The following is a 60,948-nucleotide window of genomic DNA, read 5'->3' as shown; positions in this document are numbered from 1 at the left end:
CTGAGCAATTTGCTGTTATTTTAATGGACAATTATTTTTATTTTCTTTCGAAAACAAGGACATTTCTAAGTGACCCCAAACTTTTGAACGGAAGTGTATGTTTCAGTAAGATTAGATTTTTTGCATTTATAACAATGGTTATTCATTGTACTGCAGGGATGGAACGTAAGTCACAGAAATTTAGATTGTGGTGGCAGCTGCAGAGAGGGATTTGGGTGTGTGAGACTTGACATCAGAAGAGTTAACATGGAGTGTTAAGTGGTGATGTCCTATCATTTCAGGTTGAGGGCATGAGGTAGGAATGAATATATGTAACTAGTGGAGTAGGGTGGTGTTAATTATTAATAATATTTTTGAATTTGTGAGTGTAGTGTTAGATGGTTGGGTATTTCTTTACTTTATTTTAATTTTCAAACAAAATATAAGGGAGTTGTACTCCAGTCTACTAGGTGGCGGTAATGCAACAAATTGGATGCCAACCGCCGTTAAACCTCATCGAAGAAGGAGACGAATTTCTTCATTGCAAATCATTTCCTATATGTGAGATAATTTACTTGTTCTCTGTAATATCGTATAGCTTTGGAATAGTGACATGACCTACTGTGGAGGAAAATATGCAGGTTTCTGGACTCATACCCTGACTCTGAGAAGGGATTGCGTTACGATTAGTTTGGCAACCGCGTGACCCAGAGTGACAACCTGAACGCGATTGTTCTACAGTCTGCTGGGTGAGGCGTTATACGTTCCTCCATTCATTGACGAATGAGATTCCTAGATCCTCCTTTCTCTAATATCTCTGCAATGAGCTCTTAAATCGAGATCGCTGTGTATTTTGCTATTGCATGGCCAGTGTGAGCCAGAATGTCTGAAGAAACAATAGCTTCCCCAACGGATCCGGTAAGTCTGGGTCCCTTTTAACAGTATAGGCCTGCTGTATAAAATGTCTAGGCCTAGTTGTTATCATATTTGATCCTCCACATTCCTCTGTTCCGTGTTAATGGCTGGACAACAAAAAAAAGAATACAACTTGTTGGATTTTTTTTTTCCTTCAGCAAGATAACCTACTACTATATCATGCGTAGGAATCTGTTTCTAGTACTTAATGATCTCTCCTTCCTCCCAAAGTGTGCACTTGTTCACCTCCACTGATTTGAAAATCTGATTATCCATTATATGACCAGATACTCGGAAGTGGTCACTCAAAATTAAAATACATCTTATTCTGTGGGGTTTATCGGCGGTTGTCATCCAACGTTTTGGTACATTACGCCACCTACTGTACTGGAGTGTGATGAACTCAATCCTATATGCCAGCCCCGTTTCTCTTTAAAAATATACATATTTGAGACTGTATCTAACGATGTTCTACTCAGTATTCTCATCAAACTCAATTCCTCTACCCCATTGTCCCTCATACAATTTGTGGGGGTGAATAGTTATGCACGCTCAAGTTTTCAGTTTTTTTGTCTTATTTCTTGCATCTTCAAGGGTGGTAGGCAAACAAACCCCCAGAAAATACATTTTAAATCCAGGTTGTAAGGCAACAAAATAGGAAAAATGCCAAGGGGGGTGAATACTCTTCGCAAGCCACTGTATGACCATATACTCAAGTGGCAACTCACAATGAAAATACATCTTATTCTGTGGGGTTTATCGGCAGTAACCCTAATTGCTCCTGTAAGTCGCTCTAGATCAGAGTTTCTGCTAAATGACTAAAATGTCAACAATGAATAGATGCCTGCCCTTAGTGTCACTGTTTCACTGTTCCTGCCATCTCTGCACCACCACTGCCCATATCATTCCCTTAGTCTCTGCTTTGCTCATTGGCACCTTAACCTCCTGTCTCCTAAGGGCCTGTTTAGCTAGCATATCTACTTCCTCATTCCCTTCCACCCCCCACATGGGCCGGGACCTAAGCAAAGCTTATATGGACACCCATCTGTCTTTCCCGGGCATGAATTTGTATTCCCTCATATAGCAGGCCTTGTCTGCTATGTGAGCTAACTGATTGCAGACTCAACAACAGCACATGAGTCAGAACATTTAACTACTCTGTCTGGCTTGACTTCCTCAACCCACAGCAAGGCCAACCGTATGCCCATCAGCTCTTCCTTGTTCACAGCCAGGTGGAATGTAATATAATATGTCTCCTGACAGCCACCCCACTTTCCTGTTCAACGAAGGCTGATCCAGTCTTACCTGTCCTTGGGTCTTTTGGTCCATCTGTATATATGGGCAAAAATTAAGATTTACAGTTTCCTATTAAATAACAACAGATGGATCAACCCCCTCTCTGTCTTTCCGTACTCTCTCCAACACTTGTAAATCAACTACTGGAGGTGGGAGTAGCCATGGTGGACTCACAGGGATAGGTACCGTGGGGCTAAAGTCCCTACCATACAATCCCATCTGCCTCGCCTGGTTATCACCCACCCATCCAAAGCTTTTATTCTGTCCATGTTCATGCTCCCAACTTTTCTGTAGAACCCCTTTTGTGGGGTGAGACAACCCATGTTCCTGTAATGAATTGCCTTCTAATATGTAATGGCAATAAAATAAAATTATTTAAAAATGAAAGGCAGTCGGGAGGAGGCAAGATCAGATGGGACCACAATGCTATTCGATTTGTGGGAAGTTGTGAATGATTGAACATTTGAGGAAAAATTAGATATTCAAGGGATGCACCGAAATCAGTCAGAGGTGTAGACTAAATTAATCAAATATTTGGTTTAATGATAAACTGTGTTTAATATTTATTGTGGCCAACAGGACAAAGGTAGCCCGTTCCCCTCCACCCTCCCAGAGTCCCCAGGTCAAACACCTCCTGGTACCACTTTACTGCAGGGTCTGGTCGACTGCAGGAAAACACCGGGGCAGAGTGGAACTGAGAGAGGAGGAGGAGAAGAGAAGGAAGATGGAGATTTGATTTCATTAAGTAAGAACCATGGTGTGTAGATTAGACTACAGTCTGCTTCTGTAACAATAGTGGAGGTGCATAAAGATGGCGGCCCGCATGTACTTACCACAAATTCCTTGTTTTGCTAAATTCACTTTATTGTACATTGCTCTCCTTTACTGTTTTTTTGGTATGGTCATTAGCACAGTAAACATGATCCCAATTTTCAATGACATCATATCAGAAGTCTGCCATCTTTATGCACTTTAGTCATTAATTGATGAATTATACATTGATGAGAAAATCTGGGTAGTTCGACCCATTTTTAAAAAGTGTAACATAGTAAAAAAATAAAATAATTTTCCACCTAATTATCATTTGGTCATAAAGAGCACATGTTCAACTTCATAAACATGTTTTCCAATCTCAAGACATTGAATAAAACTATTACTATTCTAAGTGCTATGTGCCAAATAAAGTGACATGGTTGAACGTAACAGGGGACTGCTGAAAACAACAAAGCCAGTGCATTACATGGGTGAAATAGTCCTTTAAATCAGCCATAAAACTGCTTTTGACAGAGGGAATGGAAGGTTGTTTTGAATGCAATCTTCACAAAAAATGTACTTGTTAAAACATTTCTAGATTGTCTATGTATGGGTGAAGGGGTTTACTTGCACAGTTTTCCACCACAAAACAGAATAAAATTGACAAAGATTAAGACTAGCTCACCTGCTTTTACTCTATGATTTGACTATTAGATTTTCAATGTTTCTTTTGCAAACATATTTTTTAAGGAATAGTTTCAACATATTAATACGAGAGTTCAGTTCATGTAACAGGGTTGACTTTAAAATGAGGGACGGACGTAAATGAATTACTAATCACATTCATAATAATCTTCAGAAATGACTTTGTCAAAGTAACAAAATAACTAGGGCTTTACAATGAGTATGTTTACATGCACACTCATAATTTGACATTAAACTAGTTATGGCAGTAGGCTGAGTATGGCATTAGTCATGTAAACACCTTACTCTGTTTATCTTAATTGGCTTAAGGTGACAATACAAGCAACGCTGTTAAAAACACCTGGTTTTCTGAGCAATCTTTTGAATGATTAGGACACGTAAACGCCTTAATTAGATTCATGTAGGCATATTCAATCTGTTCATGTGCTAGCACGAGCAGCGCAAAAACTTCCTTCTTTTGCACGAGTGCAGTGAGTTTGGAAAAAGTGAAAGTATGCATCTTATAAATAGTATACTTGTCCGAATTCGGAAACAAATATGCTTCTAAAAAAATAACGTGGTCGCTGTGATAGTATGTTTATTTTGATTGGCAATTTTCAGCATTTATCAAAGTCCCATCAAGTAGATTTCAGATGTCCATGCTATTCAATATCTTTGTTTCACAGGGGACAGCCCTAACCATTGCTCTCTCAGTGGGAAGGGCTTATCATCTGGGGAGGCTCAACAACAACATGATTCTGACAAGACGTCTCTCCAGAAGAGTCACTCCAGATCAGAACCTCTCACTAAACACAAGCAGAGACGTATAGGGAAGAAACCTCCCCACCGCTGCTCTGGCTGTGGGAAGTGTTTTTCTAAACAGACGGAGTTGCGGATTCACACTGCAGAGAAGCCTTATAGCTGTGATCAGTGTGGGAAGAGCTTCAATCATTCAGGAAACCTGATTACACACCAACACATACACACAGGAGAGAAGCCTTATAGCTGTGATGAGTGTGGGAAGAGCTTCAATCATTCAGGTGCCCTGACTAGACACCAACGCATACACACAGGAGAGAAGCCTTATAGCTGTGATCAGTGTGGGAAGAGCTTCAATCATTCAGGTGCCCTGACTATACACCAACGCACACACACAGGAGAGAAGCCTTATAGCTGTGATCAGTATGGGAAGAGCTTCAATCATTCAGGATCCCTGATTACACACCAACGTAAACACACAGGAGAGAAGCCTTATAGCTGTGATCAGTGTGGGAAGAGCTTCAATCATTCAGGATCCCTGAATACACACCAACACATACACACAGGAGAGAAGCCTTATAGCTGTGATCAGTGTGGGAAGAGCTTCAATCGTTCAGGATCCCTGACTACACACCAACACATACACACAGGAGAGAAGCCTTATAGCTGTGATCAGTGTGGGAAAAGCTTCAATCAATCAGGAGCCCTGACTATACACAAACGCACACACACAGGAGAGAAGCCTTATAGCTGTGATCAGTGTGGGAAGAGCTTCAATCGTTCAGGATCCCTGACTACACACCAACGCATACACACAGGAGAGAAGCCTTATAGCTGTGATCAGTATGGGAAGAGCTTCAATCATTCAGGATCCCTGATTGCACACCAACGCATACACACAGGAGAGAAGCCTTATAGCTGTGATCAGTGTGGGAAGAGCTTCAATCAATCAGTACACCTGACTAAACACCAACGCATACACACAGGAGAGAAGCCTTATAGCTGTAATCAGTGTGGGAAGAGCTTCAATCATTCAGGATCCCTGACTACACACCAACGCATACACACAGGAGAGAAGCCTTATAGCTGTGATCAGTGTGGGAAGATCTTCAATCATTCAGGATCCCTGACTACACACCAACGCATACACACAGGAGAGAAGCCTTATGGATGTGATCAGTGTGGGAAGAGTTTCAGGAATTCAGGACACCTGACTATACACCAACGCATACACACAGGAGAGAAGCCTTATAGCTGTGATCAGTGTGGGAAGAGTTTCAGGAATTCAGGACACCTGACTATACACCAACGCATACACACAGGGGAGAAGCCTTATAGCTGTGATCAGTGTGGGAAGAGTTTCAGGAATTCAGGACACCTGACAACACACCAGCTAACACACACTGGAGAGAAACCTTACTCCTGTCTATGTGGAAAGATCTTTGCTCATTCAGGGTCTCTGAAAAAACACCAGAAAGAACAAACATGTATTTTATCTCCCTCCTCCTGCACCGGTTCCAGATCCCTAAATAAAGTTTCAATAGAAAATGTAAAGAGTAATCTATCTCCTATTCTCTAACAGTTTTCTAAGTCTGATTACCATGGTAACCTGTGTAGCATAATATGCAGCTCTGGATCCATTTGTATCAAGAGTCTCTTAGTAGGAGTGCTGTGTGTGTGTGTGTGGTGGGGTGGGGGTGTTCAGAGCTGTATCTTTTTTAATTAACTCCTATTATCCATTAAATAATTGTATAATGTAGAATAATGTTTCAGCAATACTAGGTGTGTATTCAATAAATTAAATCCATTATCTGCTCAACAACGTGTGCTAATCACATTGTTTTTAAAAACTTTAATAATAATCTATTTTTGATAAAGCGCATAGGCCTCATATTTATTGTAAATCCCTTCACCAGGTTTTAGTGTAGCTGATGGGACATACAGAAGTACAGAAGCCATAGGCCTATTAGCATGGTCAAATTAGGTTGTTGCATTTATTTTAACGTATTTTAATAGGGATATCTTTCAACTTTCGTTATTGTATATTAACTGTGCTCCATCAAGATGTTCACACATTTTTATTGTGAATCGAATTATGTGTTGGTTGTTAGGAAGAGGCATCATGGGGGCAGGAAGCCAGCTCTGCCCATCAGTACTTATAGGTCATGTCAACCACAGACATCACATTCTTCTGTTTTCTCACAGCCAGTAAGGTCTCCTACCAAACTTCTCTCTCTTCACTCTGGAAATACACTTGATAATATCTTATACCTTACCATTCTACTTTTTTATTGGTGATTTGTTACTCAGAACGAATGCTTGCATGTAAATGTCATTGTAAAACATACATCTGCAATGTGGTTTCATGTTTTCTTGTTTTGCATTGCTGATTGCATATTCATTTTTTAAAATATGTATTTTTTTAAATGTTTAGTTGTATTATGTAGAAGAGACCAGGATATGTTGTTGCCCTGTGTCCCAACACTCAATGTTATAGTCATGGTCCTGAGAATAAAACAGGTTTAAAACAATCAACAGAGAAACACGTGTCTTACAGTGCTACACATCTGCTTACTTGAAGTATCAGGTGTAGTTTTTCACCAGTTATAAAGTGTGTTTGTTGTCTATCTTTATGTTTCTAAGGCTGCAGGGTGGGAGATGCAACAATAGCCTTGAGAACATCTGGACTAATATAGAACTCTGTTCCAAGTTGCTGTCAGGTAAAAGTAGACGATAGCAGACAATAGTATTCTTAGTGAAAGGGGTTTTGTTGACTTTACTCGACTTTTATATATCAGGTAAAATCTTATCCAGGAACTTTCTGAAGTAAGATTTGCCTACATGAGATGTGAGACGTTATGTTATCATGACGTAATTGAGTTTTGATATTTAAATAGATGTTTGATTGCTCTGGTCTAAGGGTGCATCAGTTGCAGCCTTGAGACTGGAATTCTCTCCCGGCAACCCTGTGAAAACAAAGTAAACGTACTGTAGCCTACACATTTATTGTCTTAGTAAGAAACAATAGCTTCCATGATGGACCCGGTAAGTCTGGTTTCCTTTTAACAGTATGCTGTGCTGTATAAAATGTCTAGGCCTAGTCTTCATAATTTTTGCTCCTCCACATTCCTGTGTTTGGTTTAAATGGCTGGACAAAAAACATCTGACGGTAAAACTGGTTTGGATTTTATAATCAGGAATCTGTGATATTACCTAATTATCTCTCCTTCCTCCCAAAGTTTGCACTTGTTCACATCCACTGATTTGAAAGTCAGATTATTCATCATATGACTAGATACTCAAGTGGCCACCCTAACAATGAAAATAGATCATCTTCTGTGGGGTTTATCGGCGGTTGGCATCCAACGTTATGGTGCATGAGGCCACCTACTGTACTGGAGTATTGGGCAGCAACAGGGATCGAGGAACTAAAGTCTATCAGCCAGCCCCGTTTCTCTTTAGAAATATAATTATTTGCGACTGTGTCTAACGATGTTCTACTCAGTATGCTTATTAAACTCAATTCCTTCTCACACGCTGGAGATAAACCTTACTCCTGTCTTTGTTGAAAGAGCGTTGCTCATTCAGTGTCGCTGAAAAAATACCAGAAAGCACAAACGTGTCGTCCAAATAGCCAAATGTCCTCATGGAAAATGTCATAGTGAAGCCTTTGTGTGTAGAGGAGGATGTTGATGTGGGTGGGGGTATTCAGGGATGTATCTTATTTAATTAATTAACTCCTATTATCCATTCAATAATTGTATAATGTATAATGTTTCAACAATACTAGGTGTGTATTCATGTATTAAATTGATCAATGAATTAAATAAATTATCTGCTCAACAACATCTGCTTCTAATTTTATTTATATGTTGTTTTTTTGTATGGACCAGAGGCCTCTTCTAGAATACATTTGTTCCAAAAAGATCTAGACATATTTATTGTAAAACCCTTTACCAGGTTTTAGTGCAGCTGATGGGACAGACAGAAGTACAGAATAATGCATCTATAGGAATTGTAGTTGTGGTTCTCATCCTCTGTCTCTCTGGCTTCATGTGGTTCAGGTGAGCATCTTTCTAAGACTTATCTTTCACTTTAGCATTTTGATTTGTTACTAACTTGATTGTTATTCAATGATACATTCATTAATTATTATTTTTTTAAACATGAAGAAAGCCTCCAAATCTGACACAAGGGACACAGCAGGGAATGGACAGGTGAGTTCAGGTCAGAAAGTATTTGTTTTCTTTCAGATATTTTTATCAGTGTTCGATTAATCTTGCCTCGCACAATGGAACCAATGGAATAGTCCCAATGTATGCTTCTATTGTCTGTCGTTTCTCCTCTCCAGGGAGACTCAGTCCAGTGTATGACGTCTCAGGCATGGCCATGGCCCCTACTGCAGCACAGACGAGCAGGGTGACGTTCACTAGCCAATGTCCACCTCTATTGCTCCAATAACCAGGAAGTGCCTCTGTACTCCACTGTCCAACTATCTCAACCCCACAAAGAGGATGAGGATGTCCAGTATGATGTTGTGAAATTCAACCCCCCTAGTGCTGCCATCCGGTGAGCAAGTCCAGCCATTACAACATCTCAATAAAAATATTTTATTAGATGGTACTTGTGCTTGACAGTTAGGAATGCATCAATTACTTGTTATGCAGACCAGCAGTTGTTTGTTTTAAACGTATTAACATCTACATGATTACTTAAAATGAGACCCCAGAAGTGAAGATTGATAATGACATGTTGCATCTCCTTTCATAACAGACCTCCGGCACAAGAAGCTGAGGAGGAGCCCTCTGTGCTCTATAGCACAGTCAACAAACCCAGAACCAAGAAGACTACAACCAGACCTGAATAGAAGATGATCTTGCTTGCGTCCCAAATGGTACCTTGTTCGCTCTAGTGCACTATGTAGGGAATAGGGTTCCATTATGGATGCACCCTGAACACCAGAAGACCTGAACATAAGATGACTCTGCCTGGGATTCAATCAAAGTTGCATTATTTTTTAAGGCAATAACACTTAAGCCAAGCTCCGCAGCATTTACCTTGATGTGATTATAAAATTGTCTTTAAAAGCTGCGCTGTCGGCAGCACAGAAGAAATAAGTATTTATATTTATATTATTTTTATTATTACTACTAATATAATATATTTAATATAATATGAATATAGTATACTGAAGTATATAGGTTTTAATATAGTTTACTATAGGGTTTAATATGGTATATTATAGGGTCTACTATAGGGTTTAATGTAGTATACTATAGGGTCTATTATAGGTTTTAATATAGTATACTATAGGGTCTACTATAGCGTTTAATATAGTATACTATAGGGTTTAATATAGTATACTATAGGGTTTAATATAGTATACTATAGGGTCCACTCATGGGCGGCGCACAATTTGTCCAGGGTAGGGGAAGGAATGGCCGGCAGGGATGTAGCTCAGTTGATAGAGCATGGCGTTTGCAACGCCAGGGTTGTGTGTTCGATTCCCACGGGGGGCCAGTATAAAAAAAAATATGTATTCACTAACTGTAAGTCGCTCTGGATAAGGTTGTTTTTACCTTTTTGAGTGTGTTTTAGCAAGAAGAAACTGTTGCCCATAATGTTGTAGAGTGTCATGGCACAACAAACTGGGAAATAATTTCTGTAACTTCATTAATGTACAAGACTATACACCCACACTGTTGTTCATGTCGGACCCTATTGAGACTTGAGAACTTAACATCAATTTAAGTCCCAAAATATTGCCTAATGTCCATGTTTTATTAACTTGTCCATGTTAAGTCTACATACAGTGAGGGAAAAAAGTATTTGATCCCCTGCTGATTTTGTACATTTGCCCACTGACAAAGAAATGATCAGTCTATCATTTTAATGGTAGGTTTATTTGAACAGTGAGAGACAGAATAGCAACAAAAAAATCCAGAAAAACGCATGTCAAAAATGTTATAAATTGATTTGCATTTTAATGAGGGAAATAAGTATTTGACCCCCTCTCAATCAGAAAGATTTCTGGCTCCCAGGTGTCTTTTATACAGGTAATGAGCTGAGATTAGGAGCACACTCTTAAAAGGAGTGCTCCTAATCTCAGCTTGTTACCTGTATAAAAACACCTGTCCACAGAAGCAATCAATCAATCAGATTCCAAACTCTCCACCATGGCCAAGACCAAAGAGCTCTCCAAGGATGTCAGGGACAAGATTGTAGACCTACACAAGGCTTGAATGGGCTACAAGACCATCGCCAAGCAGCTTGGTGAGAAGGTGACAACAGTTGGTGCGATTATTCGCAAATGGAAGAAACACAAAATAACTGTCAATCTCCCTCAGCCTGGGGCTTCATGCAAGATCTCACCTCGTGGAGTTGCAATGATCATGAGAACGGTGAGGAATCAGCCCAGAACTACACGGGACGATCTTGTCAATGATCTCAAGGCAGCTGGGACCATAGTCACCAAGAAAACAATTGGTAACACACTACACCGTGAAGGACTGAAATCCTGCAGCGCCCGCAAGGTCCCCCTGCTCAAGAAAGCACATATACAGGCCCGTCTGAAGTTTGCCAATGGACATCTGAATGATTCAGAGGAGAACTGGGTGAAAGTGTTGTGGTCAGATGGGACCAAAATCGAGCTCTTTGGCATCAACTCAACTCGCCGTGTTTGGAGGAGGAGGAATGCTGCCTATGACCACAAGAACACCATCCCCACTGTCAAACATGGAGGTGGAAACATTATGCTTTGGGGGGTGTTTTTCTGCTAAGGGGACAGGACAACTTCACCGCATCAAAGGGACGATGGACGGGGACATGTACCGTCAAATCTTGGGTGAGAACCTCCTTCCCTCAGCCAGGGCATTGAAAATGGGTCGTGGATGGGTATTCCAGCATGACAATGACCCAAAACACACGGCCAAGGCAACAAAGGAGTGGATCAAGAAGAAGCACATTAAGGTCCTGGAGTGGTCTAGCCAGTCTCCAGACCTTAATCCCATAGAAAATATGTGGAGGGAGCTGAAGGTTCGAGTTGCCAAACGTCAGCCTCGAAACCTTAATGACTTGGAAAAGATCTGCAAAGAGGAGTGGGACAAAATCCCTCCTGAGATGTGTGCAAACCTGGTGGCCAACTACAAGAAACGTCTGACCTCTGTGATTGCCAACAAGGGTTTTGCCACCAAGTACTAAGTCATGTTTTGCAGAGGGGTCAAATACTTATTTCCCTCATTAAAATGCAAATCATTTTATAACATTTTTGACATGCGTTTTTCTGGATTTCTTTGTTGTTATTCTGTCTCTCACTGTTCAAATAAACCTACCATTCAAATTATAGAATGATCATGTCTTTGTCAGTGGGAAAACATACAAAATCAGCAGGGGATCAAATACTTTTTTCCCCTCACTGTATCTCAAGTCTGAATCGGGCCCTTAATACACATCTTGCAATTAATATTATAATTGTTTGGATTTTTTGTCAAATGCTTTTGTAAAATACAATCTAATTTATAATGAGATTGATTTTGGGTTAAACTATCCCTTTTTAAACCAAAGTATATACTGGGCTCTATTTCACTAAGTACGCTCCATGTATTAAATAACACAATATAATCAGCTTTATTTAATGAGGCCTAATAATAAATGTACACAGTGATTTAAACATCACATCCATTCACCAGACTAGAATAGACCTACAAATAGTCTGTCTGAAATGGCATACTATTCCCTATACAGTACCTGTCAAAAGTTTGGATACACCTACTCATTCAAGTGTTTTTCTTTATTTTTACTTTTTTCTACATTGTAGAATAATAGTGAAGACATCAAAGCTATGAAATAACACATGGAATCATGAAGTAACTAAAAAAGTGTTAAACAAATCTAAATATCTTTTAGATTCTTCAAAGTAGCCACCCTTTGCCTTGAAGACAGCTTTGCACACTCTTGGCATTCTCTCAACCAGCTTCATGAGAAATGCTTTTTCAACAGTCTTGAAGGAGTTCCCACATATGCTTCAATCTGCCGTCCGACTCATCCCAAACCATCTCAATTGGGTTGAGGTCGGGTGATTGTGGAGGCCAGGTCATCTGATGCAGCACTCCATCACTCTTCTTCTTGGTCAAATAGCCCTTATACATCCTGGAGGTGTGTTTTAGGTCATTGACTTGTTGAAAAACAAATTATAGTCCCACTAAGAGCAAACCAGATGGGATGGCGTATCGCTGCAGAATGCTGTGGTAGCCATGCTGGTTAAGTGTGCCTTGAATTCTAAATAAATCACAGCGTCACCAGCAAAGCACCCCCACACCTCCTCCTCCATGCTTCATGGTGGCTACCACACATGGGGAGATCATCCGTTCACCAACTCTGCGTCTCACAAAGACACGGCGGTTGGAACCAAAAATCTGGACTCATCAGACCAAAGGACAGATTTCCACCCGTCTAATGTCCATTGCTCATGTTTCTTGGCCCAAGCAAGTCTCTTCTTAATATTGGTGTCCTTTAGTAGTGGTTTCTTTGCAGCAATTCGACCATGAAGGCCTGATTCACAGTCTCCTCTGAACAGTTGATGTTGAGATCTGTCTGTGAAGCATGTATTTGGGCTGCAATCTGAGGTGCAGTTAACTCTAATGAATTTACCCTTTGCAGCAGAGGTAACTCTGGGTCTTCCTTTCCTGTGGGGGTCCTCATGAGAGCCAGTTTCATCATAGCGCTTGATGGTTTTTGCGACTGCACTTGAAGAAATTTAAAAGTTCTTGACATTTTCCGGATTGACTGACCTTCACTTCTTAAAGTAATGATGGACTGTCGTTTCTCGTTGCTTATTTGAGCTGTTCTTGCCAAAATATGGACTTGGTCTTTTACCAAATAGAGCTATTTTCTGTATACCACCCCTACCTTGTCACAAAACAACTGATTGGCTCAAACACATTAAGGAGGAAAGAAATTCCACAAATTAACTTTTACCAAGGCACACCTGTTAATTGAAATGCATTCCAGGTGACTACCTCATGAAGCTGGTTGAGAGAATGCCAAGAGTGTGCAAAGCTGTCATCAAGGCAAAGGGTGGCTACTTTGAAGAATCTAAAATATAACACTTTTTTGGTTACTACATGATTTCATAGTTTTGATGCCTTCACTATTATTATACCATGTACAAAATAGTAAAAAAAAAAATGGAATGAGTAGGTGTGTCCAAACTTTTGACTGGTACAGTATGTCGGTTGACATTTGGGATGCAGCTATCCGCTCTAACAGTTAGAAGCCAAACAAGTAATGCCAGGAACTCCAAATGTCCTTATGTCAGTCTTGTGGATTGCTGACGCAATGACGTCACACAATTCATCAACGCCATGGTGATGCGCCTTGACAATTTCTTTTAACGGTTGAAGTGTTGACGTTGAGAAAATAAAGGTGCTACCTAGAACCTTAAAGGGTTCTTCGGCTTTTCCATAAGATAACCCTTTTCGGTTCCAGATAGAACCTTTTCGGTTTCAGATAGAACCTGTCGTGTCGCGTCAGCTGCTGGTGGCTATTGCTGTCAAACAAAGAAGTCTGCTTACGCGGTAACTTGATTAGAAGTCTTTATTCATTATCACAAGCTTACAGCATAAGTTTACAGACTCGCGAGGTCTGGAGAGCAGTGTCCTCCAATTCTAATGGCTGCTCTGACCTCTCTTCTTCGTTTACCCCTATTTATAAACAATGCAAAAAGATGGGCTCCCTCTTCTGGCCAATCACCAGTCTCCCCTGTCTACAACACACTTCCTGTCTGTTGTATGTGACATTACACTCAACATTCCCTTTTGATACTAACATAACCAACATTCCATTTCTTCATGAAAAACATTTAACAAAGACATAATCTTAATACACTACATATTCCCCCCTTCGAGACAAAACTAAAAGTCTCGAAACCAAACAGAATAGGATTATGACAAGTAACCATTGATCTTATTGAGTATCTTTAACATTAAACCAAAAACATTCTCCTCTAGAGTGTAAATACCTTTCTATGAAATATGAACAACTGTTTATGAAGTATGAATACATTACTATGAAATATGAACAAATCTTTATGGAGTGTAAGAGCGAAAAACTGTCCGGCAACCTTCCCTCCATATCAAGACAGTAAAATTCTCTCACGGTCCCTCTGCCCCAGGCAACCACCTCGGTACTCCAGATAAACATCACACACAGTGTTATCAAAGCTGCCATTAAAATGTAACCCATCACTGCCCCTACTGGCCTAATTGATCTTGCAACCAAATCCTCTCAGATCTCCCAAACGCATCCCTTATATCCTTCAATGCATATATACCCCTAGTGATAATATCTGAACTATCTGTATACCTAATATTATCAATATGATCTTCCCAAATGTTACACCATACCATGGAAAAAGTCCCCCCTTCTCCCTTAGATTCATCCTTCAATGATAGGCTTGAAGACTATGACATGTAGCCATGTCACCCTTTCATCCAATTTCAAATATAGCTTCAGATTTCTGTGTCCGGTGCTACCCCTCTTATAATGGTAAAAACTTCATATGGAAGCTTCAACGTTGACATGTAACAACATCCTGTCCATCCATAATGTAAGAATATATACTTTATCACCACAAACCCTCCAAATATCTCTAAAATTCTCCATAGTCACATTGTCAGGCAAAAGCTAATCTTTTAACCATCAAAGTCCTGCTGTTCTTACTACCTGGTACATAAAAAGTAACATATTTCTCATTACTACCCTTAAGGTCATGCTACCCAAAGTTATCATATAACATCACAATCTGATATTCCCATAAACATACCCCTTACCTCATATGTTTTATTAGAACAAAAACAACTTTTAACCCTCAATGGTTACACCTCAAATGCTTCAGTTACGCTGTTACCTGATTTTACTTCCCATCTAACAAATGCACACAAGTTAATTCACTTAACCCAATACTACCTAACCCCTAGGCTTAAACAAATGTTTTGACAACGACATTATTTTATCTGTTACTGATTATTGCTGATACCACAGTCATGACAACGCATAAGATTGACACATACTTGATAGAGGTCGAACGACCGTCTCTAACATGTTTGGTTCTGGAATTCTCACCAGACTTGGACCCTCAAAATTCCTCACTGATATTACAGAATGAGCTGCTGGAACCAAAGATTCCTACCTCTAATCTTCACAACAGAAGAATCAAACCACTCCCTTTAGTTTCTCTCTCCCCTAACGAGCGGTACTGCAGATACCTCTCCTTGTCTGTCATTAAAATCAAAGACCTCATCCTGTCCTCCATGATGAATCTATATTCTCTCTACTACTATCTGCTCTCCTATTTTAAGTCCTTCTTGCTACCCCCTTTTAATTTCAGAAAAGTTGTTGTCGGTGTCATACTTCCTACATTTGCTTATTGCCATCGTATCATTAATCCCTTCCAAAGTCACCATTAAAGTAGTTGATGTATTAACCTTAATTACTTCTAGTGCGAAAGTTCCCAATATCCTATGTGTATTATCTACTGTTGAGTGATTACTGTAATCTACTCCTCCTGAACTCCCTCAATGACTGTGAAGGCTACAACAGACCTAAACTCTTCCATTATAAGCGTTACTTTATGAATTACATAGCCCTTTAACCAATAATTCTTAACCGGAACAAATTCTAATGCTTGCACTAGATAAGTATACTTCTTCTCCATAATTATCTCTAATAAGTATTTTCCCCAAAGAAAAGTTGTCTTTGCTTGTACTTCCATCTATCACCACTAGTGTCACTTTTTCCCAACTCTCAGTCCTATCCCTAATTCCTAACTTTCAAACTTTTGATTATAAAAATACATCTATAATTACCTTGATCTCCCTACTCTAAAATGTCCTTCACCATTGTTCTCTCTCTCTTACTACTAACTTTGAAACTTAGCTTACTGTCTTAGAGTTCCTTCAACCTAGTTCTCCTAACTTTTTTAATAAAAAATACACCTAACCTTTTAAAAACCTTTTCCACTGATTTATTCACAAAATCCCTTTACCACCAAATTTTAGAATATGTGATTGAGAAAATCCCCACCTGTTTCTGACTTTTTACACACAGACTTGGCAAACGACTAAACACCTTTTAGCCTAGCCTGAAATCTCTTAGTGTAAGAATGTAACCCAGAACAGTAGTCACCCCTTTTAACTTTTTCAGACAGTGTCTAATAGATTATCATCCTTCCTATGATATTATCTTTTTAAGCAAATGATTCCCAAAAACCCAGTCGTCTAGTGTACGTCTTATTGTACAATTCAATTTAAACAATGCATCTCTTCCCAACACTGCAACAGATTTATGTCCTAATATTAGTATGTCTATTTTAATTTCTCTTTGATTTTTATAGCAGAGCTCCATTGGTTCCCTAAGAGTAATTAGCTGTTTACTACCTCAAATCCCTATCCTAATTAGTCAATTTCACATAGTGAGATGTTTAACCTCTTTAGGCTGAACACAGATAAGTTTTTCCACTATTCACTATCACTTCTAATGGTCGGTTGTTTTCACTTCAATTGTTAGCTATTTTCTCTTCTTCTCTAATCGATGCTATCAGCTGACACCCCCCTTCCGGATCTTCTAGGCACTAACAGGTGATCTTCACTTGCTCCTTTATCTTCCTCTGTTGTTTTCTCCTGGCGCATTTCCATCACAGGTAAAGTAACCAACCTGTCCATAATTATAACAGTCTTCTGAAAGTTGCTGGAAGTGTAGCTGAAATCTTCCTCCTTCTTCTAAGCCTTCTCGTCCTCTTCCTCTCCAATTCTGTGTCTGTCCAGAAACTGGCTGTGGATATGGAACATTTGGTACCCCCCTTGGCTGGTACAATTGCATTTTATATTGTTCAGTTGAAGCTGTAGCAGTGATTGTTGATTTGGTTCACTCTGATTCTTCATAACCAAAGCTTCTCTTCTCCTTCTTCTTCTCCAATTCTTGGGAACCTTTTCTCAGCAGTTTCTCCTCTTCTGTATCTTCAGCGTCTCGAGCTGTTCCTCTAGCTCTCTTACCTCTCCCAAAGTCGTCGCTTCCTCCAGGCCTGATAAGCCTCGGTCTATATCTCCTTCTATTTCTTCTTTGCCAGTCATTGTAGGATAAAATCCTCTTGAACATAAAGCACCTTTACTCTCCAAATCTTCATCGCTTTCTTCATCTGAACTCGAATCTCTTGTATCCTTCTTCCTTCAACTTTCATCAGAGATCAAATCTCTAGTATCATTCTTCTTTCCTCTCTTGCCAACTTCCTTCTGATCACAGAGTCATCTCCACCCATGACCTCTTCATCATCACTCATCTTCATCATCCTCATCTTCTTTAAGTTCCATCCTCCTTAACCTCCCTCTTTTCTTCCAGACATCACATTTTCTTCCTTCTGGAGTTTTGATTCATCTTCATCGTCGTTTCTGCTTGTCCTCTATCTATTATTCATCTTCATCTCTGATGCAACAATCACCCTCCTGGATGATCACCGGAAGCTGAGGATAAACATCCCTAAGCTCTACTCCTTGCTGAATCCGTATGTGAGAAAGGTGTACTAACTTCTGCCATTAGTTTTCCTAACACTACTTTAGTTAAAGAATTACTATTTTTCCCCTATATCAACCCTTTTATATTCCTTTATTGTGAACTATCTTATTTTAGACTGTATAGCCTATGGCTTCCCCCCTTAAATTATTAATATAACCCTAACAACCCACATTTTTATTTTTTATTTTATTTTATTTTAAATAAATCAATTAAAAATCATGAATAATTAAAACCTATTTTTATTCCTATATCCTATGTCACCAATTTATCAATTAGTGTTGGCTATCTTACCACAACCCATCAAATGCAAGTAACTGTAAGTTAGTCAACTTCAAAGCAATCCCCAAAAACAAAGCCTGTAACCCCTTGCTCTATAACCCCTAATTATCTTAAATTTACAGAATAATGTCAGTCCTTGATTCCCAACACAACTCCCATCCAACCCCAGTGATACAGAGCCTCCAAAATGCAATTTTTAATGAATCATTTGCCAAGCCTATGTAAAATTGTCATAACATCACATATTTTGTTAGGATGATTTTGTGAACTAGCCTGATCTGATCCTCTGCCTCGTCACACCTTGTCACGTGACGCACGTCAGTCACACGTTAGCCCCTCCTCTCTCCTGTCGTATCGTATTGCTCCTCTCAGATGACAGAAAAACAGAGACACAGAATCACATTTTAGTAGTTAATGCAATCACTGAGTTATTTCAACCATATTCAATATTCCTTCGTTCACCCATTATTCACTCTAAGACTAAACTCAGAACTAAATAGATAGCTCCAAAACATTTTTATTTTATTTTAATCCGTCATTTAATTTAATTCATTATACTCCGTCAACATATATTTAATTTATAAATTTAATAGGTCACAAAACAAGTTTAATCTTTAACCAACCGCAGTTTAAACTAGAATACTCGTGTTAAAATCTCTCCTCTTTGTCTGTGTCCATTTCTCTGTCTCCCCCTGCAGCCCCCAGATGGGACCTATGACCTTTACCCATAATGCAGTGTTTTGTAGGCTTAGCACAACCGCATGTCGTAGTTTTAGCGCCGTAAAATCATGCACATGCGCACCTCCATTTAACCCCATGCTTTTTCACCATGGAAGATTTTAGATCTCTACTTCCTCCCCAAACAGACAGAATAACAGTCCAGCTGTAACTCCCGTTTCCCCCTCATAGTCAAAGAACATTTAACAGCGCTCACAAAACATATAACCTGACTTACATACAGAGACAAGTTTAAGAGACTTTAATCCATCGCAATGGGGTCTCTAAGGATATCCATTAGCATGTAGCACGCAACACAATTAGCATTTAGCATTAGCATTTAGCCTTAGCCTTAGGTACAATGTGACACAACACACATCTAGCATTTAGCATTAGCTTTAGCCTTTAGCTAACTGCGGCCTACCACGCAAATAAATATCCTGCATTGTGCCCAAATCATTATCCATCATTATCCATATCTCCGTCTAACTTTATGCTGCCTTGAATGATGAATATCATATCGAGAGGTTACCCCCTGCCTATCTCCCGTCGGCTATAGGAGGAGTATAACATAAATACAATCGTTCACTTCATAGTTCCCAGAACCAACCTGACAAAGTCTAATACTTCGCACAGGATTTGTAGCCCACTCCTGCGAGTCGCCCCCCCTGGGGGTCTTTCCAGATCGACAATGCTCTAAATATGCATACGTATTCCAGCCTTTATTCTCTACCAATCCATTCGTTCTAGATTATTTACCGTTTACCCATCAACCAAATTTAGAATATTTTTCAAACTCCTAGTCAACAGCAATCACACCACCAGCCCAAAATCCACACTGTACATACTATCTCATTCCCCAATGAGCAATCGACACAATTAATGCCCAAATGGTGATAAATCTCACCTTAGCCGGCTTGAACAATAATCACCTCGACACTCAGAAAAGGAACAAAGAACGATGCAATCAGTACCCGTACTGGCCACCATTTGTCGTGTCGCGTCAGCTGCTGGTGGCTATTGCTGTCAAACAAAGAAGTCTGCTTACGCGGTAACTTGATTAGAAGTCTTTATTCATTATCACAAGCTTACAGCATAAGTTTACAGACTCGCGAGGTCTGGAGAGCAGTGTCCTCCAATTCTAATGGCTGCTCTGACCTCTCTTCTTCGTTTACCCCTATTTATAAACAATGCAAAAAGATGGGCTCCCTCTTCTGGCCAATCACCAGTCTCCCCTGTCTACAACACACTTCCTGTCTGTTGTATGTGACATTACACTCAACATTCCCTTTTGATACTAACATAACCAACATTCCATTTCTTCATGAAAAACATTTAACAAAGACATAATCTTAATACACTACAAACCTTTTCGGTTTCAGATAGAACCTCTTTGGTTCCAGATAGAACCCTTTTGTGTTCCATGTAGAACCACATGGAACCCAAAAGGGTTCTCCTATGGGGACAGCTGAAGAACCCATTTGGAATCCTTTTTTCTAAGAGTGTACCCTGCATGTGTCACAGGTGTAACCAAGGTCTTATAAGAGTGACATCATCCTCGCCTCCTCCATAGTGGCCACACTGTCACTCCTGGCAACAGCTCACGGTTCTGAGCACGGTCGCTAGGCGGCGGTCCAGGGCGGAGAGGGTCCACGGAGAATAGAGGATAATGGAAAAGCTGCTATATACAGTGGGGAGAACAAGTATTTGATACACTGCCGATTTTGCAGGTATTCCTACTTACAAAGCATGTAGAGGTCTGTAATTGTTATCATAGGTACACTTCAACTGTGTTATCATAGGTACACTTCACATTGTATGATTTTTAAGTAATTAATTTGCATTTTATTGCATGACATAAGTATTTGATACATCAGAAAAGCAGAACTCAATATTTGGTACAGAAACCTTTGTTTGCAATTACAGAGATCATACGTTTCCTGTAGGTCTTGACCAGGTTTGCACACACTGCAGAAGGGATTTTGGCCCACTCCTCCATACAGACCTTCTCCAGATCCTTCAGGTTTCGGGGCTGTCGCTGGGCAATACGGACTTTCAGCTCCCTCCAAAGATGTTCTATTGGGTTCAGGTCTGGAGACTGGCTAGGCCACTCCAGGACCTTGAGATGCTTCTTACGGAGCCACTCCTTAGTTGCCCTGGCTGTGTGTTTCGGGTCGTTGTCATGCTGGAAGACCCAGCCACGACCCATCTTCAATGCTCTTACTGAGGGAAGGAGGTTGTTGGCCAAGATCTCACGATACATGGCCCCATCCATCCTCCCCTCAATACGGTGCATTCGTCCTGTCCCCTTTGCAGAAAAGCATCCCCAAAGAATGATGTTTCCACCTCCATGCTTCACGGTTGGGATGGTGTTCTTGGGGTTGTACTCATCCTTCTTTTTCCTCCAAACACGGCGAGTGGAGTTTAGACCAAAAAGCTATATTTTTGTCTCATCAGACCACATGACCTTCTCCCATTCCTCCTCTGGATCATCCAGATGGTCATTGGCAAACTTCAGACGGGCCTGGACATGCGCTGGCTTGAGCAGGGGGACCTTGCGTGTGCTGCAGGATTTTAATCCATGATGGCGTAGTGTGTTACTAATGGTTTTCTTTGAGACTGTGGTCCCAGCTCTCTTCAGGTCATTGACCAGGTCCTGCCGTGTAGTTCTGGGCTGATCCCTCACCTTCCTCATGATCATTGATGCCCCACGAGGTGAGATCTTGCATGGAGCCCCAGACCGAGGCTGATTGACCGTCATCTTGAACTTCTTCCATTTTCTAATAATTGCACCAACAGTTGTTGCCTTCTCACCAAGCTGCTTGCCTGTTGTCCTGTAGCCCATCCCAGCCTTGTGCAGGTCTACAATTTTATCCCTGATGTCCTTACACAGCTCTCTGGTCTTGGCCATTGTGGAGAGGTTGGAGTCTGTTTGATTGAGTGTGTGGACAGGTGTCTTTTATACAGGTAACGAGTTCAAACAGGTGCAGTTAGTACAGATAATGAGTGGAGAACATTCTAAGGCATTATGATGCGACTCTAATGATGATTTGAAAAAAGTTGCATGAAAGGCTGTTAGTTTCTTTTATGTGGCCAAAATGTATAATTGTACCTTATGGTGGGTACAAATATCTAACTGGGCAAAGATGTCTATTCAACGTCTATTCCACATTGGTTCAACGTAATTTCGTTGAAATGATGTGTAAACAACATTGATTCAACCAATGTGTGTCCAGTGGAATGTACAGTCCTCTGTATGTGGTCCTCTGTAGCTCAGCTGGTAGAGCACGGCGCTTGTAACGCCAAGGTAGTGGGTTCGATCCCCGGGACCACCCATACACAAAAATGTATGCACGCATGACTGTAAGTCGCTTTGGATAAAAGCGTCTGCTAAATGGCATATTATTATATTATTATTAAAGAAAAACTAACAGGTCTGTGAGAGCCGGAATTCTTACTGGTTGGTAGGTGATCAAATACTTATGTCATGCAATAAAATGCAAATTAATTACTTAAAAATCATACAATGTGATTTTCTGGATTTTTATTACAGACCTCTACATGCTTTGTAAGTAGGAAAACCTGCAAAATCGGTAGTGTATCAAATACTTGTTCTCCCCACTGTATATATGAGTATACAGTGAGGGAAAAAAGTATTTGATCCCCTGCTGATTTTGTACGTTTGCCCACTGACAAAGAAATAATCAGTCTTTAATTTTAATGGTAGGTTTATTTGAACAGTGAGAGACAGAAAACGCATGTCAAAAATTTTATAAAAGTGAAGTTGTCCTGTCCCCTTAGCAGAAAAACACCCCCAAAGCATAATGTTTCCACCTCCATGTTTGATGGTGGGGATGGTGTTCTTGGGGTCATAGGCAGCATTCCTCCTCCCCCAAACACGGCGAGTTGAGTTGATGCCAAAGAGCTCGATTTTGGTCTCATCTGACCACAACACTTTCATCCAGTTCTCCTCTGAATCATTCAGATGTTCATTGGCAAACTTCAGATGGGCCTGTATATGTGCTTTCTTGAGCAGGGGGACCTTGCGGGCGCTTTCAGTCCTTCACGGCGTAGTGTGTTACCAATTGTTTTCTTGGTGACTATGGTCCCAGCTGCCTTGAGATCATTGACAAGATCCTCCCGTGTAGTTCTGGGCTGATTTCTCACCGTTCTCTTGATTATTGCAACTCCACAAGGTGAGATCTTGCATGGAGCCCCAGGCCGAGGGAGATTGACAGTTCTTTTGTGTTTCTTCCATTTGCGAATAATCGCACCAACTGTTGTCACCTTCTCACCAAGCTGCTTGGCGATGGTCTTGTAGCCCATTCCAGCCTTGTGTAGGTCTACAATCTTGTCCCTGACATCCTTGGAGAGCTCTTTGGTCTTGACCATGGTGGAGAGTTTGGAATCTGATTGATTGATTGCTTCTGTGGACAGGTGTCTTTTATACAGGTAACAAACTGAGATTAGGATTACTCCCTTTAAGAGTGTGCTCCTAATCTCAGCTCGTTACCTGTATAAAAGACACCTGGGAGCCAGAAATCTTTCTGATTGAGAGGGGGTCAAATACTTATTTCCCTCATTACAATGCAAATCAATTTATAACATTTTTGACATGTGTTTCTCTGGATTTTTTTGTTGTTATTCTGTCTCTCACTGTTCAAATAAACCTACCATTAAAATTATAGACTGATCATTTCTTTGTCAGTGGGCAAACGTACAAAATCAGCAGGGGATCAAATACTTTTTTCCCCTCACTGTATATATTCATGATAACACTACTTTTTGCGCCTTAATGCTTAATCATGCACCCATGTTTTACCTGCAGCACCGCTCCAGAGGTGTCAGGATAAAGGGTTCATCTTTAGAGTGGGCTCCAAACCTGTAGTCAGCATACAGACAGTGTCAATGCTAACGTTAGTTCGCTAGCATTCGAGGGCTGACTGTTCTCAAATATTTGTGCAGTGTAAAAATACAATATTGGTAATTGGTGTAGTCTGACTACTGCAGTAGGCTACTGCTTGTCCATGTGCTCGCTAACAGCAAGAAACCCAGACGAGAGAAACGTGAAAGCATCCAGGCAGCCGAGATGAGCTTGTCATTAGCTAGCTAACGTTAGCTATATTGTAGCTATAAAGCATTATGTTTACTGTTATTTTGAAAGGACATCTTTATTTTATTGTATACAAGTTACAGTTGAAGTCGGAAGTTTACATACACCTTAGCCAAATACATTTAAACTCAGTTTTTCACATAAGGTAGTACAAACCCTGAGGCTCTCCGGAAGCGGTATTGATTGTGATTCCCATCCACTGATATAGCATGCATCTCCTGTGAGCAGGCAGGACAATGGAGGAGATTGCTTCCACAAAGCTTGTCTATTTCAAACTGCCAGTACGTCCACTCACGGAATGCCTTCTGGAATGTGTCGCCACATATCTTTCCACTCTAATAACATGCAAAACATACAGAGGTATAAGTAAGGGACAATTTTTATATTAGAGGCAAATATTAACCACTAATTATATACACACTTACCCTGCCAAAGTGCTTTGTTCATCCGTCAAGCATTCCCACAAAGGCTTGACGGGGAGCATCCTGGGGCCAACACCTTCATGTCTTCAAAGGACTAGAAGAGGTCCACTGTGAAGATGGTCTAGTGAGTCACAGTGGCTGACCAGTAGCCACTCTTTACAAGTTTGTCATCCAGCCCCACTGTCCAATGTCTCAGACACCCGGAGCAGTTCAGGGCATGAAGGGTCAGGTTGTAGCGCCCTGAGCCAGGAGTAATTATTAGGAAATAATTCATTACATTCATTAAAAACATGTGAATAGAAGTAAAGTCCTTAAAAACCACATACTTACCATTTATTCCAATCAGGATGACCTGCTTGCCACTCGTCACTGTCAGGGCGCAACTGCAGAGCCGTGGCGCAACCACACAGCCGTGGCACAACCACACAGCCGTGGCACAACCACACAGCCGTGGCAAAACACAAACTAGAAACCAACATGTGACACCCCAAAAAAAATCACTAATAAATGGTTGTATGTATTTGGACTGTAAATACTGATGCATTGTGTAGCATGACTAAAACGTTGGTATTGCAGGAGGTGCTATCAGATTGAATTTGAATCACCTAAACAATAAACACACACACCTTGCTCCTGGAAGGTAACACAGTACCTTCAACAACAGCATCCTCACTGTTGTAATACTGACACTGGCCCAACACAGTACCTTCAACAACAGCATCCTCACTGTTGCAATACTGACTCTGGCCCAACACAGTACCTTCAGCTGAGAGCATGCTGTCCACCATTGCTTCTCTCTTTTCCCCCCACTTTTGTGCACACAAGGCCTGCCTCTCTGCCCAAGTCACCTTTGGGGTTACATGACAATCTGGCCCCGTGAAACTCCCCATCAGCTCCTGTAGGTCCTGCATCAGGGAGTCTTGTGGAGATGTAAAAAAAAACATGATAGTCTCTCATGAAAAGAATAGCTTGGCTGTATTAAAAAATGTTAAGGTTGGCATTCTAGCATACTGTGCCTGTATCTTGTGGGGATAGGTGCAGGAACATGGGTACTGCAGGAGGATGGGTACTGGTACTAGAAACTATTCAATAAAAATGGTGTTATTTCTTCATCAACGCAACTTAAGTTTAACTGTGTTTATTTGGTGAAGAGATGAGAATCCACTCTGACAGATATATTTCCTAATATGATGATATACTGTACGTCATTATATTAGATATATGTCATTAAATGACATGTGCATAACTATGTGGTTTTAATGTACATTAGCAGTGGTTCTTCTTATTTTGAGCGTTTATTTTCAATACCTGCAACCTAAGAGTTCATGCCTGCAAGACAGAGGCTTAGGTTACAGTCAATCGGTCTGAGGATTTGAACGTTTTATAGCACTACATTGTATTTAATCCCACATTGAAATGAAAGCCAGTGAGCCAGCTAAAATTGGACAGTATATTGCAACAGCATTTAGTACTAGTTAGAAATGTCCTAACAAGGTAGTCATGCTGCCTGACAAGTTGAATGACGCTAGCCTTGATGAGGCCCTTACTCTCTTGGGGTTGTTGTGTGTAGCGTGATTTCCTTAGGGTCAAGTGACCTGGCTTCAAGCCTACCTCAGGTCAATACCCCCTCCTACCATTTGCTACTCTGATGAGCAGAAGTAGGATAGTGTATGAGGCTCAAAAGCATGTCCTGTTAAGGCGTGAGGGATTTGTGATAGAGAAGCACAGGTTGTGTTTTCTGAACAGAGGGAGTAGTGTAACGATCCTAGCCTTGATAAGTCTAATAAGAAATCCCCCAAGGGAGATCTCACTCTTGGCATCTCCCTTGGGGTTCCTTTAGGGCAGAGTTTCCCAAACCTCTCCTCTGTCACTCCAGATGTTTCACATTGTTGTTTTAACTCTTAACTGGCACACATGGTTCAATTAGTCAACTAATCATCAAGCCTTTGACTAATTAAATCGGTGGTGGCAATTTAGGGTTAAAACAAAAATATGAAACTTCTGGGGGGACCAGTGGAGAGGATTGGGAAACCCTTTTTTAGGGTCAGATGCCCCAGGGTCAAGCTCTAATTATGGCGGTACTCACCCCCGCTATTAGCTGCAATATGGTTACCTGTTCCGGTAAGGTTCATGTCCTCCACTGTGACTTTTGATGACAATAATATACAATTAACATGAGGCAGCCAGGACTGGCATATGTTATCTATTTAGAAATGTTTTTCACACTTTACATGCGTAAACAAACACACAACCAAATAGGTACATAACACTTACCATGTGTTGAGGTCTTCTTAGACCTTTTTTGTCCAGGTCTTTGGTGAATTATGTTCCCTCTGCTGTCCCTCTCTATCCATTGGAAAGGGGCAAGGCTAGTGGCAGGAGCAGGTGACTGTCGCTCTGCAGCTTGCTCCTTCTGATCCTAAAGTATTTATTCAAATCAAACAAGTTAATATCAGTAGTGGGTAGGTGCTTAATATATATAATCAGTATCCTATAACGATGTTTATCACCAGAGCCGATTGCCGCGATGGTAACACATTTACCTTTTGATTAGACGACCGGAGTTCGAATAGCAGACACCATCATGATTCATGAAATCTCATTCTAACCAATAATGGGGCGTGCTCATTTTAAATACATTGTGATTTAGTTTCGGTATCAGACTAACTTTTCTTATGATTTTGTTTGCAGAGCAAGGCTGGCAGTTTATCGCCAGTTCACCCTATGGGCACAAGGGAGAATTGGACGAGGTGTACGACGTCTCATCCCTGCGTGTCGTTTCTTCCATAAGCAGCGCATAAACCAGAAGCAAAGGCATTTACGTAGGGTTTGAGTTTGAATAAAACCAGTTCATTTAGTAAATCTAGCCTGCTGTCATTTTTTTCCAAGACATAGACCTAATGCCTGCGCCTTATGTAAAAATAGTATTAGTTAGCTTGTCCACTATAACAACAGGTTCAAGCGTAACCAGATACATTTGCTTTGAAGATAAAACGACTTTCAACACGCACTAACACATTGTCCCTGTCGCTAGAGTAGTGACTTCAACTAGCTTTGGCTGCATTCTATTGGAAAGGAACAGTAACTACACTGGACAGCTAGTTGGTAGAGTCAAAGTAGACTTTAATAATACATGCCATTTAGCAGACGCCTTTATCCAAAGCGAACTGGGTACATGGTAGTGGAAACAGATCATAGAAACAGGATTACAATTTTGATATCATGGATGGTCAGTCCTTGCATCTACAGCTCTATGAATTTGAGAGTGGTTACATTTCTCCAGCCCCATCCCTCAGCTTTTTACCGAAAGAGGAGCAGGGAACCACTTTGTTATTGTTTCTACTGCTGATTGCCACTTTAAGAAGTTAAGATGCAGATTAAATACACACCAAAATATGTTACAGATACTATAAAAATGTCCCATCACTCAGAGTTAGTGAATACACAGCATCCAACACAGCAAACAATCAATCCGTCAAATGTATTTTACAAAAGCCCTTTTTACAACAACATAATAACCACAGTGGTTATAGAGGGTGCAACAGTTCAACAACTCAGGAGCAAATATCAGTTGGCTTTTCATAGCTGAGCATTCATAACTTGAGAGAGAGAGAGAGAGTCGAAACAGCAGGACCGGGACAAGGTAGCACATCTGTTGAAACGGGTAAAACAATCAGTGGAAAAACAATTCCACTCCGATTCCCTTTATGGATGGGTGTATCTTTGAATTCGCTGTTGAATGGCCTGCTCCTTCTCCATTTTCGGAACACCAGCCCGCTCCCCCAAAGTGATCGATAGTATATCTTGGCTTGCAATGTGATGATTGTATTTCTGAGCTCTCAGGTTCAAACAGCGAGTTATGGTCTTCACTGATCTCACTCTCTGTCAGCTCCATCTGTGGCGTATAGAGGCAGGACTCGGTTGTATACTGATGTTCGTGAGCGCTAGCTGGGCCCCGAGCTCTTTAGTGATGGTCCCGGTGGACCTCTTCTCGACCACAGCACAGGAACACTCAGGCACCCAGGGGTCAGTTTGGCATGCTGTACTAACCGTTCTTTCCTGTTGGTAGAAAACAATTAAGGCATCTATTAGACTATAGTTATATTCAAGAATCACAGCATATACTGTATATTGTCTATTTTATATCCAAAATGGCCTCAGGGATGACAGATTGTATCTTGAAATAAACAATAGCCTTAAAAATAACATGGATTTGCATGTACTTCCTCTGCCTCCTCCTGCACAGTCTCCTCCAGGATGAAAACCTTTTCAGGGATGAAGATGATGTCATCCTGAAAATAAACAAACATTTTGTTAAGACAACTGAACCCAAATATATCAGTTGGCATTAACAAGCTACCTGTCTTGTATGCTTTGTCAACACACACACACAGCAAACACAGGGAGATTAATTTTTCAGCAAACATTGGATATGTCAACTTCAGTCTAGCTAAATGAGGTGGAGCTAACAAAACATTACAAAAACAAATCTTTCAACAAAATGTATTACAGAACTTTGACTATCTGAGGTGGAATCTAGTAACAGTAACTACCTAACAACAGGGGTACACGGAGAAACTGTGTTGCAATTTTAGTTGCAGTTGGTAACGTTATTTGTTGGGGGGGTGTTACACAAAATACTATAGACTTAATCAGCTAGTTACCTTCAACTGGAATTACAACAAAATTGTCCAGTATCTATCTCTAGCCTAATCAACAACAGTCATGACCGGTTAACGTTACCTCAGGCTCCATTGCACTGACTCGCGTCGCCTCCTCCGTTCAGTCTAGCTTTTGCTCGACTCCGAAGTCAGCGATGTTGATGTTGGTCGGTCGGTAACCCCTACACCAAACCCTCGAAATGTAAAATGGAGGCCCAAGCAGAGGGCTTCAATGTAGGCCTATGACTCCCTTCCATTCGGAAACTCTCGGTTGCTGCATCGAAAGTGCCCTTCATCTCGAAGTCTGCCTTCGTGAAATTCTGTCTGCATATCCTGCTTGCTCGAGCTGGCACGTCCTTCCTCTTCAGGACATGGAGCAACTTCTTCAAAAAATGTGGGTCCTTGGGCAGCCGATGGTAGTTTATCGAGTGATTTTTTTGGAGCCAATTCGTACAGCCTGGGGCATTACAGTTTATGTTTCAATTACTACTTGTTGTTGTCCGCACCTAACCTCACGGTCTTCGATTCACTCTCTGCGCGAAAACCTGCTTTCACAGACAATTTGATGATTCCTTCCAGTGACGCACTTGCATCAGTCGTTACTATGGCAATTAAACATGGTGCTGACCATAGCTCAAATAAACCTTGTCGACTATCAAAATAAAAAATATAGAGATGTTTTTATGTTAAATGCACGTGTTTAGTGGATTGAATACATCTCTTTGCTTAGATTTACTTCATAAAGTGTTTCCATTTCCCTTTAAATAGTATATTGAGTAGAACGTCATTAGATATAGTCTCAAATATTTGTTATATTTTTAAAGATTAACGGGGGCTGGCATGTTGGATTTAGTTTCTCCCTGTCTCTGGTCCACTCTCCAGTACACTAGGTGGCGGTAATTCACCATAACGTTGGCTGCCAACCGCCGATAAACCCCATTGAAGAAGAATACATTTTCCTCTAGGAAATACAGTAATTCCATACATGTCTGCCTGTCCCTAAAGTATAATGGATTTAAAATATAAGGGAGTTGTACACCAGTCTAGTAGGTAGCGGTAATGCAACAAATTGGATGCCAACCGCCGTTAAACCTCATCGAAGAAGAATAATGGATTTAAACTATAGTCCAGTTGGAGGCGGTAATGAGAGATATTGGATGCCAACCACCATTAAAGTCCACTGAAGAAGAAGAAGAATTTCATCATTGAAAATCTTTTCCGGTATGTGAGATAATTTACTTGTTCTCTGTAATATCGTATAGCTTTGTAATCGTGACATTATCTAGTGTGGAGGAAAATATGCAGGTTTCTGGACTCATCCTGACACTGAGCAGGATTGCGTGACGATTAGCTTAGCAACCGCGTGACCCAGCATGACAACGTGAACGCGATTGTTCGACAGTCTGCTGGGTGAGGCGTTATACGTTCCTCCATTCATTGCCGAATGAGATTTCTAGATCCTCCTTTCTCTAATATCTCTGCCACGAACTAGTAGCCAGTTGTTGTTGCCCAAAGTGGAATAATATCCAACCCACAGACGTGTACCTATGATGAAAATTACAGGCCTCTCATCTTTTTAAGTGGGAGAACTTGCACAATTGGTGGCTGACTAAATACTTTTTTCCCCCACTGTATGTATGTGGACAACTACAAATACCTTGGTGTCTGGTTAGACTGTAAACTCTCCTTCCAGACTCACATTAAGCATCTCCAATCCAACGTTAAATCTAGAATCGGCTTCCTATTTCGCAACAAAGCCTCCTTCACTCATGCTGCCAAACATGCCCTCGTAAAACGGACTATCCTACCGATCCTTGACTTCGGCGATGTCATTTACAAAATATCCTTCAACATTCTACTCAGCAAATTGGATGTAGTCTATCACAGTGCCATCCGTTTTGTCACCAAAGCCCCATATACTACCCACCATTGTGACCTGTATGCTCTTGTTGGCTGGTCCTCACTACATATTCGTCGCCAAATCACTGGCTCCAGGTCATCTATAAATCACTGCTAGGCAAATCCCTGCCTTATCTTAGCTCATTGGTCACCATAGCAACACCCATCCGTAGTATGCGCTCCAGCAGGTATATCTCACTGGTCATCCCCAAAGCCAACACCTCCTTTGGCCGCCATTCCTTCCAGTTCTCTGCTGCCAATGACTGGAACGAACTGCAAAAATCTCTGAAGCTGGAGACTCCCTCACTAACTTTAAGCATCAGTTGTCTGACACTCTGTGTTGTTGTTTTTATCGCACTGCTTTGCTTTATCTTGGCCAGGTCGCAGTTGTAAATGAGAACTTGTTCTGAACTGGCTTACCTGGTTAAATAAAGGTTAAATAAATAAAATAAAATAAAAAATAAAAAACATGTTTCCCATCTCAAGACATTTAATAAAAATATTACTATACTAAGTGCCAAATATAGTAACATGGTTGAACATAACAGGGGACTACTGAAAACACAACCACCAGATTACATGGGTAAAATAGTTTTTTTAATCAGCCATAAAACCCATTGTGACAGGAGTAATGGAAGGTTGTTTTGTGAAATAGGGAGTGGCAATAGAATGCAATCTTCACCCAAAAATTTAATTGTTAAAAAAATTCTAGCATGTCTATGTATGGGTAAAAGGGTAGACATGCTCAGTTTTCCATCACAAAACAGCAGTAAATTAACAAAAATAGTGGAACCAGCTCACCTGCTTTTACTTTTGAAAACATATTTTTTTAAGTGTTCAGTTCATGTAACAGGGTTGACCTTAAAATGAGGGACAGATGTAAATGAATTACTAATCACATTCATAATACTCTTCAGAAATGACTTTGTCAAAGCAACAAAAAAACTAGTGCTTTACAATGAGTATGTTTACATGTCTTAGGTTCTGAACAATAATATGCCTATTTGTAAGTCGCTCTGGATAAGAGCGTCTGCTAAATGACGTAAATGTAAATGTATAATAATATAATATGCCATTTAGCAGACACTTTTATCCAAAGCGACTTACAGTCATGCGTGCATACATTTTTGTGTATGGGTGGTCCCAAACAGAGTAAAAACTCAGACATACTAGAAAAAGCTCAAACCAAGGTTATTCACCCACTGGGTCATACAGCTACAAAGACATAATTACACAAGCACATATATTTATACCCTCCTACTAGGCGGAGTCAACTCCTTGCACATCTAGACAGCCAATACATCTCTGTTGCTAGGCAGGAACTGAATTGGTTCCTCTCACTGTTGTAGTCATGCCCCTGCCTGATGCTAGAACCTTTGTGGGCGTGGAAGTATATGTGTGTGAAATAGGACTGTTTCTTCTCACTTCATCTGACCTGACCTTGGGATGAATTCCTCAGTCCTCCCTAATCCACGGCTGTCTTACCTTATCAGTGACTGAAACCAGACTGTTGCCCTTTGCCTCCCTCCTTAGGAGCCATGATATGAACAATAACATGTTTTGACAGAGTGTAAACATTCTGCAACCCCCCCTTGTCTCACTCAGTAACTTTCCATACACTTAGTTCCTATCCACCCTCCATTGACCCCAACATTCCTTATACATGGAAAGTAATCAATAAGTTCTAGTATGGTAACATGAATGGGTATATTTCAAGCTAGAATCCAACACATTCACGCTCATAATTTGAAATTAAAGTAGTTATGGCAGTAGGCCGAGTATGGCATTAGTCATGTAAACACCTTACTCTGCTTATCTTAATTGGCTTAAGGTGACAATCGAAGTAACGCTGTTAAAAACACCTGGTTTTCTGAGCAATCTTTCAAATTATTAGGACACGTAAACGCCTTAATCAGATTCATAGAGGCATATGTAATCTACACATGTGCTAGCACGAGCAACGCAAGCTTCCTTTTGCAGTGAGTTCGGGAAAAACTGAAAGTATGAATGTGAAAACTATTTCAAAGATGCAAACTTATTCGGAATCAAATATGCTACTCAAAAATAACATGGTCGCTGTGGTAGTACGTTTATTTTGATTAGCAATTTTCAGCATTTGTCAAAGTCCCATCAGGTAGCCTGATTTCAGATGTCCATGCTATTCAATATCTTTGTTTCACAGGGGACAGCCCTAACCTTTGCTCTCTCAGTGGGAGGGGCTTATCATCTGGGGAGCCTCAACAACATCATGATGCTGACAAGACAGAGAAAAGTCTCAGTAAACACCAGCAGAGATGTATAGGGAAGAAACCTCACCACTGCTGCTTTGACTGTGGGAAGAGTTTTGCTAAACAGAGGGAATTGATCATTTACCAGCGGATTCACACTGGAGAGAAACTGTACCGCTGCTCTCAGTGTGGGAAGCGTTTCGCTGCATCTAAAACCTTAAAATCTCAGAGAATTCATACAGGGGAGAGGTCTTACCCCTGCTTTGATTGTGGGAAGATCTTCAGTCAATCAGGAGCTCTGACTACACACCAACACATACACAAAGGAGAGAAGCCTTATAGCTGTGATCAGTGTGGGAAGAGCTTCAATCATTCAGGATCAATGACTACACACCAGCACATACACACAGGAGAGAAGCCTTATAGCTGTAATGAGTGTGGGAAGAGCTTTGCTCTATCCGAAAACCTGACTACACACCAACGCATACACACAGGAGAGAAGCCTTATAGCTGTGATCAGTGTGGGAAGAGCTTCAGGAAGTCAAGACACCTGACTACACACCAACGCATACACACAGGAGAGAAGCCTTATAGCTGTGATCAGTGTGGGAAGAGCTTCAGTCAATCAGGAGACCTGACTATACACCAACGAATACACACAGGAGAGAAGCCTTATAGCTGTGATCAGTGTGGGAAGAGCTTCAGGAAGTCAGGACACCTGACTACACACCAACGCATACACACAGGAAAGAAGCCTTATAGCTGTGATCAGTGTGGGAAGAGCTTCAATCATTCAGGACACCTGACTACACACCAACGAATACACACAGGAGAGAAGCCTTATAGCTGTGATCAATGTGGGAAGAGCTTCAATCAATCAGGAGACCTGACTACACACCAACGAATACATACAGGAGAGAAGCCTTATAGCTGTGATCAGTGTGGGAAGAGTTTTGCTCGAGATTTTACCCTGACTACACACCAGCTCACACACACTGGAGAGAAACCTTACTCCTGTCTATGTGGAAAGAGCTTTGCTCATTCAGGGTCACTGAAAAAACACCAGAAAGAACAAACATGTCATATTTTATCTCCCTCTGCTCCGGCACCGGTTCCAGATCCCTAAATAATGTTTCAATACATTACTCTTTACAATATGTTTTCTATCCCTCATTCTCTAACAGTATACTAAGTCTGATTACTATGGTAACCTGTGTAGCATAATATGCAGCTCTGGATCCATATGTATCAAGCATCTCGTAGTAGGAGTGCTGTGTGTGTGGTGTGGTGGGGTGGGGGTGTTCAGAGCTGTATCTTATTTCATTAACTCCTATTATCCATTAAATAATTTTTTAATGTAGAATGTTTCAACAATATTAGGTGTGTATTTTTGTATTCAGTAGATCAGGGTTCTTCAATTCCGGTCCTGGAGGGCCGAAACACCTCTGTTTTTCATCCTCTCCTTCTAATCAGGGGCTAATTCAGACCTGGGACACCAGGTGAGTGCAATTAACTACCAGGTAGAAATAAAAAACTGAAGTGTTTCGGCCCTCCAGGACCGGAATTGAAGAACCCTGCAGTAGATCAATAAATTCAATCCATTATCTGCTCAACAATGTCTTCTTATCACATTAATTATTATGTTTTTAAAATCTATAATTATTATTATTTTTTTATAAGGAGCATAGGCCTCTTGTATAATTAGTTTGGTCCTAAAAGATGTTCACATATTTATTATAAATCCCTTCACCAGGTTTTAGTGTAGCTGATGGGACATACGGAAATACAGAAGCCATAGGCCTATTAGTGTGGTCAAATTATGTTGTTGCATTTATTTTTAAATATATTAATAGGGATATCTTTCAACTTTCCTTATTGTATATTAAGTGTGCTCCAAAAAGATGTTCACACATTTTTATTGTGAAGCGAATTATGTGTTGGTTGTTAGGAAGAGGTGTCATGGGGGCAGGAAGCCAGCTCTGCCCATCAGTACTTATAGGTAATGTCAACCACAGACATCACACTCTTCTGTTTTCTCATGGCCAGTAAGGTCTCCTACCAAACTGCTCTCTCTTCACTCTGGAAATACACTTGATAATATCTTATACCTTACCATTCTACTTTTTATTGGGGATTTATTATGCGGCACGAATGCTTGAATGTCATTGTAAAACATACATCTGGAATGTGGTTTCATGTTTTCTTGTTTTGTTTTACATTGCTGATTGCATATTCATTTTTTAAAATATGTATTTTTTTTAATGTTTAGTTGAAGTGGTGTAAAGTAATTAAGTAAAAATACTTGAAAGTACTACTTAAGTACTTTTTTGGGGTGTCTGTACTATTCATATTTTTGACAACTTTTACTTTACTAAATTCCTAAACAAAATTATGTACTTTTTACTCCATCCATTTTCCCTGACACCCAAAAGTACTCATTACATTTTGAATGTTTAGCAGGACATGAAAATGGTCTAATTCACACACTATCAAGACAACATCTCTGGTCATCCCTACTGCCATTGATCTGGTGGACTCACTAAACACATGCTTTGTTTCTAAATTATGTCTGAGTGTTGAAGCTTGCCCCTGCCTATCCGTAAATAAATTAAAATCAAGAAAATGGTGCCGTCTGTTTTGCTTAATATAAGGAATTTTAAAATATTAATACTTTTGATACTTAAGTATATTGAAAACCAAATACTTTTAGACTGTTACTCAAGTATGATTTTTTTACTGGGTGACTTTTACTTGAGTAATTTTCTATTAAGGAATCTTTACTTTTACTCAAGTATGACAATTGGGTACTTTTCCCACCACTGTATAGTTGTATTATGCAGAAGAGACCAGGATATGTTGTTGCCCTGTGTCCCAACACTCAATGTTATAGTCATGGTCCTGAGAATAAAACCGGTTTAAAACAATCAACAGAGAAACACGTGTCTTACATTGCTACACATCCGTTATAATAAGTGCTTTTTTCCTGCTTCATTTCAGTATCAGGTGTAGTTTTTCACCAATTATAAAGTGTGTTTGTTGTCTATCTTTATGTTTCTATGTCTGCATGTAGTGAGATGCAACAGTAGCCTTGAGAACATCTGGACTAATATAGAACTCTGTTCCAAATTGCTGTCAGGTAAAAGTAGACGATAGCAGACAACATAGTCTCCTGAGTGGCGCAGTGGTCTAAGGCCCTGCATCGCAGTGCTAACTGTGCCACTAGAGATCCTGGTTCGAATCCAGGCTCTGTCGCAGCCGGCCGCGACCGGGAGACTCATGGGCGGCGCACAATTGGCCCAGCGTCGTCCAGGGTAGGGGAGGGAATGGCCGGCAGGGATGTAGCTCAGTTGACAGAGCATGGCGTTTGCAACGCCAGGGTTGTGGGTTCGATTCCCACGGGGGCCAGTATAAAAAAAATATATATGTATTCACTAACTGTAAGTCGCTCTGGATAAGAGCGTCTGCTAAATGACTAAAATGTAAATGTAACATGATCCTTAGTGAAAGGGGTGTTGTTGAACGTTTTTTGACTTTACTCAACTTTTATAGATTAGGTGTCACGATCGTCTGAAGAAGCGGACCAATACGCAGCGCGTGGAGTGAACATGATGACTTTAATAATCAAAGCACGTAACTACAAAACAAAATGACGAAACGTGAAGTCCAACAGTACATAGACTAAACAGGAACACGGAAACAATACCTTAACTTGGAACAATAACCCACAACCCACAGGAGAAAACACACAGAATATATATGGCTCCCAATCAGAGATAACGAGCCGACAGCTGACACTCGTTACCTCCGATTGGGAGTCATAGACCAATCACCACTAGACACAAAACAAATGAAACTCACCCAACCCAACACCACCAAATGAAATACACCCTAGCTCTAACACACAGTCCCGGAGCCAGAGTGTGACATTAGGTCAAATCTGATCCAATAACTTTCTGAAGTAAGATTAGCCTACATGTCATGTGCGACGTTATGTTGTCATAACGTAATTGAGCTTTGATATTTAAATAGATGTTTGATTAATCTGGTCTAGGTGCATCAGTTGCATCCTTGAGATTTGAATTCTCTCCCGCTAACCCCCTAATCCTTATCTGAACACTGTGACAACATAGTAACTACAGTAGCCTACACATTTCTTGTTTTAGGAATAAACACTGAAGAAACAATAGCTCCCACGATGGATCCAGTAAGTCTTGTTTCCTTTTAACAGTATAGGTCTACTGTGCTGTATAAAATGTCTAGGCCTAATTTTCATTATCTTTGATCCTCCACATTCCTGTGTTCGGTTTAAATGGTTGGACAAAAAACGATGATAAACGTTGTTGGGATTTTGTTCCCTTCAGGAAAGTAGCATACAACTATATCATGTTTAGAAATCTGTGATATTACCTAATTATCTCTTCTTCCTCCCAAAGTGTGCAATTGTTCACCTCCACTAATTTGAAAGTCAGATTATCCATGTATGACCAGATACTCAAATGGCCACTCTAACGATGAAAATACATCTTCTGTGGGGTTTATCGGCGGTTGGCATCCAACGTTATGGTGCATTACCACACCTACTGTAATGGAGTGTGGGCCAGAGACAAGGATCGAGGAATTTAGTCCCACCTGCCAGTGTAGCCGGCGCGGTCTGTTCGTTGCCGACTACTGCGTTGTGTTCCGGTGCACTGAAGACAAGACACTGGCGTACTTGAAGGCACTTTATTGTGTACAACTCTCTCAATCTGTTCAACATCAAAGAGAGAAAATGTTCAAAACTCTACCCTCGACCAGAATCCGCCTCTCCCAGCCGAGTACAATGCAGACTCAGTATAATCACATTCAAAGATCCAAGGAATAAAATACAACATAATTGGAAAATAAACATAGCATCTGGTGTATATCTTATGTATGTGTCATATTGCATGTTATCTCTGCCAAAAACTCTGAACTTTTAGCCTTTACATTAATACTGTGCAACATGACATAAACCATCTTTCAAATAGGCAATACATACAGTAATATGCACGAAGCAACATGTAATCCTTCACATTTGAGCTTTTCAGTGCCATTAAACACTAATCAATATATGAAAACATTTTAAATGAACACATATTTTTTACCTGATATAGGGAATACATACCTGTTCAACATCAAAGAGAGAAAATGTTCAAAACTCTACCCTCGACCAGAATCCGCCTAACATAAAAAGAACAACGTGGGCTTCATCACAAGGATAGAATGACGATTGCTAACTTACAGCTAAACAAAACACGAGGTTAGCTAAGTTAGCAATTTCTCAAACTCTCAAAAATAGCTAAATTCACGACACAGCTTGATTAAATGTACGTACACTCATCATATAATATACATACAAGTTACTATGTGCACTGAAACGTTTTAGTTTTAACAGGTATATCAAGTTTATATCACGCCGAAGTGAACACATACCTCTCCCAGCCGAGTACAATGCAGACTGAGAAAAGCATGACACCCCTCCGCATATAACCAAACCAACACTCTAGAGGGCGCACTTACACAACTAACTCTCCCAATATCTGAAGACTACACGAAATGCTGAACATTACAATATTTTGGTGAAATCAACTCACAAAATAAAATAAAAAATAGAAAATGAACGGTTGCAAAAATCTGTAATTCTTTGACCTGTTACACCAGCACCGTTTCTCTTTAAAAAGATAACATATTTGCGACTGTATCTAACAATGTTTTACTCAGTATGCTTATCAAACTCAATCCTGTACCCCCTTCTCCTTCATACTGGATCAGTCTTTCTCTCCCTGTCATACTGCCCACACTGTATCAGTACATGCTCCACTGTCTCTGTTTCCTGGCAGTAATCACACCTTCCTGGTGGATGCTTTCCTATCACATTTAATGACATATCCAGACATCCATTTAATGACATATCCAGCTGTGTCCCACCCTTAGCCTTGAAAGGATAGCCTCCTCTCTTCTGTCCATTCCTACCATCCTCCCCTCCCTTACTTTATTCTGTACCTGGAATAGGGATAGATGGCAGCATTCGCGCAAAACTGAAAGCGTGAACCACAGCATTTAACCATGACAAGGTGACTGGGAATATGTTAGAATACAAACAGTGTAGTTATTCCCTCTGTAAGGCAATCAAACAGGCAAAATGTCAGTATAGAGACAAAGTGGAGTCGTAATTCAACGGCTCAGACAAGACGTATGTGGCAGGGTCTACAGACAATCAAGGACTATAAAGGGAAAACCAGCCACGTCGCAGACACCGACGTCTTTTTTCCGGACAAGCTAAACACCTTCTTCACCCGCTTTGAGGATAACACAGTGTCACTGACGCGGCCCGCTACCAAGGACTGTGGGCTCTCCTTCTCCGTGGCCGACGTGAGTAAGACATTCAAGCGTGTTAACCCACGCAAGGCTGCCGGCCAAGACTGCATCCCTAGCCACGTCCTCAGAGCATGCGCAGACCAGCTGGAAGGAGTGTTTACGGACATATTCAATCTCTCCTTATCCCAGTCTGCTGTCCCCACATGCTTCAAGATGTCCACCATTGTTCCCGTACCCAAGAAAGCAAAGGTAACTGAACTAAATGACTATCGCCCCGTAGCACTCACTTCTGTCATCATGAAGTGCTTTGAGAGACTACCTTACCTGACACCCTAGACCCACTTCAATTTGCTTACCGCCCCAATAGATCCACAGACGATGCAATCACCATCACACTGCCCTATCCCATCTGGACAAGAGGAATACCTATGTAAGAATGCTGTTCATTGACTATAGATCAGCATTCAACATCATAGTACCCTCCAAGCTCATCATTAAGCTCGAGGCCCTGGGTCTGAATCCCGCCCTGTGCAACTGGGTCCTGCACTTCCTGACGGGCCGCCCCCAGGTGGTGAAGGTAGTAAACAACACCTCCACTTCGCTGATCCTCAACACTGGGGGCCCACAAGGGTGAGCAAGAGATAGCGAGAGAGAGAGAGAGACTACTGTGACGGACCCACATTTAAGGAAAGCTCTGACTATGTACAGACTCAGTGAGCATAGCCTTGCTATTGAGAAAGGCCACCGTAGGCAGACCTGGTTCTCAAGAGAAGACAGGCTATGTGCACAGTGCCCACAAAATGAGGTGAAAACTGAGCTGCACTTCCTAACCTCTTGCCAAATGTATGACCAGATTACACAGACCCACAAAGAATTTGAAAATAAACCCAATTTTGATAAACTCCCATATCGATTGGTTCAAATACCTCAGTGTGCCAACACAGCAGAAATATTTGTGACCTGTTGCCACAAGAAAAGGGCAACCAGTGAAGAACAAACACCATTGTAAATGCAACCCATATTTATGTTGATTTATTTTCCCTTTTGTACTTGAACTATTTGCACATAATATGACATTTGAAATGTCTTTATTCTTTTGGAACATTTGTGAGTGGAATGTTTACTGTAAAAAAAAAAAAAGACGTTTATTTCACTTTTGTTTGTCTATTTCACTTGCTTTGGCAATGTTAACATATGTTTCCCATGCAAATAAAGCCCTTAAATTGAAATTGAATTGAGAGAGGGGGAGCAGGGTTGTACACCGAAGTTAGATGGTAATTAAAATACGTAAATCCCAAAATGGTGACAAATACTGACATTTAATCAATTACAAATGACATGACCCTTCCCTGTACCAAAAAAATAATAAACCCTCCCCAGACTGAAATTGAAAAAACATAACCTTCCCCCATTTTCGTCCAGAAATACAGTAATTAGGTACATTTCTGCATGTCCCTAAAGTGTAATGGGTTTATACTATAGTCCAGTTGGAGGCGGTAATGCAAGAGATTGGATGCCAATCACCATTAAAGCCCACTGAAGAAGAAGAATTTCGTCATTGCAAATATTTTCCAATATGTGAGATCATTTACTTATTCTCAGTAATATCGTATTGCTTTGGAATCGTGACGTTATCTACTGTGGAGGAAATACCCTGACTCTGAGAAGGGATTGCGTGACCCAGCATAACAACTTGAACGCGTTATACGTTTTTCCATTAATTGCCGAATGAGATTCCTAGATCCTTTCTCTAATATCTCTGCCATGAGCTCATAAATCGAGATAGCTGTGTATTTTACTACTGCATGGCCAGTGTGAGCCAGAATGCTAACTAGCCAGCTACATGTCAGTCAGTAGTTGTCCTTCCAAATGCGGTGGTCACTGGATAAACTAGCTATGAATTGAACATTTGTCAGAAAACGAACTAGTAGCCAGTTGTTGTTGTCCATGGTGGAATCATATCTAACCCACAGGCTCTTGGAGGTTATGTACATACACGAGCTCCGGAATTTAGCTAACGTAGCGTCGCGAATTAGCATTAATCTAACTAGCTCAGCTGTATTATAACAAAACGGATGATATGAATCAAACACTAGCTAGCTAGCAAGCCATCCTCGGCGACAATGCTATTGTGGCGCTGGAATGTCAGATACATGTTTTAATTTTATGTTAACTGTCATTGAAGTTGATGGTTACCACTGATTTCAGATATGAAGAAAGATCAACTGTCCGCCATTTTTTATGTTTCGTTCAGAGTGAAAGTAAGATTCCCGGCAAACCCGTTGTGAACACTTAAAACAAAGTAACTGTACTGCTGTAGCCAACACATTTCTGGTCTAAGACAAGTTGTCTGATGAAGAAACGCTAAAGAAACAATAGATTCTGCAATGGATCCGGTAAGTCTGGTTTCCTTTTAACAGTATAGGCCTGCTATGCTGTTTAAAATGTATAGGCCTAGTTATCATCTTTGATCCACCACATTCCTGTGTTCTGTCTTAGTGGCTGGACCCCCCAAAAAAAAACATGACGGTAAAACTTGTTGGGATTTTTTTTTCTAAAGCTAAGTAACCTACTACTTTATCATGTGTAGGAATCTGTGTCTATTACTTAATTATCTCTCCTTCCTCCCAAAGTGTGCACTCGTTCACCTCCACTAATTTGAAAGTCAGATGATCCATTATATGACCAGATCCTCAAATGGCCACTCTAACATTGAAAATACTTGTGTGGGGTTTATCAGTGGTTGGCATCGAACGTTATGGTGCATTATGCCACCTACTGTAATGGAGTGTGGGCCAGAGACAAGGATCGAGGAACTTAATCCCACCTGCCAGCCCCGTTTCTCTTTAAAAAGATAACATATTTGCGACTGTATCTAACAATGTTCTACTCAGTATGCTTATCAAACTCAATCCTGTACCCCCTTCTCCCTCATACTGGATCAGTCTCTCTCTTTCCCTATCATACTGCCCACACTGTATCAGTGCATGCTCCACTGTCTCTGTTTCCTGGCAGTAATCAGACCTTCCTGTTGGATGCTTTCCTATCACATTTAATGACTTATTCAGCTGGCTGTGTCCCACCCTTAGCCTTGTAAGGATGGCCTCCTCTCTTCTGTCCATTCCTACCATCCTCCCCTACATTACTCTGTACCTGGAATAGGGGCGGCAGATAGCCTAGCGGTTTAGAGCGTTGGGCCAGTAACCCGAGCCGACAAGGTGAAAAATCTGTCAATGTTCCTTTGAGCATCTTAACCCTAATTGCGCCTGTAAATTGTTCAAGATAAGCACATCTGCTAAATGACTAAAATGTAAACAATGAATAGATGCCTGCCCTGAGTGTCACTGTTCCACTTTTCCTGCCATCTCTGCACCACCACTGCCCATATCATTCCCTTAGCCTCGCTTATTAGCACCTCCACCTCCTGTCTCCTAAGGGCCTGTTTAGCTAGCACATCTACTTCCTACATTCCCTTCCACCCACACATGGGCCGGGACCTAAGCAAAGCTTATATGGACACCCATCTGTCTCACCCAGGCATGAATTTGAATTCCCTCATATAGCAGGCCTTGTCTGCTATGTTAGCTAAATGATTACAGACTCATCAACACAGCACGAGTCAGAACATATAACTACTCTGTCTGGCTTGACTTCCTCCACCCATTGCAAGGCTAAACGTACGGCCATCAGCTCTGCCATGTACACAGCCAGGTGGTCTGTAATACGTCTCCTGACAGCCACCCCCACTTTCCTGTTCAACAAAGGCTGATCCAGTCTGACCTGTCTTTGGATCTTTTGATCCATCTGTATATATGGGCAAAAAAATACTGATTTACAGTTTCCAGTCGCCTTTTAAAGAACTCGCAAGGATCAACCCCCTCCCTGTCTTTCTGTACTCTCTCCAACACTTGTAAATCAACTACTGGAGGTGGGAGTAGCCATGGTGGACTCACAGGGATAGGTACTGTGGGGCTAAAGTCCCTGCCATACAATCCCATCTGCCTCGCCTGGTTATCACCCACCCACAAAGCTTTTATTCTGTCCATGTTCATGCTCCCAACTTTTCTGTAGCACCCCTTTTGTGGGGTGAGACACCCCATGTTCCTGTAAGTTAACCCAATAATTAATTGGCAGTGATTGCCTTCTAATATGTAATGGCAATGAAAATAAATGTATTTTAAAGAATGTAAAGCTGTCGTTACCACAGCCACAATGCCTAAAATGTTTATCGTAGAAATTCATGGAAACAAAAATGTGCTTTTTTGATTTTAAGGTTAGGGTCAGGCATAAGGTTAGCAGTGTGGTTAAGGTTAGGTTTAGGATTACAATTTTAAGAAGAACAATTGTAGAAATAGGTGTGGTTTATGGCTTTGTGGCTGTGGTAACTAGTGACGACCTGTCACTAGGTTTTTTTCTCTCAAGTTGCTGGCATTACATTTTACATTTTAGTCATTTAGCAGACGCTCTTATCCAGAGCGACTTACAGTTAGTGAGTGCATACATTTTTCATACTGTCATGTATATTTGATCAAATAAGCCACATGTCGCCTCTTCCTGTTTTGAAAGGAAATGACTGGTATAAGAAATATGGTGGAAACTCTGACTAGCCCATGCCTCCACCAACCCAATGCTATTAGATTTGTGGGATGTAGTGAATGATTGAACATTTCAGGAAAAATGAGATATTCTAGGGATGCACCCAAATCAATCAGAGGTGTAGACTAAATTAATCAAATGTTTGGTTTAATGATAAACTGTTTAATATTTCTTATGGCCAACAGGACAAAGCTAGCCCGTTCCCCTCCACCCTCCCGGAGTCCCCAGGTCAAACGCCTCCCGGTACCGCTTTGGGTCTGGTCGACTGCAGGAAAACACCGGGGCAGAGTGGAACTGAGAGAGGAGGAGGAGAAGAGAAGGAAGATGGAGATTTGATTTCATTAAGTAAGAACCATGGTGTGTAGATTAGACTACAGTCTTCTTCTGTAACAATAGTGGAGGTGCATAAAGATGGCTGCCCGCATGTACTTACCACAAATTCCTTGTTTTGCTAAATTCACTGTATTGTACATTGCTCTCCTTTACTGTTTTTTTGGTATGGTCATTAGCATTGTAAACATGATCCCAATTTTAGCTTCAAGACGCTGGCAATTTGAAAAAAAAAACGAAAAAATAGATTGTGTTGATTTATTGGAACATTGAACAATGTCGCACACCATAGTTTCATAACTCAGTGGATAGTGCTAAAACAATGACGTCATTTCAGAATTCTAACATCTTTATGCACTTTAGTCATTCATTGATTAATTATATACAGTGAGGGGGAAAAGTATTTGATCCCCTGCTGATTTTGTACGTTTGCCCACTGACAAAGACATGATCAGTCTATAATTTTAATGGTAGGTTTATTTGAACAGTGAGAGACAGAATAACAACAAAAAAATCCAGAAAAATGCATGTCAAAAATGTTATAAATTGATTTGCATTGTAATGAGGGAAATAAGTATTTGACCCCCTCTCAATCAGAAAGATTTCTGGCTCCCAGGTGTCTTTTTATACAGGTAACGAGCTGAGATTAAGAGCACACTCTTAAAGGGAGTGCTCCTAATCTCAGCTTGTTACCTGTATAAAAGACACCTGTCCACAGAAGCAATCAATCAATCAGATTCCAAACTCTCCACCATGGCGAGGACCAAAGAGCTCTCCAAGGATGTCAGGGACAAGATTGTAGACCTACACAAGGCTGGAATGGGCTACAAGACCATCGCCAAGCAGCTTGGTGAGAAGGTGACAACAGTTGGTGTGATTATTCGCAAATGGAAGAAACACAAAATACCTGTCAATCTCCCTCTGCCTGGGGCTCCATGCAAGATCTCACCTCGTGGAGTTGCAATGAACATGAGAACAGTGAGGAATCAACCCAGAACTACAAGGGAGGATCTTGTCAATGATCTCAAGGCAGCTGGGACCATAGTCACCAAGAAAACATTAGGTAACACACTACGCCGTGAAGGACTGAAATCCTGCAGCGCCCGCAAGGTCCTCCTGCTTAAGAAAGCACATATACAGACCCGTCTGAAGTTTGCCAATGAACATCTGAATGATTCAGAGGAGAACTGGGTGAAAGTGTTGTGGTCAGATGAGACCAAAATCGAGCTCTTTGGCATCAACTCAACTCGCCGTGTTTGGAGGAGGAGGAATGCTGCCTATGACCCCAAGAACACCATCCCCACCGTCAAACATGGAGGTGGAAACATTATGCTTTGGGGGTGTTTTTCTGCTAAGGGGACAGGACAACTTCACCGCATCAAAGGGACAATGGACGGGGCCATGTACCGTATTTTCCGCACTATAAGGCGCACCGGAGTATAAGCCGCAGCAGCTAAATTGAATGATATTGAATGATGTGTACATATATAAGCCGCACTGGACTATAAGCCGCAGGTGTTTTAATGTTTAATTACCATATGTAAGGGTTCGTGCACAGAGGGGATTGTCGGGAAAGAGATGGCTGCTTGAGGAAGCTCCCATTTATTAACATTTCAACAAACAAGTTGCATATTTGCATAACGTATTCAAGTGTTACCATTTAGTGCAATAGTAGCTACAGAACATATACTGTGCTGTGTAAACTGTACTGTATCACACAGCGTTTCAGACACACAAACTTTTCAACTTTCAAACTTAAACGGTGCGCTCCCAGCGCACATACCGGCAGTGATCTACAGCAGTGGTTTTCAACCAGTGGTCCTTGAGGGAGTGCTAGGGGTTCCCCAGCAAAATTAGTTAATAGCGTCACAATCATTTAACCACTTAACTTTGGTTATTTTTGAAAAACCTTGAAAAAGTGTGCACATCTTTGAATATTTATCTACATTATAGCCTACAGTAGTACCATAACAAAAAACAAAGCTTACAGCGCTTGACGAGGCAATATCAATGGCTAAATTAAATGTGTTTTTTTGAAAGTGCAAAATAAAGTGCCTGTAACACGACAGTAAGCGCGTAAGCCTAAAGTTGCAGCAACACGGCTGCTTAAAATATACGGTAATCAGCCTACCAGAAAAGTCATTAATCCTCGTCTTCATCTTTTAGGCTAAGGTGCAGTACACGGCTGTAACCAGAAAAGTCAAGTCATTAATCCTCATCTCCGTCTTCTTCCTGCGTACTAAAACCACCAAAGTCCTCATCTTCAGTGTTGGAAACGAACAGGCTCAGGGTGGCTTCGTCAGCCACTCTCCTCTCTCCTTCGTTGTCGCTCTCAAAACCAACAAACTCCTCTTCGTCACTGTCGGAATCGAACAGCCTCTGAAGGTCCTCAGCTGTGGCGGCGTTCTCCTCTTCATCACGCAGCAGTCCAGCCTTTCGGAACCCGTTAATGATCGTGGATGTTTTGACAGCCATATTGACTGCCTTTAACTTAAAAGCTGCATCATATGCATTTCTACGTTTGTTTTCCATAATAAGGGTTTGTGCATGAAAACTTCCTTTGCACAAACTGTCTCGCTCTCGTAATGTCTGTCTGTCTTGCTCTCGTTCTGTCTCTCGTTCTGTCTCTCGTACCACTCTCGGTTCCACTTTTACTTTTGCGCGCTACCTGTCTCACTCTTTTCCGGCCTCCAGCTTTTCCTGCTGGAGCCCGCCGCTTAAAGGTGGGGGGCACGGATCGGTCATAGAGCCCATAGAGTTAGAGTTGGTGGACTGTAACCTGTAAAATCCATAGATTTAGGAGGTCTTCTAGTGGCCGTTAGCTGTAAAAATCCATAGATTAGCCGCACCGTTATATAAGCCGCAGGGTCGAAAAATGGGAAAAAGGCGCGGCTTATAGTCCGAAAATTACGGTACTGTCAAATCTTGGGTGAGAACCTCCTTCCCTCAGCCAGGGCATTGAAAATGGGTCCTGGATGGGTATTCCAGCATGACAATGACCCAAAACACACGGCCAAGGCAACGAAGGAGTGGCTCAAGAAGAGGCCTAGCCAGTCTCCAGACCTTAATCCCATAGAAAATCTGTGGAGGGTGCTGAAGGTTCGAGTTGCCAAACGTCAGCCTCGAAACCTTAATGACTTGGAGAAGATCTGCAAAGAGGAGTGGGACAAAATCCCTCCTGAGATGTGTGCAAACCTGGTGGCCAACTTCTAGAAACATCTGACCTCTGTGATTGCCAACAAGGGTTTTGCCACCAAGTACTAAGTCATGTTTTGCAGAGGGGTCAAATACTTATTTCCCTCATTAAAAATCAAATCAATTTATAACATTTTTGACATCGGTTTTTCTGGATTTTGTTGTTGTTATTCTGTCTTTCACTGTTCAAATTTACCTACCATTAAAATTATAGACTGATCATGTCTTTGTCCGTGGGCAAACGTACAAAATCAGCAGGGGATCAAATACTTTTTTCCCTCACCCAGATGAAATGATCTTGGTCATTCCACCCATTTTTAAAAGTGTACAGTTGAAGTCAGAAGTTTACATACACCTTAGCCAAATACTCAGTTTCACAATTCCTGACATTTAATCCTAGTAAAAATTCCCTGTTTTAGGTCAGTTAGGATCACCACTTTATTTTAAGAATGTGAAATGTCAGAATAAGAGTAGAGTGAATTATTTCAGCTTTTATTTATTTCATCACATTCCCAGTGGGTCAGAAGTTTACATACACTCAATTAGTATTTGGTAGCATTGCCTTTAAATTGTTTTAACTTGGGTCAAACGTGTCGGGTAGCCTTCCACAAGCTTCCCACAATAAGTTGGGTGAATTTTGGCCCGTTCTTCCTGACAGAGCTGGTGTAACTGAGTCAGGTTTGTAGGCCTCCTTGCTCGCACACGCCTTTTCAGTTCTGCCCACAAATGTTCTATAGGATTGAGGTCAGGGCTTTGTGATGGCCACTCCAATACCTTGACTTTGTTGTCCTTAAGCCATTTTGCCACAACTTTGGAAGTATGCTTGGGGTCATTGTCCATTTGGAAGACCCATTTGCAAGCCAAGCTTTAACTTCCTGACTGATGTCTTGAGATGTTGCTTCAATATATCCACATAATTTTCCTTCCTCATGATGCCATCTATTTTGTGAAGTGCACCAGTCCCTCCTGCAGCAAAGCACCCCCACAGCATGATGCTGCCACCCCCGTGCTTCACGGTTTGGATGGTGTTCTTTGGCTTGCAAGCATCCCCCTTTTTCCTCCAAACATAACGATGGTCATTATGGCCAAACAGTTCTATTTTTGTTTCATCAGACCAGAGGACATTTATCCAAAAAAGTACAGTCTTTGTCCCCATGTGCAGTTGCAAACCGTAGTCTGGCTTTTTTAATGACGGTTTTGGAGCAGTGGCTTCTTCCATGCTGAGCGGCCTTTCAGGTTATGTCGATATAGGACTCGTTTTACTGTGGATATAGATACCTTTGTACCTGTTTCCTCCAGCATCTTCACAAGGTCCTTTGCTGTTGTTCTGGGATTGATTTGCACTTTTCGCACCAAAGTACGTTCATCTCTAGGAGACAGAACGCGTCTCCTTCCTGAGCGGTATGATGGCTGCGTGGTCCCATGTTGTTTATACTTGCGTACTATTGTTTGTACAGATGAACGTGGTACCTTCAGGCATTTGGAAATTGCGCCCAAGGATGAACCAGAATACAATTTTTTTTCTGAGGTCTTGGCTGATTTCTTTTCCATGATGTCAAGCAAAGAGGCACTGAGTTTGAAGGTAGGCCTTGAAATACATCCACAGGTACACCTCCAATTGACTCAAATGATGTAAATTAGCCTATCAGAAGCTTCTAAAGCCATGACATAATTTTCTGGAATGTTCCAAGCTGTTTAAAGGCACAGTCAACCACTGGAGTGATACAGGGTATTATAAGTGAAATAATCTGTCTGTAAACAATTGTTGGAAAAATTACTTGTCATGCACAAAGTAGATGTCCTAACCAACTTGCCAAAACTATAGTTTGTTAACAAGACATTTGTGGAGTGGTTGAAAAACGAGTTTTAATGACTGCAACCTAAGTGTATGTAAACTTCCGACTTCAACTGTAACTAATTAACATTCTGTAATAAAGAGCACATGTTTTCCCATCTCAAGACATTGAATAAAAATAGTACTACACTAAGTACCAAATAAAGTAAGTGTTGACCGTAACAGGGGACTACTGAAAACATCAAACCCACTGGATAACATGGGTAAAATAGTCCTTTAATTCAGCCATAAAACCGCTTGTGACCGGGGAAATAGAAGGTTGTTTTATGAAACGGAGTGGGAATTGAATGCAATCTTCACAAAAAAAGATAATTGTTAAAACATTTCTAGCATGTCTATGAATGGGTAAAAGGGTTGACTTGCTCAGTTTTCCACTACAAAACACCAGTAAATTGACAGAGTAGAACCAGCTGACCTGCTTTTACTCTGATTTGACTATTAGATGTTCAACGTTTGTTTTGAAAAAAAAAATTTTTTAAGGAATAGTTTCACCATATTAAAACGAGAGTTCAGTTCATGTAACAGGGTTGACCTTAAAATGAGGGACAGATGTAAATGACTTACTAATCACATTCATAATAATCTAGAGAAATGACTTTGTCAAGAAACGAAATAACTAGTGCTTTACAATGAGTATGTTTACATGTGTTTGGTTCTGAACAAACAGAATAAAAACTCAGACAACTAGAAAAAGCTTAAACAAAGTATATTCACCCACTGGGTCATACAGCTACAAAGACGTGATTACACAAGCGCATATATTTATACCCTCCTACAAGGGTGGAGTCAACTCCTTGCACATCTAGACAGCCAATACATCTCTGTTGCTAGGCAGGAACTTCAATGGTTCCTCTCACTGGTGTAGTCATGTTCCTGCCTAATGCTAAAACCTTTGTGGGCGTGGAAGTATATGTGTGTGAAATAGGACTGTTTCTTCTCACTTCATCTGACCTGACCTCGGGATGAATTCCTCAGTCCTCCCTAAACCACAGCTGTCTTACCTTATCAGTGACTGAAACCAGACTGTTGCCCTTTGCCTCCCTCCTTAGGAGCCATGATATGAACAATAACATGTTTTGACAGAATGTAAACACTTCTGCACCCCCCCTTGTCTCACTCAGTAACTTTCCATACACTTAGTTCCTATCCACCCTCCATTGACCCCCACATATACATTCCTTATACATGGAAAGTAATCAATAAGTTCTAGTATGGTAACATGAATAGGTATATTTCAAGCTAGAATCCAACACACACACTCATCTGACATTAAACTGGTTATGGCAGTAGGCAGAGTATGGCATTAGTCATGTAAACACCTTACTCTGCTTTTCTTAATTGGCTTTAGGTGACAATCGAAGTAATGATGTTAAAAACACCTGGTTTTCTGAGCAATCTTTCAAATGATTAGGACACGTAAACGCCTTACTCAGATTCATAGAGGCATATTTAATCTGCACATGTGCTAGCGCGAACAGCACAAGCTTTCTTCTTTGCACGAGTGCAGTGAGTTCGGGAAAAACTGAAAGTATGCATCTTAGAAATCGTTTTCACAAACTTTATATGTGCGAATTCGGAATCAAATATACTTAGTAGTACGGTAGTACGTTTATTTTGATGGCAATTTATCATTAATCAAAGTCCCATCAGGTAGCCTGATTTCAGATGTTCATGCTATTTAATATCTTTGTTTCACAGGGGACAGTTGCTCTCTCGGTGGGAGGGGCTTATCATCTGGGGAGCCTCGACAACCTCATGATGCTGACAAGACAGAGAAGAGTCTCTCCAGATCAGATCGTTTCAATAAACACCAGCACACATGTATAGGGAAGAAACCTCACCACTGCTGCTTTGACTGTGGGAAGGGTTTTGCTAAACAGAGGGAATTGATAATTCACCAACTGATTCACACTGGAGAGAAACCGTACCGCTGCTCTCAGTGTGGGAAGGGTTTTGCTGCATCTAAAACCTTAAAATCTCACCAGAGAATTCATACAGGGGAGAGGCCCTACCCCTGCTTTGTTTGTGGGAAGACCTTCAGTCAATCAGGACACCTGACTACACACCAACGCATACACACAGGAGAGAAGCCTTATAGCTGTGATCAGTGTGGGATGAGCTTCCGGAAGTCAGGACACCTGACCAGACACCAACGCATACATACAGGAGCGAAGCCTTATAGCTGTGATCAATGTGAGAAGAGCTTCAGTCAATCAGGATCCCTGATTACACACCAACGGATACACACAGGAGAGAAGCCTTATAGCTGTGAGCAGTGTGGGAAGAGCTTCAATCATTCAGGACATCTGTCTACACACCAACGCATACACACAGGAGAGAAGCCGTATAGTTGTGATCAGTGTGGGAAGAGCTTCAATCATTCAGGATCCCTGATTACACACCAACGCATACACACAGGAGAGAAGCCGTACAGCTGTGATCAGTGTGGGAAGAGCTTCAATCATTCAGGATCCCTGATTACACACCAACGCATACACACAGGAGAGAAGCCTTATAGCTGTGATCAGTGTGGGAAGAGCTTCAATCATTCAGGACTTCTGACTACACACCAACGCATACACACAGGAGAGAAGAGTTATAGCTGTGATCAGTGTGGGAAGAGCTTCAATCATTCAGCACTCCTGACTAGACACCAGCGCATACACACAGGAGAGAAGCCTTATAGCTGTGATCAATGTGGGAAGAGCTTTGCTCGAGATTCCACCCTGACTGCACACCAACGCATACACACAGGAGAGAAGCCTTATAGCTGTGATCAGTGTGGAAAGAGCTTCAGTCATTCAGGACACCTGACTACACACCAACGCATACACACAGGAGAAAAGCCTTATAGCTGTGATCAGTGTGGGAAGCGCTTCAATCAATCAGGAGCCCTGACTACACACCAACGCATACATACAGGAGATAAGCCTTATAGCTGTGATCAGTGTGGGAAGAGCTTCAATCATTCAGGATCCCTGACTACACACCAACGTATACACACAGGAGAGAAGCCGTACAGCTGTGATCAGTGTGGGAAGAGCTTCAATCATTCAGGATCCCTAATTACACACCAACGCATACACACAGGAGAGAAGCCTTATAGCTGTGATCAGTGTGGGAAGAGCTTCAATCAATCAGGAGAACTGACTTCACACCAACGCATACACACAGGAGAGAAGCCTTATAGCTGTGATCAGTGTGGGAAGAGGTTTGCTCAAGATTCCGCCCTGACTGCACACCAACGCATACACACAGGAGAGAAGCCTTATAGCTGTGATCAGTGTGGGAAGAGCTTCAATCAATCAGGATACCTGACTACACACCAACGCATACACACAGGAGAGAAACCTTACTCCTGTCTATGTGGAAAGAGCTTTGCTCATTCAGGGTCACTGAAAAAACACCAGAAAGAACAAACATGTCATTTTTTATCTCCCTCCTCTCCTGCACCGGTTCCAGATCCCTAAATAAAGTTTCAATAGAAAACATATTGTGAAGAGTCATCCATCTCCCATTCTCTAACATTATACTAAGTCTGAATACCATGATAACCTATGTAGCATAATGTCAAGCTCTGGATCCATATCTATCATTCGTCTAGGAGTGCTGTGTGTTGTGGGGTGGGGGATGTTGTAGTGGGTGGGGGTTTTCATAGCTGTATCTTATTACATTAACTCCTATTAGCCATTAAATACTTGTATCATGTATAATAATGTTTCAACAATACGAGATGTGTATTCTTGTTTTTAATAGATCAATAAATTCAATCCATTATCTGCTTAACAACATCTGCTTATCACATTACAGTGGCTTGCTAAAGTATTCACCCCCCTTGGCATGCTTCCTATTTTGTTGCCTTACAACCTGGAATTAAAATGGATTTTTGGGAGGTTTGTATAATTTTATTTACACAAGATGCCTACCACTTTGAAGATGCAAAATATTTTTTTGGGTGAAACAAACAAGAAAAGTATCAAAAAAACGGAACTTGAGCGTGCATAACTTTTCTCTCCCCCAAAGTCAATACTTTATAGAGCCACCTTTTGCAGCAATTACAGCTGCAAGTCTCTTGGGGTATGTCTCTATAAGCTTGGCACATCTAGCCACTGGGATTTTTGCCCATTCTTCAAGACAAAACTGCTCCAGCTCCTTCAAGTTGGATGGGTTCCGCTGGTGTACAGAAATCTTTAAGTCATACCACAGATTCTCAATTGGATTGAGGTCTGGGCTTTGACTAGGCCATTCCAAGACATTTAAATGTTTCCCCTTAAACCACTCAAGTGTTGTTTTAGCTGTATGCTTAGGGACATTGTCCTGCTGGAAGGTGAACCTCCGTCCCAGTCTCAAATCTCTGGAAGACTGAAACAGGTTTCCCTCAAGAATTTCCCTGTATTTAGCGCCATCCATCATTCCTTCAATTCTGACCAGTTTCCCAGTCCCTGCCGATGAAAAACATCCCCACAGCATGATGCTGCCACCATGCTTCACTGTGGGGATGGTGTTCTCAGGGTGATGATTTGTTGGGTTTGCGCCAGACACAGCGTCTTCCTTGATTGCCAAAAAGCTAAATTTTAGTCTCATCTGACCAGAGTACCTTCTTCCATATGTTTGGGGAGTCTCCCACATGCCTTTTGGCGAACACCAAACGTGTTTGCTTATTTTTTTCTTTAAGCAATGGCTCTTTTCTGGCCACTCTTCTGTAAAGCCCAGCTCTGTGGCGTGTACGGCTTAAAGTGGTCCTATGGACAGATACTCCAATCTCCGCTATGGAGCTTTGCAGCTCCTTCAGGGTTACTTCTGAAGGTAATTGGTTGCACCAGATCTTATTTAGGGGCTTCATAGCAAAGTGGGTGAATACATATGCACGCACCACTTTTCCGTTATTTTTTAAAATATATATATATTTTACTTCACCAATTTGGACTATTTTGTGTATGTCCATTACATGAAATCCAAATAAAAATCCATTTAGATTACAGGTTGTAATGCAACAAAATAGGAAAAACACCAAGGGGGATGAATACTTTTGCAAGTCACTGTAATTGTTTTTTAAATCTTTAATAATAATCTATTTTCATAAGAAGCATAGGCCTCTTGTATAATTAGTTCGCTCCTAAAATATGTTCACATTTATTGTAAAACCCAGGTTTTAGTGTAGCTGAATGGACATACAGAAGTCATAGGGCTATTAGTGTGGTCAAATTATGTTGTTGTATTTATTTTAAAGGATTTTAATTGGGATATCTTTCAACTTTCCTTATTGTATATTCAGTGTGCTCCAAAAAGATGTACACACATTTTTATTGTGAAGCGAATTATGTGTTGGTTGTTAGGAAGAGGCATCATGGGGACAGGAAGCTAGCTCTGCCCATCAGTACTTATAGGTCATGTCAACCACAGACCTCACACTCTTCTGTTTTCTCATGGCCAGTAAGGTCTCCTACCAAACTTCTCTCTCTTCACTCTGGAAATACACTTGATAATATCTTATACCTTACCATTCTACTTTTTATTGGTGAATTGTTACTCAGAACGAATGCTTGCATGTAAATGTCATTGTAAAAGATACATCTGGAATGTGGTTTCATGTTTTCTTGTTTTGTTTTACATTGCCGATTGCATATTCATTTATTAAAATGTATTTTTTTAAACGTTTAGTTGTATTATGTAGAAGAGACCAGGATATGTTGTTGCCCTGTGTCCCAACACTCAATATTATAGTCAATGTCCTGACAATAAAACGGGTTTAAAACAATCAACAGAGAAACACGTGTCTTACTGGACTCAAATAGAACTGTTCCAAGTTGCTGTCAGGTAAAAATAGAGACAGCAGACAACAGGATTCTTAGTGAAAGGGGTGTTGTTGTCACAATTCCAGTGGGTCAGAAGTTTACATACACTAAGTTGACTGTGCCTTTAATCAGCTTGGAAAATTCCAGAAAATGATGTCATGGCTTTAGAAGCTTCTGATAGGCTAATTGACATAATTTGAGTCAATTGGAGGTGTACCTGTGGATGTATTTCAAGGCCTACCTTCAAACTCGGTGCCTCTTTGCTTAACATCATGGGGTAATCAAAATAAATCAGCCAAGACTTAATTGTAGACCTCCACAAGTCTGGTTCATCCTTGGGAGCAATTTGCAAACGCCTGAAGGTACCACGTTCATCTGTACAAACAATAGTACGCAAGTATTAACACCATGGGACCACGCAGCCATCATACCGCTCAGGAAGGAGACGCGTTCTGTCTTCTAGAGATTAATGTACTTTGGTGCAAAAAGTGCAAATCAATCCCAGAACAACAGCAAAGGACCTTGTGAAGATGCTGGAGGAAACAGGTAAAAGTATCTATATCCACAGTAAAACGAGTCCTATATCGACATAACCTAAAAGGCCGCTCAGCAAGGAAGAAGCCACTGCTCTTCTCTGTGTCACGGAGGCTCTCCGCACTGCTAAAGCTAACTCTCTCTCCTCTGCTCTTATCCTTCTAGACCTATCCGCTGCCTTTGATACTGTGAACCATCAGATCCTCCTCTCCACCCTCTCCGAGTTGGGCATCTCCGGTGCTGCTCACTCTTGGATTGCGTCCTACCTGACAGGTCGCTCCTACCAGGTGGCGTGGCGAGAATCTGTCTCCGCACCACGTGCTCTCACCACTGGTGTCCCCCAGGGCTCAGTTCTAGGCCCTCTCCTATTCTCTCTATACACCAAGTCACTTGGCTCTGTCATATCCTCACATGGTCTCTCCTATCATTGCTACGCAGACGACACACCATTTTCTGATAACCAGGTTGCGAATCGCATCTCTGCATGTCTGGCAGACATATCAGTGTGGATGTCGGATCACCACCTCAAGCTGAACCTCGGCAAGACGGAGCTACTCTTCCTCCCATGGAAGGACTGCCTGCTCCATGATCTCGCCATCACGGTTGACAACTCCATTGTGTTCTCCTCCCAGAGTGCAAAGAACCTTGGCGTGACCCTGGACAACACCCTGTCGTTCTCCGCTAACATCAAAGCGGTGACTCGATCCTGCAGGTTCATGCTCTACAACATTCGCAGAGTACGACCCTACCTTACACAGAAAGCGGCACAGGTCCTAATCCAGGCACTTGTCATCTCCTGTCTGGATTACTGCAACTCTTTGTTGGCTAGGCTCCCTGCCTGTGCCATTAAACGCCTACAACTTATCCAGAACGCTGCAGCCCGTCTGGTGTTCAACCTTCCCAAGTTCTCTCATGTCACCCCGCTCCTCCGCACACTCCACTGGCTTCCAGTTGAGGCTTGCATCTACTACAAGACCATGGTGCTTGCCTACGGAGCTGTGAGGGGAACGGCACCTCCTTACCTTCAGGCTCTGATCAGACCCTACACCCAAACGAGGGCACTACGTTCATCCACCTCTGGCCTGCTAGCCCCCCTACCTCTACGGAAGCACAGTTCCCGCTCAGCCCAGTCAAAGCTATTCGCTGCTCTGGCACCCCAATGGTGGAACAAGCTCCCCCACGACAGCGGAGTCACTGACCACCTTCCGGAGACACTTGAAACCCTACCTCTTTAAGGAATACTTGGAATAGTATAAAAGTAATCCTTCTGTAACAAGATTTGTTCAAGCCTAAAATGTTAGTCCGTAATCGTAACATGGTGTTTGTATGTTCAAGGAGCAGAAGGAGCGTGCTTTGCACCTGAAAAATATATATCGGATCGGAATGTGTCGTGTGGATCTGTGAAGCAGGGCACCTATCAAGGGGGTTATCTCTGGAGTGGCTCTAGAAGTGAGTGCAAAGGATGTAACTGAAGAAGTAGATGTAGTGGTTGATGCACGCTGACTGACCCGTATGGTGATGGAGTGAGGAAGCCCATTCCATCCATTATTTTGTTATTTGAAGAAGAGTCTCTCTCTTCGTACGTATATTTGGGTTATGTGAGATATCCTGCAAGAGTCTTCATGCCCAAACCCTTGCAGTGGGATGAATGTAAACTATTTGGACGTGTCAAGTGTATGTAGACGGGAGGCATATTGTATGCCAGTTGAGGCGAAATGCTGCAGTTGTGGTGGCGAGCATGAACCAGAATTCACGAAGTGCCCTGTTAGGGTGAAGGAGACCCAGGTGGCAAGAATAAGGGCTGTCGGAAAGAGGCAAGATCAGGTGGGACCATTATAGCCAATGAGAGGGTAGATATGCGTGTTTCCACTAGTTGCCACAAAGTCAAACGTCTATATCGCAGTGCTTAATTTGTATTTCGGGATGTCCAGTAACACATAGTGAGCGCTAGAGTGGTGGTTATCCGAAGGGCTCTGAGGTACCGGAACACATTGAGAAAAAAAGTGTCAAACACAACGTAGCAGCGCAGCAGACAGAGTAAACAGCTAAGTAGCCTACTATCTATGGTGGTGATACGGACAGCGCTCTACAAGGAGCTGATTAATTCAAAGCATTTTAAATGTCACTGCAGTATGCCCACATAGTTGAGTATAGCTGCTCGGCTTACACAAGTCAGAATTTCTTATAGTCTAATTTTCTAGACATCAATGTACAGCAACATTTTTAGAAGACACTGCAGGAAACCCGCCATATGCATATCCACACATACTCAGCTGTGGGGCTTACATAACCACATTGCATATAATTTTCAAGACATCAATGTAGCAGTAGAACAAATATCACAATATAACTTCAAATAAAATAAATCAATGTACGCTACATTAGAACACACATCAGAATATATAGGCCCCCTGCCTATGTGATAATATGAAGCAAATATTCAGATTACCTTCACAGAACAAGTTTGTAAAGAAAAAATAAACTCCTACCTTAGTTTTCAAAACCTCCCACAATGACTCTCCCCATGTCAAGTCCATTTAACTCCTGAGAGTACATTTCTTGCTCAAAGCCATGAGCGGGCCTGTGGCTGTGACGTTTAGCCTCCTTCTAAGGCTGTTCTGAAGACTCTGGCTGTAGTGTCTATTTTTTCATTTTGAGTGTTAACTATAACCTGGGTGTCCTCTTTAGCCTTGTCTACAAGGCTTTCTGCCACCAAATGTGCCTTGGTTGGAGCATGTCTCAAAAACCTTTTTTCTGAGGTCTCTTTGTTGTTTTGTTGTTTTACATCTGAGGCAGAGGATGTTTCTTACATTCCACCCACTATTTTGCTAGTTTAATCCCTCCAGTCGTTTCTAGACCCAAGCTCCCTACCTTTTGCATGTTGTACAGGCCAACTTTGAATTATAAATGACAAGCCAGGGGTTATACGTTTGCTTGTTCTTGACCTGGAAATTGCACCAGCTCAGCTAGCACTTCACGGTGGGGACTCCCCCCTACCCCAGCTCCCCGTCTCCCTCTCCCACTGAGTCTGACTCGCTACTCTGCCTACTATCTAGTGGAGGTGCCGGTGGTGATGCTGAACTGGCAGAATTAGCAGCGCTGCTAGCTAAGGCATCGCCACCAGGAACAGTTTGCCCCTCACTCCTCTCCTCAGGCACGGACAGTTCTCTGGCTCGTTCTGGGTTCGATTCACAATCTTTCTCTAGATTTTTGGACATGAGAAATTTCATCAAACTCAAATTAAGCACTGCTATATCGTATTTTTATTCATTTAGGGTTAAGCATAAAGTTAGAAGTTTGGTTAAGGATAGAGTTAAGATCACATTTTAATAAGATGAATTCTAGAAATGGGCGTGGTTTATGACTTTGTTTGTGGCAACTAGTGACGACCAGGCACTACTCCCATATAAGTGTTTTTTTTCCCCCAATGTTGCCGGGATGTCACGTGTCCTACTTTTACATATACATTCCTAACAACCTAATTCGATCAAATAAGGCAGAAGCCAGATTTTGGGCCCAGTTATCCCTCCGCTTCGCCTCTTCCTCGCTGTTTGATAGGAAATGACCGTATAAGAAATATGGTGGAAACTAGCCCATGCCTCCCACCAATCCAATGCTCTTAGATTTGTGGGTTGTAGTGAACGATTGAACATTTCAGGTAAAATGAGATATTCGAGGGATGCACCCAAATCAATCCGAGGTTTAGACTAAATTAATAAAATATTTGGTTTAATGTTAATCTATGTAGAATAATTATTGCCGCCAACAGGACAAATCTAGCCTGTCCCCCTCCACCCTCCCGGAGTCCCCAGGTTGACCGTCTACCGGTACTTTACTGCTGGGTCTAGTCGACTGCAGGAAAACACCGGGGCAGAGTGGAACTGAGAGAGGAGAAGAGGAACATGGATATTTGATTTAATTAAGTATGAAGCATGGTGTGTGGATTAGACTAGAGTCTGCTTCTGTAACAATTCATTGATTCATTATACACTGCTCAAAAAAATAAAGGGAACACTATAATAACACATCCTAGATCTGAATGAATGAAATAATCTTATGAAATACTTTTTTCTTTACATAGTTGAATGTGCTGACAACAAAATCACACAAAAAGTATCAATGGAAATCAAATGTATCAACCCATGGAGGTCTGGATTTGGAGTCACCCTCAAAATTAAAGTGGAAAACCACACTGATCCAACTTTTGATGTAATGTCTTTAAAACAAGTCAAAATGAGGCTCAGTAGTGTGTGTGGCCTCCACGTGCCTGTATGACCTCCCTACAACGCCTGGGCATGCTCCTGATGAGGTGGCGGATAGTCTCCTGAGGGATCTCCTCCCAGACCTGGACTAAAGCATCCGCCAACTCCTGGACAGTCTGTGGTGCAACGTGGCGTTGGTGGATGGAGCGAGCATGATGTCCCAGATGTGCTCAATTGGATTCAGGTCTGGGGAAAGGGCGGGCCAGTCCATAGCATCAATGCCTTCCTCTTGCAGGAACTGCTGACACACTCCAGCCACATGAGGTCTAGCATTGTCTTGCATTAGGAGGAACCCAGGGCCAACCGCACCAGCATATGGTCTCACAAGGGGTCTGAGGATCTCATCTCGGTACCTAATGGCAGTCAGGCTACCTCTGGCGAGCACATGGAGGGCTGTGCGGCCCCCAAAGAAATGCCACCCCACACCATGACTGACCCACCGCCAAACCGGTCATGCTGGAAGATGTTGCAGGCAGCAGAACGTTCTCCACGGCGTCTCCAGACTCTGTCACGTCTGTCACATGTGCTCAGTGTGAACCTGCTTTCATCTGTGAAGAGCACAGGGCGCCAGTGGCGAATTTGCCAATCTTGGTGTTCACTGGCAAATGCCAAACGTCCTGCACGGTGTTGGGCTGTAAGCACAACCCCCACCTGTGGACGTCGGGCCCTCATACCACCCTCATGGAGTCTGTTTCTGACCGTTTGAGCAGACACATGCACATTTGTGGCCTGCTGGAGGTCATTTTGCAGGGCTCTGTTTGTGCTCCTCCTGCT

At 41.5% G+C, this 60,948-nt stretch overlaps 2 protein-coding genes and 1 long non-coding RNA gene across 3 annotated transcripts; 2 read left to right on the top strand and 1 right to left on the bottom strand.

The window, feature by feature from the left end:
- The first annotated feature begins 486 nt into the window (after positions 1–486).
- On the top strand, positions 487–34,558 carry LOC123481046 (zinc finger protein 271-like). Its single transcript, XM_041889390.2, has 4 exons — positions 487–897; positions 2,770–2,947; positions 4,314–5,856; positions 33,497–34,558. Exons 1-4 carry the CDS (start codon positions 862–864, stop codon positions 34,395–34,397), a joined length of 2,658 nt encoding a protein of 885 aa, XP_041745324.2. The 5' UTR covers positions 487–861; the 3' UTR covers positions 34,398–34,558.
- Positions 23,784–24,536, bottom strand: LOC121576339. Its single transcript, XR_006658582.1, has 3 exons — positions 24,487–24,536; positions 24,218–24,396; positions 23,784–23,830 (listed from the first exon to the last, which is right to left on the bottom strand). It is a non-coding gene; the product is annotated as an uncharacterized LOC121576339 (long non-coding RNA).
- A 15,224-nt stretch (positions 34,559–49,782) lies between the features above and the next one.
- Positions 49,783–53,460, top strand: LOC123484564 (zinc finger protein 271-like). The gene is made up of 2 exons (XM_045215048.1): positions 49,783–49,786; positions 51,282–53,460. Exons 1-2 carry the CDS (start codon positions 49,783–49,785, stop codon positions 53,051–53,053), a joined length of 1,776 nt encoding a protein of 591 aa, XP_045070983.1. The 3' UTR covers positions 53,054–53,460.
- The last annotated feature ends 7,488 nt before the right edge of the window (positions 53,461–60,948 follow it).

Source organism: Coregonus clupeaformis, unplaced genomic scaffold (assembly GCF_020615455.1).
Source record: "Coregonus clupeaformis isolate EN_2021a unplaced genomic scaffold, ASM2061545v1 scaf0358, whole genome shotgun sequence".
Taxonomy (NCBI): domain Eukaryota; kingdom Metazoa; phylum Chordata; class Actinopteri; order Salmoniformes; family Salmonidae; genus Coregonus; species Coregonus clupeaformis.
Note: the sequence above shows the minus strand (reverse complement) of the source record. Positions and strands in the feature narration are given on the sequence as shown.

Bases quoted from the DNA above. Each gene is read 5' to 3' on its own strand.
- LOC123481046 (XM_041889390.2), top strand. From the start codon at position 862: ATGTCTGAAGAAACAATAGCTTCCCCAACGGATCCG. The intron at 2,948-4,313 runs GTGTGTAGATTA...TTTGTTTCACAG, and splicing joins TTCATTAAGTAAGAACCATG to GGGACAGCCCTAACCATTGC. The intron at 5,857-33,496 runs CCAGAAAGAACA...AACCTTAAAATC, and splicing joins TCAGGGTCTCTGAAAAAACA to TCAGAGAATTCATACAGGGG.